This window comes from Cryptomeria japonica, chromosome 11 (assembly GCF_030272615.1).
Source record: "Cryptomeria japonica chromosome 11, Sugi_1.0, whole genome shotgun sequence".
Taxonomy (NCBI): domain Eukaryota; kingdom Viridiplantae; phylum Streptophyta; class Pinopsida; order Cupressales; family Cupressaceae; genus Cryptomeria; species Cryptomeria japonica.
In genome coordinates this window covers 32,920,481-32,992,569 of record NC_081415.1, presented here as the reverse complement: position 1 = coordinate 32,992,569, position 72,089 = coordinate 32,920,481, and the positions used below count along the sequence as shown (strand labels likewise).

The window sequence follows — 72,089 nt, the reverse complement described above, 5'->3', positions numbered from 1 at the left end:
AGTGGGAATTTGATTCTGTATAGCTTAACACTTCAGATGAGGAAGACACATCACCACCTCCGCCATGCAAAGACATCCCTGTTTACGGAGAAGCACAGATAAAGACCACTTGGGTACCTGAGCTGGAAACATCTTCCACAGACCCTACGTCTCATCCTACGCCGGATTCTGACAGGGAGAGTACCATCAATGACCTTCACGACACTGTCTTAACCCTCACTGATACATCTCCCGCACTTAACTTAATCGATGAAGTAATGCCCATTATCCACCCTGAACTCATCGAATGGAACCAACCAAATCCCCCATGTCTTGACCTCTTCCAAAACGATGAGGCTATCATTGACTTTTTGGAATTAAGGGATAATCTACCAAGCGGGGATCACAAAGCTGGATTCGCCATTGAACTTAATAGCGCAACATACTTCGGGGTGGATGCCAAACCCTTCAGCTGCAAAAATTTAACATTAAAACATGGATCTTCCAGTGAAAACCACACTGTGGCACTGTTTGATCCAACAAAAGTAAAAAGAAAGAGCGTATCCAACGGTGAAAACCTCTCTGAGGCACTTGAGGATGAAGGGTTTGACATTCTCCCTGCTAGTACACAACAGGAACGATTGACGATTCTCATTGAGGAGACTAAAGAATATAATGTGGGGACTCCTGAAAACCCTCATATCATACATCTGGCATCTCTTCTCACTCCAGAGGAACAACCTAAATTTATAGAGTTCTTCCAGAAGCGTCAGATCAACTTTGCATGGTCATATGCAGACATGCCTGGGCTTGATCCTGATTTAGTCATGCATCACCTCACCGTAGCAGAAGGAGCCAAACCTGTCAAGCAGAAGCTTCGTAAGATGCATCCTCAGATTGCAGTGCTAGTCAAAACAGAACTCAAGAAACTCCTGGATGTTGGTTTCATTAGACCAATTGATTATGTAGAATGGATCTCCAATATTGTGCCTGTCGGCAAACCAAAAGGGGGCATACGCATTTGTACTGACTTCAGAGATCTAAATAAGGCATGTCCTAAGGATGACTTTCCCCTACCAAATATCGACATCATAGTGGATCTAACAGCAGGACATGCGATGCTTTCACTCATGGATGGATTTTCAGGATATAATCAAATAAAGATCGCACCAGAAGATCAACATAAGACAGCTTTCACATGTCCATGGGGCACATATTGCTGGAATGTAATGCCTTTTGGTCTAAAGAATGCAGGAGCGACCTATCAAAGAGCAATGATCACCATCTTCCATGACATGATGCATACTATGATGGAAGATTATGTGGATGATTTACTAGCAAAATCACTCACAAGAGAAGGACATCTCCATATCTTAGATCAAATCTTTGATAGACTGGAACAATACCATGTTCGACTCAACCCAAAGAAATGTGTCTTCGGAGTGACCTCCGGGAAGCTTCTAGGATACATTGTCTCAAGCAAAGGCATTGAGGTCGATCCAGCAAAGGTTAAAGCAATCATGGACATGCCACCTCCAAGGAATATCAGTCAGCTAAGAACACTACAAGGACGGCTTCAATCTATCCGCAGATTCATTGCACAATTGGCTGATAAGTGTCACCCATTCACACACCTGCTACACAAGAACATACGCTTCCAATGGGATGACAGATGCCAGCAAGCATTTCAAGCACTTAAAGACTATCTCATGAATCCACCCTTGTTGACGCCACCAAATCCAAGTAGACCGTTGTTACTTTATATCTCAGCGACAAGTACAACATTAGGTGTATTATTGGCACAACATAATGCAGAAGGCAAAGAGTGTGTTGTTTACTACATCTCTCGCACACTGGTTGGCTATGAACTCAATTACACACCTATTGAGCGAGCTTGCCTAGCAGTAATCTTAGCAGCCACTAAATTGCGACACTATCTGTTGACACACAAGGTACAACTCATCGCAAAGATTGATCCACTCAAGTATTTACTTAGCAAAGCTGCATTGACAGGTCGCTTAGCCAAATGGGTGATGATTCTAAGTGAATTTGACATCGAGTATGTGGACCGTAAGGCTATCAAAGGGCAAGTTATTGCAGATCAGTTGGCCGATGCACCACTCATAGGTGATCATCCTCTCATTTCCAATTTTCTAGATGAAGAGATATTCATGATCACAGAAGCACAGCCATGGAAACTATATTTTGATGGTTCATACACTAGGCATGGCTCGGGGGCAGGCATTCTGTTTATCACACCTCAAGGTGATAGCATCCCGAAGTCTTACAGGCTCACATTTCCATGCACAAACAACATAGCAGAGTATGAGGCTTTGATCATAGGACTCAGATTAGCCATACAATGGAAATTACAAGAACTACAAGTATATGGCGACTCGCAACTGGTCATTCGACAAGCAACAGATGAGTATCAGACCAAAGATGATAAACTCATGCCATACAAGCAAATGGTGGACAATCTAAAGACATCATTTACTACTATCACTTTTGAGCAGATACCAAGAGATCAGAATCGAGCTGCTGACACTATGGCTACCATCGCATCTCTACTAGATCTTCCACAGAATTCAACATGCTACGAGTTCTTGGTAGAACAACTTTGGATCCCCGCTTATGATATCCCCGAATCTGAAATGATATGTTGCCTTGTTGGTTCTGAATCCCCATGGTACGGTGAGTTCTACACCTATCTCCGCGATCACACCCTTCCTCCCAACCAATCAAATAACCAACGTAAAACCTTCATTCGCCAAACTGCTCGATATACCATTATTGCCGAAACCCTATACCGACGCGGTCTTGATGGTACTCTCCTTCGATGTCTAGAACAAGGTGAGATAACAAAGGCTTTGGAAGAGGTACATGAAGGAATTTGCGGGACTCACTCAAGTGGTCCATCACTAGCCAAGAAGATCATGCGAGCTGGATACTATTGGCCATCTATGGAAAAGGATTCCTACTACTTTGTCAGGAAGTGCAAAAAATGTCAAGTTCATGGCGACCTAATACATGCACCAGCTCAAGAACTGCAACCAATCACAACACCATGGCCTTTTTGTCAATGGGGTCTTGATCTTGTGGGTAAAATCCATCCATCTTCATCCAACGGCCATAAATTCATTATTACCGCCATCGAATATTTCACCAAGTGGATCGAAGCTGTTCCACTTACCCAAGTCACCGGCAAGCAGATCGCCTCATTCATCCTCAACTACATCATCTGCCGGTATGGTGTACCCATGTCCATTGTCACAGATAACGGTCTTCCTTTCAAAAATCAGGATGTTCGTGAGCTTTGTGAGAAATTTCATATCCAACACCGCTTTTCCACTCCCTATTACCCACAAGGCAATGGTCAGGCCGAAGCATCCAATAAAAACATATTGAGGATCCTAAAGAAGACAGTCAATGATGCCGGTCGTGATTGGCATGTTCAATTGAATCCAGCGCTATGGGCATATCGAACTAGCATTCGGACCCCTACAGGTGCAACTCCTTATTCATTGGTCTATGGTACTGAAGCTATCTTACCTATTGAGGTCGAGATACCATCCTTACGAGTTTCATTGCACAATCTCATCGATGATGAAGCATACAGAGTATCTCGTCTTCAGGACTTGGAGTTACTTGATGAGAAGCGACAAGCTGCATACAATCACCTCAAAGCCTATCAGCAGCGCATGAGTAGAAGCTACAATCACCGAGTTAGATCTCGTACATTTGAGGTAGGTGATCTTGTTCTTCGCGAAAATCCTCGTAACCAACCAAATAGAGAACATCAAGGCAAGTTTGAATCAAATTGGCTCGGCCCATATGTTGTCACTGCTGTATTCGGGTCTGGGGCATATCAGTTGGCTACATCAGAAGGAGAACCGCTTGCAGATCCAATCAACAGCATGCACCTCAAAATGTTTTATACCTAAGGTGTACAGAGCATCAGGCTCCACTGCACATCAGAAAATACCAAAAACATTCAGAAAATGTCCTGAAGAAAATACAAAAACATTCACAAAAGTAAAGAAAAAAATCATGCATCCAAACGGTGAACAACCACTCCGGTGGCACCTTGGGTAAGTGCGATGGTGAAAACCTGGCAAACAGGCGCCACTCGTAAAGGCAATGGCTCCAATATCTTTCAGGCTCATTGCGATCACATTCATGCACACATACATCCATCCATCCAAACCATGGCTTGTTATTTGATCTGCAATTAAGAAAATACTCCATGCGTCTAGCATCCCACCTTTTCATAGTCAAGTCTACAAACTGTGGGCAATACCCTTACCCTCGTGAAGGAAGTGGATTCTACATTGTCTCATATGATTCATTACGCTCTTCATTCAGGCAATCATCAGAAAATATCAAAAACATTCAAAAATGACTCTCAAAATACCAAAAACATTCAAAATTGTTTCACAAAATCCAAAAAACATCGGAAAACCCATCAAAAATCACACAAAAACATGGCAACACCTTGTACATATTTATCCGATCAGATACAAAATAAACATTGACAAAATACTCATACAATGACCATTTACCAATCAAACCACACAATCGACATTAACAAATCCAAACCTGTCTTTAAACAAGGATGCATCCTTCCTTACCAAAACAAAGACAAGATGACGTTTTCTTTGACAAGAAAATTATGTTAAGCTATCAAATACTTGGTTGATTTGTGAGTACAATCGTTCGTTTATCTGTATCGGGATCTTTCAGCATTGTTTTGTATCATTTGCGCATTATTTCCGATGAAGTTCTGGGGCATGTACTAATGGTGTCTACGTGGGAAGTTCACTAAGCTACGTGATCTTATGCCAAATGCATTCATAGATCATTACGGCTTGCTAACTACAGCGTATACCTCGACCATATGAGCATGAACCATTACCAAGGATCCATATTCTTTTATTCTTTATGTATATACTATTTGTTTACAGGTACAATGCTCATTCTTTGGTTCCTCCTCATCCAATTTGGATAAAGGTTTTTATTTCTTAGTACGGTATGCACTTGTCTCAGGATATGATCAGCCTAAGATCAAGGAGGACGTTCCAAGTCATGCATGAAAGGAGATAATCCTTATCTGTTCCGCAAGCAATACTCAGGTCAACTTGATCCATTATATCAAGTTGCTTGTATTAACTTGCTATATCAAAATCCATGTAAGAAATACTCTGGTCATCTTGAATCTTTATGTCAAGTTGCTTGTATTCTCTTCCAACATTTTAAAGCTCAATGATGAAAATAAAGCACCATGGATCGTCATTCCATCTCATCTGTATATATTGCATTTCGTTGCATTCCATCCATCCATACATTCATAATAGCTGCATATCATGCATACGTAGTCATAATAATGCATACTCTATTTTACTCATCTTCTTCCATAGGACTCGGTCCTAGTCCTCCATATCTTCTATCTAACATCAAATCCCCCCTCACCCTCCCTATCTTGATCATCAACATCATCCTAATCCCTTCATCGCTTCCCATCCTCACTCATCCAAAAAAATTAAGCCAGTTACTCTATCTGCATAGGTACATCAACTCACACACACCTAGACTATCAACAGATACTCTGATCAAGTATCTTCGGGTCTCAACAGGTAATTGATTACGGTAATCCTAGACTACATCAGGCATTTATCACAATGACCTAGTCTCAACAGGGCTGCCATGATTCCCCACAACCATCCATCACACGCACACACTATCAATTGATCAACCAATCAAACACAATCCAACGGACAATTACATCAATTGTCTACGTCTCAACGAGTATTTTGCTTCATATACCTTGACTTCATCGGACAATTACATCAATTGTCTAAGTCACCATCAGGTCACTTTGATTCACTTACTCAGACTTTATCATGTTCAAGCGACCAACTGACATCAACTGTCACGCTTTGACTTGACCGGGGCAATTCAACCGATTGCATCAGATTGTCCAACCAATTTTGATCAATTTTATAGCATCAATCAAAACCCCACACTACATCTGCTATGTATCTCTTGCATGACCTCAGGGTACTCGCTGGCTTGTTGTTTCTTCATATTCACTCAATTTTCTCCCATTCTTTCATCATTAGTTCTAATTTCTTCTATTCTACCTCCCCTCCACTTTTCATTCTTTTTCGAGAGATCGCCCGATTTTCCAAAAAAAAATCGGCCCATCTCTCGAGGGGGCATACCACCCATTAAATTTACATTTTATGGGGCATTTCTTCACACCTATTTTTCTTTCTTTGAAACGACGCGATAAACCGCACCGTCTCAAAGAGGGGCAAATGTAGTCACATAAATCTGTCCACTTAATTAAATGAATACTTAGTATTTATTTGATTATTTAACCATCAATTAATAATTAATTAAATTAATATTTAATTAATTCATCTTAACCCTATTCTCCTATTAATTAAATAAATTATTCAATTTATTTGATTTAATTCACTTAACCAAATTCATACCATTAATTAAATAAATAAATCATATTTGTTTAATTAAATCTTCTCTCACATTTAAATAAATTAATATTTATTTAAATCCCCCAAAATCCCACCTCTCACATTTAAATAAATTAATATTTATTTAAAACCCCCAAAATCCCACCTCTCACATTTAAATAAATAAATCATTTATTTAAAATCACCTTTATCCTCCACCCACTTGCATTTTCCTACAAATACAAGTTGCACAATTATTTTAAATAAATAATTTATTTAAATCACCTTTATCCTCCACCCACTTGTATTTTCCTACAAAAGCAAGTTGCACAACTATTTTAAATAAATTATTTATTTAAAATCCTATTTATCCTCACCCACTTGAAACCTTTAATGGTTTCCCTTAAAGTAGTCAAACTTGATGGCTTTAAAGTCTTCAAACTTGATGGCTTCCTTCTATAATCTTCTTAAGACTTTAATGGTTTTCCTTAAAGTCTTCAAGCCTTTAATGGTTTCCCTCAAATTCTTCAAGCATTTTAATGCTTTATCTTCATTTTTCTCATTTAAATAAATTAATATTTATTTGAATATTTATCCAAATGCAAATTACACCATTTAATTGAAATAAAGGATTTTATTTTAATTGAAAATACCAAAATTTCTCCCACTTGCATTTTCCTACAAAATCCACTTGTATGCCTAAACCCCTTCTAGATTCTTCTAAACCCTTCCTAATTAGCCTAATCCATCCCCTAAATATTGTCACATTCCTAAGCAAATTGGAGTCACTTCTCAAAGACTCCAAAGTCTTTGAAAAGCAATTAATGCTTTGTGTGTTCAACAAATTAACCCTCAAAGTCTTGGATAACCTTTGAAAGCTTCCAACCTTCAACCACTAAATGGCTCAAAGTCTTTGAAAACCATTGAAGGCTTCCAACCTTCAACCACTTAATCCCCAAAGTCTCCAATAACCATTAATGGTTAATTCAACCCTCCCACATGGTTAAAACATTTGTTTTGACTCAACCTCTACCCAACCCAAAGGTCTCATCAGGGCATTAATGCTTTGACCATGATTATCTCTTAAACATTTGCACAAAGGTTTATCCTTGGATTAACTCTTAATCCAATGGGTAATCTTAATTTAGACTTGACCCTTACCTTCTAGATAACCATGAGGTCTTCTCAGGCCTTTAATGCCTCCAACCTCTTCTCTCAACCCAATCCTATGTTGAAACTTGTCACAATTTTATTGGTGCCAATTGTGCACATGGATCCCCAACTTTCAATCCTAACCCTTGTTAAGATTGCTCAATCTTAACCCTTCATTTCCCTATTTCTTCTATAAATAGAACCCTTCTCCTCAAGCAAAAGGGGAAGCATTTAGAGTATTGTTGTTATACTGGCATTAGCATAGAGCTTTTTCATAGCATCACTATCTACTCTTGCATAGTATTTGCTTATCATATTCAACCATCTTGAATCTCCATATGACATCCATGGCTAGTGCTAAAAGCTGAGAGCTGCACTCATTTGGGACTTGGAGAGGAGAGGAACAAGGGAGGAGCAACTATGAGCATCTTGATTAGCTATTTCATTCTATGTTTATATGCTTTCTATTTCATGCTTAATATCTCTCTTGATATGCCTGTTTAGGATAATCTTTTGTTGCTAACACTAACGTTTGTTTCTTGTGCTCTTGTGTGTGTTGCCATCAAATAGATTTTCTAATCCTTTTTGCAGAGCATCACTTATCTTTCTAATATCCTGTCTTATTCTCGTAGAACTAGTTTAACACTTTTGTAAATATGTTTCATGCATATGTGAAATTTGACAGTGTTTTTGTTAGATAGGTTAGCACTTTCATTGCTTAGATTAACGCCAATGTTAAATAAAATAACTCTTTTAAACATGAGTTCACGCAATCAAGCAATAGGCTAGTGCTTTTGTCGCACACGTTAGCGCTTTCATTGCACATGTTAGCACTTTTGCCTTTTATGTTAGCACTTTTGCTTATTAGGATAGTGCTTTTACTGTTTTAGTGCTTATGTCCTGTCATTGCTCAAATTAAAATTTTTACAATCTGAAAGCTAACAATCTTTGCAGGTCCAAATGTCCAAGAACTAAAAATTTGAAAACTACTAACATATCTGTGTGCAGGGTTATTTTGAAGTAAATTTCATGCATTTCCTCACATAGTTGATTAGGAGTATTTTGGAAATTAAAACATCATATCTTGCTCATCTAGCTTAACTAAGAGGATAATCAACAACATGCAACTTGCATTTGAGTGTTTTCCTTAAAGTAGTTGCACATAGATTCTTAAAAGGCTTAAAATGAACCTTTGTCTTCCGTTTTTATTAAAGTAGTAGACAAGTATGCTCTCACCATCATACAGTGATCAGAAAACCATACCTACTTTCTTTTATGTGTAATCTTTAGAGGGTTTGCCTTCCTGAGCTACCTTGAGGGGGCCAATGAGAGGGGAACGACCCAAGTGGAATGGGCTAATACCGAGTCCTTCAGATCCACTCTAAATAAATCATGTTTGTGATGAAAGTCTTAAACAACATGTGATGATTAGTTCATATCAACACTATGTTTCCCCATAAACCCTATGGAACATAACCTCTATAGGCTGGGAACCTTCTGTATTTACAAAGTGTAGAGTGTCGCATGTATGGCCACATGACCAGAAGCCTTTACTAAAAACCACTAGTACTAGTTGCCAAAATCCTTCTAATTGTTGGCACAACAGGTTGGACCTCTGAAGTGGCTCACACACATACAGTTCTTAGTAGAGATATGAAGTTTTCCATGGGCAGTTTTCATGGAAACTAGTGCTTGGCTGCCTTAGAGAAGTGAGTGCAGAGGGTGGATCTAGTGGGTTCAAGCATCTAAATATCTGCTTTGAATAGCATAGCCTCGAGGGAAACCACATGTGAGATTCAACAATTATTGTCTCAGCCTACCATAGGATTTGTGCTTGCTTGTGCATTTTGTTTTTCAAACATTGTGTCTTTTATGTCTATAACATGCTCAGTATGGTCAAAAACTTGAAAAATCATCATCTAAAAATGAGCAAAAATCTGACAACTTGCTGGAAAAATTGAAAATCCTTGTAACGCAGTTAGAACAACACTTTTCTTGCCCAAAATCACGCATTTGATAAGTAGATTAGTGTTTTAAAGCATAAATATGCGCTTTTGTACTACAATTTTCTGCTTTTAGTCCCATAGAGCAACACTTTCAAGCAATAGAACATTGCATTTGTCCCATAGGTTAGCACTTTTAACAAAATGGTTAGTGCAAACGTTTTCTCGCATCTAAGATAAAGGGCATTTCTGCATATCAGACCAAAATTTCAAAACTAGTTTCAAATACCCTTTTTGAGTAGAGTTGTCTTTAAACTATCACAGACCTTCAAACCAGTCCGATAATCAAGTTTATCAATCAAATAGGTACTTCAAAAGGCTTCATAAGCATACAATTCACAACAAGTTAGTGATTCAACCATCTTAAGTGCAAAAATCAACATCATTATCAGTTTATCATCAGGATATATCAAATCCTCTATCACGAAACTTGATCATATCAACCTTTCTTCATTATCTTGGATATATCGTTCCTATTTTGAACCTAGGTTATATCAAAATTAGAACTGAACTCACATTGGAATCAAGAAAACTTGTAAACCATCATATGCTTATATGACTTTTAAATATCACCTTAAGAAAAGAAAACCCAATTATAAGGCTACTTAGAGGAGGATAAGATTATTGTATATCAATCGCAAGATCATGTTGAAACATAGGACATTCCTACACTGTTTTCGTCACTATTTATGTGGTTATGAGACAGAATTTGATGAAGAACTTTTGCAAGCACATGCCTTTCAACAACAAGACGCTTTATCACAACACACCAATAATAGTGGCAAAATCAACAAAGTTTATCTTCCTAAACCAATAATCACTTATTGAGTTGTATTTAGAAGGTCAAAACTTGAGAAGTTTTTGAATCAATCACATGCCAGTTTGGACTAGAGCTCAATACAAGCAATTCAGAAAACAACAGAAACAAATGGAAGAAGATCATTCAATGTTTCCAACTTTTGGATACATAGATGTTGATGAAGAAGTGGTCAATAACCCAATTAGAGACCTTGAACAAGATGATAAATTTGACAAACTAATGGAAAATTTATTGGAGAAACAAAAGGAAAAATACCTTCTAATGTTGGCAAAATCAAGAGCTAAATTGCCACAAGACTTTAACATAAAAAGTTTGAAACAAGATGCAGGGATGAGTAACAATCAAAACACAAATGATCCAAATAACGAGGATGTAAATCGAGTAAATTACGAGGAAACAAGAGGAGATAAAACAAGAAAAGACCATGATGATACAAGAAGAGAGCGTGGTGATAGAAGAACTTATGAGCATACAAGGAAAACCTGTATGGACAATCCTTTGTCAACTCTCGCTCAACAAATGCAAACCTTACAACAACAAATACATGATATGCAGAATGGAACGAGTTCCAAGAAATATTCATTGGAGGACATCTGCCCTATCCTTTTGACAAAATTTTAAACATGATACCATTCCCACAACATTGTGAATCCCCTAAATATGATAAATACGATGAGAAATCTAATCCTCAAGATCACATTAGGGAATTTTGCACCACGAGTATGGAATTGGCGCACAATGAAACCTACCTGATGCGTCTATTCCCTAGGAGCTTAAATGGACAATCAATGGAATGGTTCTCAAGACTACCATCTGGAATTAAATCTTTTGAAGAATTGTGAACAGATTTATCTCACAATACTCTTACAAAGTAAGAAATGAGATAACAATGCTAGATTTATATAATGTCAAGCAAAAGAATGGTGAACCTTTCATGGTCTTTTTTCAACGATGGAAATGAATGCTCAATAGATATCCAAGAGATGTACCTGATCAAGAGAAAATGGACATATTCATTGACAACCTTATCAATGAAATGAGTTACCGTCTTAAAATGCAATGTCCTCCTTCTTTTGCTAAGATGATTGAAAATTGTCTAAAGATAGAAGATACAATGGTAAAGAAAGGAGAGTTAAAATTTTACAACAATCACTACAACAAAAATAACAATAACAATGACAAACCTAAATTTTGGTCAAAGAATATGAATATTACCAACGGAGGAAATGACGACAGTATTGCTACCAAACAATAACCAATACTCAACTTATCAAGTAAAGTACCAAACACCGACAATCAAGAGAACAATAAATCCAAGTCTTTCTTCTCCAATCCTTGCAGGAAATTCACAAACATTGGAGAACTCTTGGAATCAGCTTTGAAAACACTTCTTGAAAATAAATTGATTACTTTACCAGAAGCAAAAAATTATGAACCTCAAGTCAAACCTAATTGGTGGAATGACAATCATTTTTCCAATTACCATCGAAACAAAGGATACCAAACTAATGATTGTCAAAGATTGAAACATCTTGTTCAAGACTTGATTGATAACGGAACCATCATAGTGGACGGTCATAAGATGAACGAATCACATATAGCATTCAAAACTCCACTTCCAAACTATGAAAAGGGTGAACAATCTAAATCAAAAGATGACAAAGGCAAAGCTAAAGTGAATTACACTTGTACGTATGATGATGTGGTAAATGTCATCATTGTTAAACATAGCACACCTTCAAAACCAATCAACGTCATTACAAGAAGCAAAGCAAAGGTTACATTTTCAGGTATAACAAATGAATCAACATCCACTTAAAGACAATACAACTCAGTGGAACAATTGCAAAGGATACCCTCTCAAATATCAATGTTCAAACTCCTAAAAGTTTCACCTATGCATAAGGAAACATTGGAGAAAGCTCTAATGAAAACAATAGTTTCAAAAGATTTGGATGTGGATCAATTCCAAAATATGGTGGGACACCTTATATCCCCTCATTGCTTATCATTTTTTGAAAATGATGATGCATCCTTGCAACACCCTCACACTTCTCCCTTACATGTAAAAGTCACCATTCATAAAACCCGTGTCAAACGCGTACTCAAAGATGGTGGAGCTAGCTTAAACATTTGTGCATTAAGTTTAATAAAGTCTTTGAGATATTCAGAAAATGTAGTAGATCCAAAGAAGAAAATAACCATTAAGCCTTATGATGAAGAAGAGCGTTCTTCTAAAGGAACTGTGGTGTTACCAATCAAAATAGGACCTATGGAAAGGAATACATTATGCCAAGTTTTAGACTTGAATCTATCTTATAGCATTATTCTGGGAAGAAAATGGATTCATGACATGTAAGAAGTTCCTTCTACATATCACCAATGTGTAAAGTTTCCTCATAATGGACAAGAAGTCATTATAGCCGCAAACTCTAGTCAATATTGCAATAATCTGAAACCAACACAAGATACAAGAGTTCCACATAACAGAGAATCGGTCTATCCCACCAAAGAAATTCAAGAAAAATTATGGGAAACCTTTGAGAAAAATCTCAAACTAAATGATGAAGGAATGGGAAAGTATTCTTTATATAGATTTCCACTTTCATCGAAATCATATGGAAAGCCTACAAATGTTCAACCACGGATCTCAGAAAAATCAGTAGAAATGTTTGATGGAGCATTTGTTAGAGATGGAACACTTGCAAAAGAAACCAAAGACAAAGACATTCTTAGTTGGTTGTATAGAGATGGAAATGAAACTATAGCAACAATTGTAGAAACTAATATTCCCATAGAACAATATGGAAATGATTATAAGATCAAGCAAAAAATGGGATATGAAGGAAAAGGACCAATTGCTAAGCAATAAGAATGTATTTCATAACCTATTTGTCCTCACACACAATCTAAACAAGATAAATCAGGACTTGGATATCCTAAATCAAAGCAAAAATCACACAATTATCAACATCCAAGGTGGAGAAAGAAAGCAGTCCCTAAAGAAGAACCATGGCAAGAAAGGCTACACCAAGCAGCAGAAATAGTAGCTAACAAACAAAAACAAGAAGAATATGAGAAATAGCAGGAAGAACTTGCAATCAAAAGAGAAGAAGAAGCTTGCAAACAAGTTCAAGGAATACAAACAAGTGTTGAACCTGATCAAGATATTCCAGAAGCAGCGAAAGAGCAGATGACCAAAATCAGAGAACTTTTCTCACCATATAATATTCCTGTCAGATATAGTGGTGTAATTCTAGACAATGATTCAAAAATGGATTCAAACGAATATGAATGGGGTCCAGATCTATCATCTGGTGTATCAAGTGAAGAAAAGGATGAAGAACATATAACTATTACAAATGAAGACTCATATTTCACAAAACAAAGAATATAATTGGAAAGAAGACAAGAAGATATCAGAATTCAGAGGAAAGAGACATATGCAAAACAACAAAAGAAAGAGGATGAAAAAGAACAAAAAGTAACACCACAAGAAACACAAATAGTTATGATCAATCATAAGAAGATCAACAAATTATAAAATCTCTATCAAATTTTGATCAAGAAATACCAAGGTATGGAAGAACCATGGAAGAACTAATAGATAGTCAAGCAGGATTGACTATTAGTCCAGAAGAAGCTGAGTTCGAGAGAAGACAAAAGATAGCAAAATAATCCTCTATGTCCCATGCACGAGTATGCCAAATTTAAGATACAAATGAATCTATTAAAATTAATCAAGAAGGAACTTATGGTATCAAAGATGTATGTGTCGATATAATCCATTCGTTTAAGGGACAAATGTCAGATGTTGAGTCACTTGATTGTGAATCACAAAATACCAATCTTGATTTCGTTAGAGCTTATTGGAGAGCATTTGGGAGAGACTATCCTCAAGAGAGTTCTATCTATGATATTACCCACTCTACTCTAAACTATGACTATTATGTCATGAATCTTGAAACACCTAACAATGATGATGACTATGACTTACCCCTGCTTCATCCAGAACTAATTGATTGGGATAACCTAGAAAACCCTGAATTGGATGTCTTTTCCAATGATCACGATTTAGTCGTATATCTTAATATTGTCAAACCCGTAACACCTAAGATATCTTCCACTGCGGAATCAAGTAACGCTTCTTGCAGTCAGGAGAATGCTAAACTTTCCAGTCGCAAAATTGAAATAAAACAAGGAAAAAGACCTAGTGCTGAAAACCATTTCATGGCAACACTAGATCAATCGAGAGGAAAAATAAAAGACGTATCTGACGGTGAAAACCTCTTTGAGGCACTAGAAGATGGAAATTTTGACATCCTCCCTGCATATTTCTAGGAGAGATCTGCTATTTTAATAGAGTCAATGGAAGCAATAAACATTGGCACAACAAAGGATCCCAAGGTCCTTCATCCTGCTGCATCATTATCAGATGAAGAGAGGAAATAATACATAGAATTCTTCAAACATAGATAGATAAATTTTGATTTGTCCTATGCACACATGCTAGGACTTGATCAAGATCTTATCATGCATCATCTCAATGTGGATTCAAAAGCAAAATTAGTTAAACAAAAGCTAAGGAAGATGCATCCACACATTGTTCTCCTTGTAAAAGCTAAGATAAAGAAGTTATTAGATGTGGGTTTCATAAGATCTATTGCCTATCCAGAAAGGGTCTCAAGTATTATGCCAGTGTCAAAGCCAAATAAAAGTATAAGAGTCTGCACTGACTTCAAGGATTTGAACAAAGCATGTCCCAAAGATGATTTCCCACTACCCAACATTGATATAATTGTAGACTTATCAACAGGACATGAGATGTTTTCATTAATGGATGGATACTCGGGGTACAATCAAATAAGAAGCGCCCCTTAAGATCAAGAAAAGACAACATTCACCTATGCATGGGGTACTTACTACTACAATGCTATGCCATTTGGGCTTAAGAATGCAAGAACAACTTATCAGAGAGCCATGACAACAATTTTCCATGATATGATGTATACATTTATGGAAGATTATGTAGATGACATACTTGCAAAATCTCATACAAGGAAAGAACATTTTAACATCTTGGGCAAGATCTTTGACAGGCTTGAACAATATCAGTTAAGATTGAATCCAAAAAAATGTGCATTTGGATTAACCTCTGGAAAACTTCTTGGGTACATTATATCAGCTTGTGAAATTGAAGTGGATCTAGAAAAGGTCAAAGCCATCATGGAAATGGAGTCGCCTAAGAACATAAGTCAATTGAGTTCTCTATAAGGGAGATTGCAATCAATCAGAAGATTTGTCTCTCAATTAGCAGATAGATGTCATCCATTCACTCATCTTTTACACAAGAATGTTCCATTCAAATGGGATCAAAGGTGTGAAGTAGTTTTATGAAAATTAAAGAATATTTGATGAATCCTCTAGTGCTTGTATTGCCAATCAAAGGGGAACCATTGTTACCTTACATCTCAGCAACAAATGTATCACTAGGAGCTCTATTAACACAACATGATGAAGAAGGGAAAAAAAGAGAGGTGTATTACATCAGTAAAACACTTCGAGGCTATGAATTGAACTATACATCAGTTGAGAAGATATGCCTAGCAGTTGTGTTTACATCTCAGAAATTGCAACATTATATGCTTACTCATTATGTGAAACTGATTGCAAAAATAGACCCACTAAAGTATTTTTTTGAGCAAGTCAACTTTGACAGGCAGACTGGGAAAATGGGTTATGGTACTAAGTGAGTTTGACATAGAATATGTTGATCAAAAAGCTATCAAAGGACATGTAATTTTTGATCAATTGGTTGAAGCACCCTTATAAGACGACACACCATTGCACATTGAATTTCCCGATGCAGACATTCTGACAATAAGCACAAAATTTTGGGAGTTGTATTTTGATGGCTCCTATACACAATATGGATCAAGCATTGGAATTTTGTTCATCATGCCTCAAGGACACACAATTCCAAAATCATATAGACTGTGGTTTCCATGCACAAACAATACTGCAGAATATGAAGCATTGGCTATTGGGCTTAAAATGGCTATTGAATGGAACATTAAGGAATTGGATGTTTATGGTGATTCACAACTTATAATCAACCAAATAAATGATGATTATCATACTAAGGATGACAATCTCATGCCCTGCAAACAACTGGTTGACGAGTTTAAAGAGAATTTTGAAGAAATATCATTCACTCAAATCCCAAGAAGTGAGAACAAAGTAGCAGATGCAATGCCTACAATAGCATCTCTTTTGTAGAATCAAAAGAATCAACAACATTATGAATTCCTGGTGGAAGATATCTTGAATCCTACCACTGAATCCCATAATACCCACATGATTTTTCATATATCTAGAACCAATCAATCCTTATATGACCAAACTTATCAATACTTAAAAGAGAATATCCTTCCTCCTGACCTATCCCGTAATCAGAGAAGAAATTTTATCTATCAGTCATCTCGCTATACTATCATTGTTGATACCTTATATAAGCAAGGTCTAGATAGCACTTTATTGAGATGTCTCGAACAAGAAGAATCCAAGAAAGTTCTTAACAAAGTCCACGCAGGTATTTATGGCACACACTCAAGTGGATTAACGCTGGCTAAGAAACTTATTCGTTTGGGTTACTATTGGCCTACTATGGAGAGAGATTCATTTACATATGCCAAGAAATGCAAACAATGCTATATCCATGGGAATCTCATCCACACACCAGCACAAGAATTGCATCCTATGGTAGGTTCATGGCCATTCTCCCAATGGGGTCTTGATTTGATAGGTAAGATAAACCTTTCATCTTCTAATGGACACAAGTTCATTCTGACTGTTACTGAGTATTTCACAAAGTGGATTGAAGCAGTGCCTTTGACGAAAGTGACAGGAAAGCAAATATCATCATTCATCCTGAATTATATAATCTGTCGCTATGGAGTCCCTATGACCATTATCACTAATAATAGAAGACTATTTTAGAATCAAGATGTGAAGGAACTATGTGAGCGATTTCATATTCATCATAAGTTCTCTAGTCCATATTATCCACAGGGAAATGGTCAAGCTGAGGTATCAAATAAAACAATCTTAAAAATCCTAAAGAAAATAGTCAATGAAGTTGGTAAAGACTGACACATTAAGCTAAATCTTGCTCTTTGGGCATACCGAACCAGCATTCGCACATTAACGGGGGAAACTCCATATTTCTTATTTTATGGACCAGAAGCCATATTACCAGTAGAAGTAGAGATAGCTTCTCTACGAGTGTCCTTGAAAGGTCTTATACCAAAAGAAGAAGAACGAGTCTCTAGACTTCAAGAACTTGAACTGATTCAAGAACGTCGCCAAAATGCTATAGATCATTTGAAGGCATATCAACAGAGAATGGTGAGATTTTATAATCATAGAGTTAAGCCACACATTTTTTAGATTGGAGATCTAGTTCTAAGGGAGAATCCGAGAAATCAACAAGATTGAGAAAAGAAGGGAAATTTTGAATCAAACTGGTTAGGTCCTTTTGTTATAGTAGCATCATATGGATCAAGAGCATACAAGTTATCTACCCTTGAAGGTGATTGGTTTGATGAGCCCATCAATTACATCCATCTCAATAAGTTCTATGCTTGAGATATAAAATCTTGAAAAAATCAGTCAAAAAAAAAAAAGCACATAAAGTCCTGAAGAAATCAGTAAAAATCAGAAAAGTAGAAAATCCCTAAAAAGCATAAAACATTGAAAACAAAAGAAACAAAAAAAATTAAATATGAAAAAAATGGAATAAATTTAGATAGTGAAAACCTGGTAAACAAGCGCTACCTAAAAGTGAGTTCTTCCATCTATGAGATCGCTTTGCACATCTATCCATCCTATCCACTCCATCTTATTTGCATCTATCATTTCCATCTATCCTAGCCTATCCATTTCATCTTTCACATTCATCGATCTGAACCATTTAGCAAGAAATATGTAGCTTACCAACAATTATCAATCTTTGACATACTTAGTGTAGTTACTGTCTTAGATTTTATTACAATCAATCATATTTGCATTATATCCCACCATGGTTTGGATTTTGATCATTTTTCGTAAATCCATAATAAATCTCGTTTCCATTGGGGGCAAAATCCTAAATTCCTTTTGCTAAGGTGATCTTTTGAAACAGATAACGAGCAACAAAGCAACAAAGATCAAGGCATTTTGTAGCAACTGAATCGTGGAACTCAGGATACAAAGATTCAGCCATCAAGTAATAAAATATTATCAAGGATTATTCGTCAAGATGATTATATCAGTTAAGGACCATGAGAACATGTGAATGACATACAAGATTCAATGTTTATATCTTGATTTTATAGCTAATCATGTACACTCTATGCAACTCAAGGATGTCCATGACTAGAGAAGCTATGATGGGGCATGATTATTTTCTTTGTTTGATGTATGTGGTTTATCTCTTATTAAGGTATGTATTTTTCTAAGGATATGACCGACAAAAGATCAAGGAGGACGTTCCGAATCATGCTTGAAAGGGGATAATCCTTTTATGTTCTGCAAGAAATACTCAGGTCAGCTTGATTCATCATATCGAGTTGCTTGTATAAACTTGCTATATCAAAATCCATGCAATAAATACTCAGGTAAGCTTGAATCATTATGTCAAGTTGCTTGTATTTTCTTACAGCATTTAAAAGCTCAATGATGAAATCAAGCATTGTTATAAGACAACATATGAAGAATAGAAGTATCATTTTAGTTACATCATTTTAGATTAGCTCATTTTCCATCTACATTATAAGCATTCATTGTCAGTTGCATTATAAGCATTTCATTCCATTCAAAGATCATCAGTCATAAATAAAGATTGAGTATACTTGGACAAACAAAAACAATTTGCATTTGATCATTGTAGGTTCATTTATCTTTAGAATAATTTAAATATTATCATTCATTTCATTTAGTTGCATTCAATCATAATCATTTTCACTGCATTAGTTTGCATTTCATTAATCATTTGTATTATATCATTATTATTTGCATTAGGACCATTATCATTGTAGTTCTTTTTATCCATTAAGGTCATTTAGTTGCATCTTTGCACTTAGATTCATTTATCATTATAAGCATTACATATAAGCATCCATCACATAAGTTTGATCAAGTATAGCATTCATAATCATCATTTGCATTTAAAATCATCAAACTTGAAATCAAATACATTTCATGTAGATCATTTGCATTTCAAATCATCATACACATATACATCAAAGAGTTAAGAAATCAACATGAATTTACATACGTCATCATTAGAAGCATTCTCATATAGATAATTGCATTTACATCATTTTAAGTAAAGCATTATAGAATCATTTTCATTGTGCATCCATGATCATAAAAATAAAAAAACAAATGCATTTTCATTTCATCATCATCGCATCATATAGAGCATCATCCATCTAATCATCGCATCATCCATGTAATCAATGCATATAGTTCATCATCATCAAAGTAGCATGCATAATAAATCATGAATCATCAACAACATATAGGGTCCATGTCTGCATATCATCATAAAACAATAAAAGTCCAAGTATACAATGATATCAAAGAAATAATCAATAACATACAAATGTCCCATGATACAAATCAATGTCTCATATCAATATGTCAACTAGAACGAACAACACCACTCTTTTCAGATGTTGTAGGCCTCGCTGATCATTCTGTTTCCCCTGGATGAATCAATACATCTAGATCCTCTTGCAACATGATATCAACAAAATGTCAGTTCGTGATCCAATAAATCATTTTGATCAATCAACCAGCTATCCTATCCGCTCACTTGAGATTTCTATCAATCTCTTTGACCACATATTAGTGATGCTCATTCATAATGAGGTTACACATCTATTCTATCCAATCTTGAGTTTACATCATTGACGTTCATCAACCATGAAGTCAATAAAACTCTATCATATTAGATCATCAAAGCTTCGAGTTTAAATCATTGATCCTCATCGGTCATGAGGCCAATCAAACTCTATCAATCATCAAATCAAGTAGTATATCAAAGTAATCAAAGAGCGGACATTTTCATCAATCAAAGTTGTAGAATTTTTTAAATCAATTATCGTGAGATTAATCGCTTATCCAAATTTTTCAATAATTTCACGATCAATCTCCCGAGGGGGCACACAATCCGGATTTTTATCTTCATCAGGTGCATTATCGAGATTTGATTTAATCTTTGAAACAATGTTGTCTCAACATCATTTCAAAGAGGAGCAAAACGTATACACATAAAATTGTCTATGAGCAATTAAATAAATATTTTATATTTATTTAATAATTATTCTTCTATTAAATAGTTAATTTGAAAAGATTAATTTATTTAATTCATTTCATGTCCTTCTATTAATTAATTTAATTGAAACATTTTATTAATTAATTTGTTATATCATTTTCTTCTAATCAATTAATTAAATTGTCTAATATTTAATTATTCCTCTATCTACTATCCTATAGTCTCATTAAATAAATAATTTTTTAATTAATTAATCCCTTTTCCAACTCACCTTTCCATCTCCACTTCATCTTTCCTTTGCCAACTCATCCATCATGTGGCTAAATTAATTCAACAAAATAAAATAAAATAAAATCATATATTAGCCACTTGTCGCCAACTTCCAAAATAAATGAAATATTGTGTACGCACACATATTTCCTAACTTTCTTTTATATTCTCTCCAAAATCCCTATATCTTAGGAGGACTTGAGTCCACTTGTCCTCTCATTCCTACATCTTCTCCAATTATCATATATCTTCTCAACTCTTCAACTCAGTCAAGGTGAGATGAGTGATACTTGTCTTCTCCTTCCCCCTTTCTCTCAACCTTCAACTTATTGCTCATAGCCATCCAATTTGCAAGATTCGACCATGACCGTCGATCTATGTCACCTAAGCTCATGCACTAAAAAATCTATAAAAAGAGGTCTCCTAAGCCATTTTAAAACTAATAGTCTAATAGCTAATCATATAGTCATTATAGGAGTCTTTATCTTGCATCCGTGAGTTTGAGTTTGAAGCAATTAACAATTTTAGAATTCTCATCATAGCTTAATATCATGTTAGCTTAAATCATTTACATATGCATAGCATAGTATCAATTAACTATCAGTCCATTCTTCATATGACATCTTGGAAGCTACCAGTGCTTGTCTGAGAGCAAATCATCTGCAACCAGGAATAGTGGAGTTAGGACACAATGAGGTTTAAATCATGGAAGGTATAATATTGTTTATTTCATTTACTTCATGTTACTTCATTGGTTGAAGTTAAGTTTCCTGTAGCTTTCATTTTTAGATTTTATGATGGATTAACAAGTTTTAGGACATTTATTTGGAGTTCAACTTTAAGCTCAACAATGGGTTGTTAGATTTGCGGGACGCTAGCGCGCTGTGCGGATGTCTCTGCACTGCGCTATAGTCCCAAAGGTGACAAGTCGATAGAGTTAGTGAAATTCCATTTTGAAGCTGACAAAGTGATCTCGATGGACAAAAGGAAAAAAATGGTAGTACACAACCTTCGATGACATGGAGGAAGGCACAATTTGTTGCAATGAATTAAACCAGATGCGATTTTTAATATTGCACAAACCTTTCCATTATGCAATTGATTGCTTAGGGGAAAACCATAGTTTCCTAAAAATGTTTTCTTCCAATCACAACAACTAATGTATGTTGAATATTTTACCGATAGAGCGAGTAATGACATATTTGTGAGAGTTGATAAATACAACACCATAGGAGCCCAAATGATCTCTGCAAGCTGAATAAACCTGTTACAAGGAGAAGCAAGGAAGCAACAAAGAAAAAACATAAACACAAGAAATGCTCAAGAATATGAGAGCTCTGTATTCACAAAAACGTGTAATAGAATTAATTAATACAAAAGAAAAGAATTCAACCTCTAATAGGTCAAAAAAACCCTAAAAGGGAAAACCCTAGGCTTGCACATAATAATTAATAAAAGAATTAATTATTATGCACCTAATGTTAGCTTAAGCGTAAAAGAGATAAAGGGGAACTTAATTAATTAAACAAATATCGTTTAATTAATCAAGTAAATACCCGATTACTCTAACACCCCCCCTTAAGCTAGACTTAGGGAGAAGCTAAAACCTAGAACAACTACTGAAAGTAGGAAAGATGGGTCTCGACAACAAGGCCTGATCAGGTACCCAAATACAAGGAAATCTCTATGAAACGAAGAAAAAAGAGAAAACCCAGTGGGAAAAAACTCCTCTCCAAAAAAAGACAAAGGAACATGCTGAAAGAAATATGAAGGAAGGAAGGCCTCATAAAGACCCCCCAAGGACAACTTCCTTCACCCCAAGCATAGAGCGCAACTGAAGATAGTGCGGCGATGTAAAAGGTTTCGTGAAGATGTCTGCAACCTGCTTGGCAATGGGAATGTACTCCAAAATGAGAGAACCATCCTGAATCAGTTGGAGGATGAAATGCATGTGAAGCTCAATGTGCTTCGTCCGCTGATGCTCCACTGGGTTGTGAGAAATGTGAATAGCATTCTAATTGTCACACCAAAGAATAATGGGACTATCAGGAGGAAAACCAAACTCAGTCATTAACTATCAAAGCCATAAGATCTCCTAACTTGCGAGCACAACAACTCGGTACTCAGCCTCTGTAGATGATAATGGATGAGAAGTTTGCTTCTTGAAAGACCATGTGATAGGACCAGAGCCAAGATAGAAAACAAATCCAGAAGTAGACTTCTGATCATTGACATCACCAGCCCAATCCGAGTCAGTGTAGCCAACAATGTGAGGTTCCCCCGATGTGTAGTGAATGCCATGAGAAATAGAGCCCCGAATGTACCGCAAAATACGTTTGATAGCTTGCCAATGACTCTCATGAGGATCATGGGAGAATCGAGAGACAAGGACAACCGCAAAGGAAAGGTCAGGACGAGTGTGTGTCAAGTACAACAAACTGCCAACCAATTGCCTGTAAAGTGTAGAATCTACTGAAGGAGTGGGGCAAGTAGTAATCAAAACAACCCCTGACTGAAAAGGAGTGGGGGCAAGCTTGTAATCAAGCATGCCAAAGCGCTGAAGCATGTCAAGAGCATACTTCTGCTGGTAAATGGAGATCCCATCAGAAGACTGAATCACCTGAAGCCCAAGAAAATAGTGCAGAAGACCGAGATCTGTCATCTCAAACTGGTCCATCAAAGCTCGTTGAACATGCTGAATCATAGAGGATGAGCTACTTATGACGAGGAGATCATCAACATATAGCACAAGAATCAGGATCTCACCCTCAAGATGCTGAATGTACACTATGTGATCGGAATGACAGCGTGTGAAACCAATGGAGAGCAAGAAAGAGTCCATCTTCTCATACCAAGCCCGAGGGCCTTGTTTGAGACCATACAATGAACGTCGAAGTCTGCAAACCAAAGAACTGTCCTGCACAAATCCCCGAGGCAACTCCATATAGATTTCCTCCTGTAGGTCTCCATGCAAGAAAGCACTCTTTACATCCATCTGAAAAATGGGCCATCCCCTAGAAGCTGCAAGGGATAGTACAAAGTGAATAGAGTTCATCTTGGTGATAAGGGCAAATGTCTTAGAGTAATCAATACTCTCAACCTGCGAGAAACCCTTCGCAACAAGACATGCTTTGTACTTATCAATTGAACCATCAACAACATACTTGGTGCGATACAACCATCGACACCGAACCATCTTTCTGCCCTTAGGAAGAGGACAAAGATCCCAAGTATGATTCCTCATCAAAGAAGAATACTCCTCCATAGCACAATCCCACTCAGGGTGTCTCGTTGCCTCTGAAAACTTATGAGGATCAGCAGAAATGGCATGACTCAAAAGACTAGAACCCATAGTATGAGAACGGGTGCAACGAGTATCTGAAGGATCACCGACCATAGATCATGTCGCCTAAACAGTAAAGCAAGCCCACTTGGGCATCTGAGGTGGAGCAGGTGGAGGTGGAGATGGTGGATCATCAACAACATCATCATAATCATCCTCAAAATGATCCTGAAGAGATGCAGTGGGAGGAGTAGGTAGAGGGGTAGACACTAGAGACAGGGTATCCACTGCGGGAAGACGCTCATCAAACTGAACATCCCATCGAAACATGACCTCTCTGGAATCAGGATCAAACAACCTGTACGCCTTAACATCCTCACAGTAACCAACAAAAATGAGGGGCCAGCTCTTCCACTCCATTGCTCTCCTATGAGCATCAGGAATAAATGTCCATGCCTCACTTGCAAATACTCGGAAAAAAGAAACATCAGGCTTGTCATGAGACCAAGCCTCCTTAGGAGTCATATGTCGAACCGCCTTGTGAGGCATCTGATTCTAAATGTAGCTAGCACAATTGACTGCCTCTGCCCAAAAAGATGAATCCATGGACCTGGACTGAATCATACAATTCACCATCTCCCATAAAGTCCTGTTCTTTCTCTCAATGACACCATTTTGCTGAGGGGTGTAGGGAACAATAAACTGATATTGTAAACCATGCTTAGTGCAAAAATCTCTGAAGGCCTGATTCACATACTCCCCCCATTATCTATACGTATCTGCCGAATAGAACAACCAGACTGCTTCTCTACAAATGTATTGAAGATTCGAAATGAATCAAAGACATCAGACTTGTACTTAAGAAAGTACACCCATGTGCGTTTGGAGAAGTCATCAATAAATGTGAGTACATACTTGGCCCCAGAAAAAGGAACAGGGAATGACACGAGGTCACTATGAATCAACTCCAAAGGTGCCAAAGCACGAGGGGCTCTTCCCTTCAGAAAGGGGTCCCTGTGATGCTTGCCAAGCACACAACCATGACAAACACCATCACTGTAGGAAATCTGTGGGAGCCCAAGAACAAGTGCTTGTGTACTCATTTGCTAAAGATATCTGTAATTGATATGGTCCAAGCACTCATGCCAAAGCTTACTCACTGAATTGACATGTGCTATAAGAGATGAACCTGTACCCGCAGAGGGCTCAAATCCATCAAATTTGTAAAGAAGAGATGCAGTATCAACACTCCCTGTAGTCACAACCAAATCAGAGTCATGGAGGTCCCGAATTACCACATCATGTGGTGAGAACTCAACTGTCTTACTAGAGCTAGAATGGAAAATCTGATAAATGGATAGGAGGTTCATCGAGATGTCAGGTACAACCAGAACATCCTGCAGAGTACCCCCATCCAAAGAGACAGAACTTGAACCCAAGACTGAAAGCTAAACAAAGTCACCCACTGCAATATGTGAAGTACCACAAGAGGCAAGAGAAGTAACCAACTGCTAAGTGTGAGTCATATGGTGTGAAGCACCATAATCTAAAATCCAAGTGAACCCATAGGTCGAAGCTCGAGCAGTGAGAGCATGACCTTTCCTTGTGGAAGGAGAAGACGCCCAAGGTGAGGAGATGTGATGCTGCTGCATGGCTTCCTCTAAAGCCTCTAATCGTTTCCAACACTTGGAAACTGGATGTCCTTCCTTGCTATAAAAACTGCAAGTATCTCCTGATTTCTTCTTAGTCTTGGAGGAAGACTCACCAGACTGCGAAGATTTCCCTTGTTTCGGGTTAAATGGTGGTTTAGAATCAGGCTTAGGAGGTGGCTTGGAGGAATGCTCACTACTTGCAGAATTCTTCTTTGGCTTCGGTTTTTGCTTTTGCTTCTCCTTAAATGACTGAGCAACCAATGCTTTGTTCTTGGACCATGAGAGCATGTCCAGCTGAGAAAGGTGAGACTGCTCACGAGATAAACGCTCACAAAACACATCAAAGGTAGGCATGGTAAAACGAGCACCCAAGCCATCCATGGTGGAGTAGAAAGCAGAGGCAAAAAACTGAAAAGGACCCCAGAGCTTCGAAAGGATCAAATGAATGCACTCTGGGTCCGTCTTGGTCTTTCCACACCCCTGGAGAACAAATCTGGTAGTCTTGAATTTGTTCAAAAAATCCTCAATGGTGGGAAAGGAATCGGGTAACAAGGAAACCAACTCTGCCTCAATCTGTAATGCCTGGATCTCATTAACTCTCTCTGAAGAGAGTCTCAAACTTAAACCACATATCTCGAAGAGTGAGCAAAGCATCAAGGTGAAACAAAAGACTGTCGGAAACATGCAATGAGGCAAACCCATGGCCTCATCCATCTTGTTTCTGTGTTCAAGAATCTCAAAAGGACGTTGCAACAGAGGCTAAACCTCATCCAAACAAGACCACAACCCTCATGCCCTGAAAAGCCTCATGATGCGAGGTTTCCAGGTGTGATAGTTGTGTGATGTCAACAACTCAACTGAAGAGTTTGCCATGAAACTCTACAGATGTACCTGCTTGTGTTTTTTATTATTATATGATCTTTCAAAATAGACAAAAGATGCAGAAGGGTTTGTTTGTTTTGAGAGTTTTGGTGTTCTATATTTCTAATATAAATGACAGAAAGCGAGAAAAAAACACCGCCCCACAAGAGATAAACCCAAACCCTAGTACATACTGGTGAGAATGAAGCAGTGCATAAGCAAAAAAACTTCAAACTGAAATCTCATGTACCTGATGAAATATCTGAGAAACAAGATCACATATCTAAATAGAGCATGCTAAGAGCTTTCCAGCGCCTATTTGTTTTAAAAAAAATGACTCTGTATGCTCAAGATAGGAAGAAAAAACCAACCCCCCCTACAAAGGCAAGAGAGAGGGCACACAGAGGTCGTCTGGTGGCAGGGTCGGGCGGAGGTGGCCCAAGGGCGGCGACAACGGGCGGGGTGTTCCGACGGGCGAGGCCCGAGTTGTCAGGGCTGACGACGCGCGGTACAGGCCTGTTGCAGGGCCAGGGGCCCCACGGTACCCTGCTTATCGTGGGTTGTAACCCCAATTTATTTATTTTTTTGTTTTTTTTAAAAACTTTTGCAAATTTTTTTTAATGATGTTTAAAAAAAAAAATAAAAAAATTTCGGCATGCATACCGTAAAAAGGCAAAAAATTGATTTTTTGAAAAAAAAAATTCTCGAACTGCGTGTCAGGGTCGTACAGCCTGGTACAGAACAAACCTCCCCCCCCAGAGGCTCAGGTGTCAAAAGTGATCAAGCTTTATATGACCATAGGGGTTTTTGGGCCTTCTGAGCATGATGATGAGGTCCATTTAGGCCCAAAGTGCTCAGAAAAAAGGCCTATCCCTAGGTGCACAAAAAAACTTCTGAAACCCTAGATTAGCTTCCAATGCAAAAAAAACTCAAAACAAGAACAGGTAGCTGCAGATTTGAAGCTCTGATACCATGTGAGAGTTGATAAATACAACACCACAGGAGCCCAAATGATCTCTGCAAGCTGAATAAACCTGTTACAAGGAGAAGCAAGGAAGCAACAGAGAAAAAACATAAACATAAGAAATGCTCAAGAATATGAGAGCTCCGTATTCACAAAATTGTGTAATAGAATTAATTAATACAAAAGAAAAGAATTCAACCTCTAATGGGTCAAAAAAACCCTAAAAGGGAAAACCCTAGGCTTGCACATAATAATTAATAAAAGAATTAATTACTATGCACCTAATGCTAGCTTAAGTGAAAAGAGATAAAGGGGAACTTAATTAATTAAACAAATGTCGTTTAATTGATTAAGTAAAGACCCAATTACTCTAACAACATTTCTAAGATATTTTGATATTGATAGTTCACATCATATACAGTAAAGAAAAAAGCCATCCTAGAAGTATGGAATATTACTATCCTAAATGATAGGTTCATTGTAATTTTATGAAATACACATTTCTCATGATTTCATGAGAACAACAAAATATATATATATATATATATATATATATATATATATATATATATATATATATATATATATATATATATAATGAATTATAAATTCAACCATTTGAAAGAAGAGTATCTCTTTACTTCATACAATTACTATTCTCATTACTCAATGTGTATAGGCATAGAGAAGATTTCAATGAGTTAATATAAATTTGATATAAATAATAAAATAGGAAGGTCAAGAAATCTCATTTTTATTTATAAAATACAAATCTTGAAATTTTATAGCTTAATTTTACTAAATGTATATGCATATATTTATGATAATTTTGTATCAATAATACTATTCAAAATTATTGCAGTAGTAAATGTGAAAATACAAAGTATGAAAGAGATGCTTAATAATTTCCTCTCCCAATATTGTTTTTTTGTTCAATTAAGGGCAACTAAGGAGCTGCACCTTGCATTAATAGAAAATAAGGTTTTACATCAACATAGAGATAAAAAAGCACTTACCTGCATGCATGCTACCCTATACACCTTCCCCTATCTACTACCCATTTTTACAATGTAAAGCAAAAAGATAGCCTATATTAATAGGCGATACACCATGGTAGGACCAATCTCCAAAGCAAAAAATAGAGATCCTGCCAAATATAGTCTATTAATATAAGAAAATAGACATATTGTTCATACATGTATAGCTTCCAAAGGAGCACAAACACCATGCCACGAACATCAACTCCCAATTATAACTTTCTTTGCCTTCTCTAGCCTAGCCTTCACAAGACAACCTAGGTTGCACTAACTATGATCTTCCCTATTTAGAGCTTCCATTATTGGAGTTGCTTCACTATTAAGCTCGATACCCACTTCCACATTATCCCACATAGACTCATCCCCATCAACCTCATCCTAGACTAAACCTTCTTCCTTGATATGTTTCTGCAACCAACCTAACTCTCTTTTCGAAGGGAAATCAATCAACTACTTCTAAAATGACACATTTCTCTCCATGGCCTTCCTCCTTATGGGAAGAAGTGACTAGTTAGTAGAGAAAAAAAATGGAAATTTGTCTACATCCAAACCTCTTCATTTGGTCACGTAATAATCTTTGGGAGAGGCACCCCCACACTAGGGACGACATTCGCTAGGATGTCCTCGAGCTCTCCCAAAAACCATATCCAAATCATTTTTTCACACATCTTCCTTGCCATGTATTTTGACTCCCCAACATCCACCACCGTGGCTAAAAATATGGCCACAACATCCATATTGAACCTATGTCTATGATTAGCTTTCAGAAATTCATCTCCTAGAACAACCTTCACTGCATGAATGATAAGTTTATGACTTGACTTGAAAATGAATTTCAACCTTTTATCAGTCAACTCCCCTAGGAGCCATTTGGCAATATTTGCACGTAAGCCTCAAAGGGGTGTCCATGTTATATTGACACTTTGCTAAAACAATGCCTTCCACATTCACCGCTAGTCTCAAAATAAAGACTCCCATCTACCAACACTAGTTTCTTTGCAAAATAGCATACCAACATTCATTTCCCATACATCCCCACCACCTCATATCTACTTGCTATTAAGAAGAATGATAACACCAACCTCGTGAAATGAGAAGGTTAAATCACCTCCCTTCTCATAATGACTAAGCTGCCATCTTCTATCTCGCTGCCATTTTGCCAGATCGTCTGCTATCTCATTCCCCTCATGAAAGACATGTGATAATTTGAAGTCTTCGAATTTTCAAATTAACTTCTAAATCAGTTTTAGCCACATTTTGAGTTTCTAATTGGGTATTGCTTTTTGACGAATCACATTAATAATGACTTTACATTTAGTTTTAAGTCACATCTTAGACTTAGTAGAGCTGCACGAAATTCAACATAATTATTTGTCGTTATTTCCAAAAATTCTTTTTTCTTACTCAACACTTTGCCTTTGTGATCCCTAGCCACCCAACCTACCTCATTGTTTCTAGAGTTGCCTTTAGAGACACCATCAAAATTAACTTTCACATATCTTACCTTGAACATAGTCCAAATTACTCTAAACTTGACTTTGAAGGAAGATCAACCTTCGGAACCCCAGAATAGAGGAATTTCTCCCAATATTATTGCAAATATTTATTTAAGGATTTTTAGTTTTTTTTAACTGCGAAGATATCCATCGCACTTTGTGATGCGACTTAATTTTATAGTTATGTAATTGTTTGCTAGAACATATATATTCACACACTCGAGCGTTTATATATGTACCTACAGAGAAGCGTTCTATTCCATAAAAATCTATAATTGCAATGTTCATACGTTCATAATCGCTTAAAATTTTTACAAAAAAAGAAGTCAAAATAAAGATTTTTCTTTTTCTTCTGAGAATTTCAGGTATTCGATCGGCATCTGTATTCACAACTTGTGGTCGTGTATTTACAGGTAATTCACAACTTGTTCATTATGAAAGAAAGGTTTTTTCTTCGTTTCATCAGAATATGGCTCTGCCTGTAAAATAACGCAGATAATGTTTATCATTTTAAAAATAAGCACTGAAGATTTTTTAGGATGGCATGGGAGGGATTGATTTTAAACCCTAGTAAGAAGAAAAGCAAGTGCGTATGTATATTTATTTTTTTCTCTTAATTTCGTTTTAAAACTTTTTGTATTGGTAAAATGGAAAATTACGAGCCCCAGGCCGATTGTGCACGCAAATAGTACCCAATTCCCCAGGCCATTTGGGTTGCCCAGGTCGATAGGTTTAATTAACATAGCTGGCTATATGGCTAACAGGCTATGCATTGAGAGTATCTGACGGCTTGTAACTTGGCTTCAAGCCGTGTGGGGATTTGAACTTGGGTTTCGGATATTACCGTCCGCATCCTTTGAGAATGCCAATTGGTTATAGATTACCTTGATGTGGTGCAGGGAATTTGAAATTCGGTCTCTGGCTTTATTGCCAATGTGATTTTGGGGTGTTCTTTGGGCAGTAGGTTGCATCAGCACTGTGTAAGGATTTGAACTTGAATCTCTGGCCTTACTTCCTATATGCTTTGAGAGTGTCCTTTTGATGGTAGGTCGTTTTAATGCAGCGTGGGGATTCGAACTTGGGCCTTTGACTTATTGCCAGCGTTCTGCTTTGGCAATGCCCTTTAGGGTATAAGCACAGGAATTTGAACTCGGTTCACTGACTTTATCGTCCATCTCTTTAGAGAGTGTTCTCTACGCTGTAGCTGGCCTTCACCGTGTGTTGGGAGTCAAACTTCAGGCTGCGGCCTTACTGTTCATTTGCTGCTTCGGGAGTGTGCTACAGTGTGTAGTTTGGCTATATGTTGTAGGTCCGTAGCTTTATCGTTAATGCCCCATGGTGGTGTCCTTTGAGTTGTAGGTCCATTTAATGTGGTATGGGGATTTGAACTTTGAGAGGATACCCCATCAATGCATTATTAATTGTATTGGAATTTATAAAGGTAGTTTGTAGCCATGAACAATTTTTTTTCAAGCAATCATTGTTATCTACAAATTTTTGGGCAAAGTGTTTTATCAGAATATGGGCATTTTGGTTTTTTCTTTTGGATATTTAACCAGTTTTTTTGTGTATTGTCTTGCAAAATCTTCCAAAGGGAATATGGACGTCATGTAGGTAATATGGCAGCTTTCACTGTGGGGATTTCATTTATCGTGGGGCTTGCATTAGGGCTGCCTGTTGTTTACTCCACCTTGGCAATGCCATTTTTTGAGATGTTAGTCAGTTGTCTTAGGGAAATCCTTACTGTACTTGCATTCAGAATGAGAGAGTTCTGGAGATTTCCATTGCCTGGTTACTTCTTCCTATTTTTAGGACTACTTTCATGGATGATTGCAAGGTTGTTTATTGTTTGCAGACTGATGCTGTAATTTAAAATATTGCTTGTACCCCTAATTTTCTGCAAGTACCTGTGGAATCATTTATTTCAAAAGCTCGGTATTTATACTTGAAATGTTCTTAAGGTTGATTTGATATGGTATTATGTTTTCTAGAGCAGAAGTCACAGCCTCTACTGTAAGTGGCATTCCTCTATTATTTCTTGGGTAGAATATATTATATATCTGATGATTGGAACTTCCGATGAGAACCAACCCTAACATCCAAAACGCCCTAAATACACCCACCATTACTGAGATTTTACAAAATTCACAGAAACCGACTGTCAAAACCCTATACACTGTTTACAAAATTTGGCCATTGCCAAGTATTTCTAGTTACCTACCTACAAGACAAATTTTTTAAACTATATATTGTATTTTGAAACAAAATATAAACAAAATTTTAGATCCAGAGACCTGGCTCACTTCTTCTTCCTCCGTGGCTTCAAAGGCCCGTTCACCCAATGATCCTCTGATGCAAATTGGAGACGTTTCTTTCTGCTCCTTGCCACACCTTCTGCACCCTTGGCCCGTTCCACCTCTTTCTCCCTCAGGAAATCAACCAACGCATCCCATCCTATTTGGGCCTCCGCTTGCTTTTCATCCTTGTTGGAAGTTGCAGTCCACCTGATGAAAGGTCGCATGGGAGGTTGCAAGTCACCAATCTGCACCCACTCCCCATTATCAGCTAAAAATCCAACCCCGGTAAGTGACATTGCCAAGAACCCGTGCATCCCATACAGCCACTCCTCCTCAACACACTACTGTATCACCCAACATACGTCCTCCTTTTTGCCCAATTCGAGTCACCATGCCATCACCGTGGACACAATGCCCACATTGGTCCAGTAATGGTGAGCAGCACTCATGAATTCCTCACCCAAGAGGATGTCTATTATCTGAAAGAATGTGAGCTCTGCATGTTTAAAAATACGTCTCATCAAGCTGTTGTTTAGTTGTTACCAGTGAAAAATTTGCTTCCATCCTTCGAACACCACTGCCACCCATCACCTTCCACTTACCCAACTCACTCAAAGGTTTTCTGCAAGATGAATGGAGCTCCACCTCCATCATAAATAATGGCTTTTGACACACAGCATTTATTACAAAACTTACCATAATTGCCATCAAGTTTCTGCGGTGTATCCCTTGCTCATCAGCCAGCCCCATATCTCCCCCAAATGATCTTCATTAATTGCAACTGCCACATTTGACTGCCTGTCCGCCACATTATTCCCCCCTCTCAAAGTGTTGGTGACAAGGAAATTTTTCAACTTTGTCAAATAATTTCGAATTAACTTTATGAATTTATTTAATTTCCAAGAAATTGACTCACCTTTAATAATGGCGTTTACTACTAACTGAGAGTCGCTTTCCAGGTGAAGGTTTGATACTACTAATCTGTCTGCCATTTTAATTGCTAGAAGAGCGCCTTGGTCTTCGGCTTCATTTTTCGTAGCCTCCGCCAACTTCTTTACCCCTATTGCTAGAGTATTACCATTCCAGTCCCTTGCAACATATCTGCCCCTGATGTACCCGGATTACCTTTTGCCGCCCCATCAAAATTCATCTTGATCCACCTCTCCGTTGGTCTCTGCCATTCAACATCCTTCGCCCTCTTCGCAGCCAGATTAGCCCAGATAGGCCCATTAACTGGCTGAGAAATTGTGATATTTTTAGGTAGTGGCTGTTCCAGATAATTGACTGCTGATGTGCTTTTACTAAATTGGAATAAAATGGAGCTAATATTTTTTTCTTTGCCGGGCAACTTTATCAGAATAAATTCTTTCTAATTGAAAGCATTTGTGCGTATTAATCCAATCTTGTGCATAGAGGGAGAGAGACATATTATAGTTATCCTTGCATCTCCTTGAATGTCATTTGACTTAATCTATGCAGGGTAATCTGTGTTTCCAGAAGATTAGGATTGCAAGATGATTCTTATGGTCTTAAACCAATCCCCTTGAAATATTGAGTCAAAGTTATCCCTAAGCCTTTGATACACTTTTTGAACTTCTATCTCGCTGAGAGCTGTAGGATATTTGTGGATAAGGGGCTCCCTCTTTGCTGATAAGAAATAATGTAGCATTTGTAGAAAGGAAAGACATTTGGCATCTCCCTTGATCAGGATGGGAAGAGATTTTGGACTTTCCATTCACACATGGATAAGGCAATCTGCAGCTGGTTGGTCTTACCCAATATTTGCTATCTGTTTTGAGTTTATGGAAGTCTGTTTTGCTGACACTAAACATTTTTGTTGTTTCTGAATTCAGTAGTTAAAATGTTTCTTGTTTCATATTGAAAGGCATCTGATTATCATTACTTTTTTGAATTTTTTTTGTGCAGAGTTGGCCAAGGAATTTGTTTTCAGTTGACAATAAACAGTTCTCCATTTTAAATTCATGGATGTTGACAAGACAGAATTGGATGTTGACAAGACAGAATCAGTTGTTGAAGGAATTGACCATTATAAAATGATGGATATTGATCAGATTCACTCAGATATTAGAAATGATGATCCGCACAAGGTACGTGATGATATTTCAGATGGTGAACTACTAGAAGATGATCATTCTAGAAGCCCAGATGAGTCATTTGAACCAGAAATAAGAAATAATGAACATGTCAAAACATGGGACAAGGAAAATGACAAATTAAAAGAAAAAGAGATTGATTCAGAGAAGCCTAAAGATTATGGTAGGGAAAGAGATAGAGATGACAATTCACTTAAGGAGAAGGAGAAACTGAGGGATCGTGACAGGCATAAGGATCGAGATCGTGAGAAGGATAAAAATAATGGCCGAGATCGTGATAAGGACAGAAGATGTGAACTTGACAGGGTTGAAACCAGGGATAGGGATGAGGACAAAGAAAAGCATAGAGTTAAAGGCAGAGGGAAAGCTAAGGAAAGAGAAAGTGGGAGGGACAAAGAAAAAGAAGGTAGTTCTTCTAAACATCGGGACAAGGAGAAGGATAGAGAGAGAGGGAAAGAGAAGAGCAAATCGAAGGAGAGGGATAGGGAGGATGACAAAGGAATAGGAAGAAGAAAGGACCAGGAAGTTGGCTATCGAGATACTGGAAAACAGGAGAGAACGAAGGAGCGAAACAAGGACATTGAAGTTGATAGAGATTTAGAAATCCCAAGAGATAGAAAGGAGAGGGACAGAGAGAATGATCGAGAAAGGGAGAAGGAGAAAGATAGAGATAGGGAAGGAAGAGAGAAGGATAAGGATAAACACAGAGACAAGGACAGGGATAGAGAAAGGGAAAAGGATAGAGAAAAGGAGAAAGATAGGGACAAGGAAGGGAGAGAGAAGGAAAGGGATAGACCAAGAGACAAGGACAGGGACAGAGAACGGGAAAAGGAAAGAGAAAAGGAGAAAGATAGGGATAAGGAGGAGAGAGATAAAGACAGGGATAAACTGAGAGATAAGGGCAGGGATAGAGAAAGGGACAAAGACAGAGATAAGGAGGAGCGAGATAAGGACAGGGATAAATTAAGAGATAAGGACAGGGAAAGGGAGAAAGACAGAGAGAGGGATAGAACAAGGGATAGAGATAGGGACAAGGGCAGGGACAAAGTAAAGGAGAGAACTAGAGATCGAGATCGAGAGAGAGAATCAGATAGAGATAAAGAAAGAGAAAAGGAGGAGAGGTCAAAAGCAAAGGATAAAGAGAGTAAAGATGGAAGCAAATCTAAACAGATAGAAACCAGGAGCAATGATGATGCAAAGGAGAAAGAGAAGAACAAGGAAAGGGACAATGAAGAAAAGATTCGAAGAGAACCAGATGGTCATAACTTGTCAACAATAGAACTACAAGAAAAGATTGGAAAGTAAGTAATAGTTCTTTGCCATTGCAACTTGCTAAAAAATAGTCTGTGCTACTTCACTTTCTTTTCATTTCATTCTTTCTATGATACCCTGAATCTCCATTGCTATTATTTGATACATGATATACAACTTTTTTTTTCCTTAGAACAATTATTTTCGTGAGTTCTATGCAATAAACAATATTCTGGAGTAATGCTGGACATTGCCTTTTGTTTATGATAGAATACAAATCATGATTGTTCTTAGCAGCATGTTACAAGTATTTTAAAAAACACAATATTTTAGGAGTAACATTTTAATGTTTTGAAGACTGAGGGAGGAAAGAACTAAGCAGAAGTCAGAAGGTGGATCAGAAGTTTTATCATGGGTTAACAAGAGTAGAAAGATTGAGGAACGTAAAAATGCTGAGAAGGAAAAAGCTGAACGTCTTGCGAGAATCTTTGAAGAGCAGGTTTGTAACCTCAAGAAGCTTACATTCTCTCTCTACTAGTTTAAGGGTTTCCCATTTCATTGATCAAATTGTCTTTGTAAAATTGACACAATTTTTTTCTTCTACTGAATGCAAACCTCCTTTTAATGGCTCTTTTCATTAGGATAATGTGGAGGATTCAGACAGTGATGACGATGAAAAGATGAAGCACAGTGGAAGTAATAATTTTATCCCTAGACAAGTTCGCTGATTCTGAACTGTTTCAAATGTGTATTTAGTTTGTTTTGTGTTCGTGCAACTATAGGGATTGGAAAGCCTTTTTCAGATTATTTGTTTATCACAGAAAAATAAAATACATTTTAGATAGTAAATCTTCATGTTATTAAACTTTCTTGGCATAACTTTGTTTTTACTAGATAATTATATTTTTCTGTTGTTATGCAGAGGATCTGGCAGGACTGAAGGTTCTTCATGGGCTTGATAAAGTAATGGAAGGAGGGGCAGTTGTATTGACACTTAAGGACCAGAACATTCTTTCTGGTGGCGATATTAATGAAGGTATGCTGAAATAAAGCAGTTACCTGCATGATTTGGACTCATCTCGTTTTTTATCTAAGTTGCCAATTTGGGTACGGGATACGGAATTGGATACGTGGGTACAATAATTTTTTTTTTTGGGTACGGGTATGGATATCTGTCTGTGTTTGTGTTCAAACTTAAAAATTATAAAATAAACTATAATTGTATAACTATAAAAGAGTGATACCCTAAAAGAGTGATACTCATAAATCCATAATTGGCAATAAATTAAATATTTAAATATCTCATAATATAATATTCATAATTTGCAAAAAAGATAATATTCAAGTCTCAAAATGTCATTACACAATGAAAATTCAAATTACAATCCATATTTATCTTCATTAAAAGCCTCAAGGTCAACATTTGGTTCAACTTCATTTGAACCGCAATCCATGAGATTGCCACTCCCACTAGCTACGTCTGTGTCAAGTTCAAGAGTTGCCTGATGTTCATCTATAGAGACTTGGGCAAGCTGTGCAATTGTAGCATCGAAATCAGCACACTTAGGGACTAGGCTAGATCCCAATTTCTTGTCACACCCTCATTGTATTTAGGTTTCTTATGTGACAATGGATGAAGGTTGAAGTGTATGTAGACCAAATTTTTTGCTTTTGTTGCACCCAAACAATTGTGTTTGACTGAGTGGATGAACGCGTATGTATTCCAATTCTGCAAAGCTGAAGAAAAACTTGCAACCTGTTGAGTTTGCATACAATATTTTCTATTTAATATTATAATTCAAGAATCAAAATTTAAAACATAAATTATAAAATAAAAATAATTTAATATGATAGCATTGAGTGAAAAATGATAAAATAAATAAATAAAAAGATACATACTTGGCAGAAAATTTTAATTGCAAGAGGTTGCAAGAAAATGGAGCCTTGACCATGTACATACCACCACTCATCAACACCTATGTTACCCCGAGTTTCCGGGACGGGGATGGCAGGGGACGGGCAAAGGGGACGGCTATATAGGAAAATTCTAAATGTTCATATGAAAACATGTATAAAGCATGCATATATACATTATATTCATATGAAAACATGGATATAGCATGTGTATGATACTATGAAAACATTTTAGAATGTAAATTCTGAACATACAACATTGTCAATACTCGATATGCAATTATGCATTCATAATTCATAATTTCAATTCATTCACATTTTCAATATGCATATCATAATAGGTATTAAAGAAATAACATACAAAATGTCAAAATGCCCAAAGGCTACACTGCTGCCATATAGTTTCATTGTCAATTACGATATGAAAATCAAAATAGTACTAATGAATTAATATTTTATTATTTTGATTTCCTATTTATTATTTATTATTTATTAATTTTAAATTTTTAAATGTTTACCAATTAATTTAACAATTTAATATTTTCTATTTATAATATGATTTTTTTTTTTGATCGGTAATAGTTATATTTTATTAATTTAAACTAAAAATTACATCTGCATCAAACTTTACAAAAAGAAACCACTCCCCCAAACTGTTAATTTTTAGTGATCAGATTAACAATTAATGAGCAGAAAACACTATGCACAGAAAGAAGAACACACAACACAAATATACCCTGGGAAAACCTCCCTCTTGAAGGAAAAACCCAACAACTAATGTCTCAGATCAAAACTTTTATTATGAGCAGATTACAATAACAACATGGGTGAGATTAGTTATCTGATATAGCTCTCAACCTAGGGCAGAATTATGCCCAGTCAAACCTTTGATATGAAGACCCTAATTACTGAACTTGAGCACAAGGATTCGCCATCATAATGGTGTATGATTGCTGCACTTGATTGCTGCTCTCAGTCGCACAGATTCTTCCAGCAATTAGATCATCAAAGTTTGCTCAGATTGCTCAGAAAGTCATGATCACAAGTTCGCATAAGTCTGCTGCAAATCAGGTTCAGATTCGGATCTGAAGTTAGGAGAATGGTTGCTTGGATTGAGCACAAAGTCGCCTGAACAATGATGATCAGATTCACACTATATGAGAGCAATTCGCTACTGATAGCAAGGCATCATATTCGCTGAAGATGATAGTTCGCATGAGGCAGATCTCTTGTATGACTGAATTTGATTGCTTGATAATTTCGCATGACAATGGAATGCTTATTTTTTGAATGTGTAGATTGAGTCTTGTTATATACAAGACACAATCTCTCTTTCATGAGTTGGCTGGGCCTATAAGGCCGACTTATAAATATTATCTTTTATTTTATTTCCTTGCTTTTGGCGCCACCTTTTAATTTACAAATAAGGTACAATTGGGGCCACACTTTACATAACATTGACTTAGGGCCCAATTTAAAATTACAATAGCTAATCGCTTACATATTACTTAAATTTTAATTGCCAAAGGCAACATTAAAATTTAGCATAGTAGAATCCGATACTAGCTAGATATTTCAACACTCCCTCTTAGCTAGAGAGGATTCTATGAAAAATTGAGTCACATCATGACTATGCTCCATCATGCACTTCTACAGAGGATGGAACCAAAAACTTTCATTATGCACACCTGCAAGAAATGAATACACAAATATATATATATATAAATACACATCAAAGAATACGGTCATGGATTCCTTCCATGATATCCATCATGCACACCCGCAGAGGATGGATCCACCTTGCATTGCTCGCAGAGGGTGGAAGAGGTCTTACACCTCAAAACTTCTCTATAGAGAAGAATAAACTGCACTCTGTAGAGGGTGGACCCACCTTGCACTTCGTAGAGGGTTGGAGAGGTATTATACCTCAAAGAAACTACCACCTTGCACTCCACAGAGGGTGGTCCCACCTTGCACTCCGTAGAGGGTGGAAGATACACACAATGTATCATAGGAGCTGAAAACTCCCTCTTAGCCAAAGTATATTCCAAAGAAACAAGGAACACATGTTAGTTCTATCATAAAACATAGAATCATGATCAAGAGCATCCTTGTAATAATCATATAACAATTATAAATTCAGAACTGATTTGAATTCAAATGTTTAGTCATACTCTCTCAAATCCAATAGTAGAAATGTAAATCAGATTTCAACATCAATGGTTAGAAAACAACAATATGTTTAAGCTTTACTAAACATAATGCATTCTCTAAGGATTATGGGGAATATGTAACTCCCTCTTAATCCCTATCTAAGTGATAAATTCACAAAACTTGTTGATTTACTCTTACTTACGAAATGGACCCATAGCATAGTTTAAATAAATAAAAAAATCTATCAACTATATCCTTAATTGAAAGTGAGAGTTGAACGCTTGTATAGGCTTTCATATCTAATCCCGATGGCACGAGCTGATTTGAGGTTGGACTCCTTAGGCCATGCAAGAACTCTTCCTTCAGAAAATACAACCTGATAACCTTTATCTTCTAGTGCAGATATAGAGATTAGATTCCTTTTTATTCCAGTTACAAACAAAACATTACTGAGATGAAGGGAAATACCAGAATTTAATTTTAACGAAGTAGAGCCAAAACCTTTTACTACATAACAAGCATTGTCACCAATAGTCACATGAAGGTTGGACTCCTCCACCAAATCTAAGAGATGTTCCCGATAGCCTGTGATGTGTCTAGATGCACCATTGTCAATCAGCCACGTGTTACTATCTGACTGAACATTGGTTGACAAGGCTGAGACAAAGAGGAAATCTTCATTATTCTGTTGTTCTGAGACTTCATTTAGGTTTGCTTCTATTTGCTCGAGCTGAGATTGATAGTCCTTTGCAAAGTGACCAAACTTGTTACATCGGAAACATCGGATGTGAGACAAGTCCCTTGGCTTCTTCCTTGAATCAGGAGCAGAGGGTCTGAAATCTCTGTTTCTCTTGAAGTTATTTTTCTTCCAATGGCCACCTTCCTTCTTGGCTGTGAGGACATGATGAACATTGTCATGAGGGCTTCTGATTTTTCCTTTAGTAGCCAAGCGTGATTCTTCTTGAATGCAATCTCCCCTCAATCGATCAAATTGAGGAAGCTCAGCTATTGCACTGATTCCTTGAACAAAAGGTTCCCATGATGGAGGAAGACCATTTAGAGCCATAATACTTAGGTCACTATCTTCAACAGTCTTCCCAATAGTAGAGAGCTGATCCTTTAGCTCAGAGATCCTCATGAAGTAAGCAGCTACAGGTTCTTCCTTCTCTAATTTGATGTGATTAAGCTGCTGCCTTAATGATAGTATATGACTGGTGTTGTTGATCTCATACATCTTTTCCAAAGTGCTAAACATTTCTTTTGCAGTCTTCATTTTGGAGATGCTTGTCACAATATGATCTTTGACGGAGTCTATTATTATCTTTCGCGCTTGGTAGTCCTTCTTCTTCCAAGCTTCCTTTTCTTCTTCGCCACTAGGTTCAGCAGCATCTTTACTGACATATTCAGCAAGGTCATTCAAGGCCATCATTATTCTGACCTTCCAAGAAGTGTAGTTGACAAAACCTTCCAACCTATCTTCAGTCCTAAGATAAGAAGCCATGAAAATTGAACTTTGAACAATAGGTTAGACTGAAAAAATTGATAAATCTGATCACAACTATTTACGAACCAAGCTCTGATACCATGTTAATTTTAGTGATCAGATTAACAATTAATGAGTAGAAAACACTATGCACAGAAAGAAGAACACACAACACAAATATACCTTGGGAAAACCTCCCTCGTGAAGGAAAAACCCAGCAACTAATGTCTCAGATCAAAACTTTTATTATGAGCAGATTACAATAACAACATGGGTCAGATTACTTATTTGATATAGCTCTCAACCTAGGGCAGAATTATGCCCAGTCAAACCTTTGATATGAAGACCCTAATTACTGAACTTGAGCACAAGGATTTGCCATCATAATGGTGTATGATTGCTGCACTTGATTGCTGCTCTCAGTTGCACAGATTCTTCCAGCAATTAGATCATCAAAGTTTGCTCAGATTGCTCAGCAAGTCATGATCACAAGTTTGCATAAGTCTGTTGCAAATCAGGTTCAAATTCGGATCTGAAGTTAGGAGAATGGCTGCTTGGATTGAGCACAAAGTCGCCTGAACAATGATGATCAGATTCGCACTATATGAGAGCAATTCGCTAGTGATAGCAAGGCATCATATTCGCTGAAGATGATAGTTCGCATGAGGCAGATCGCTTGTATGACTGAATTTAATTGCTTGATAATTTCGCATGACAATGGAATGCTTAGTTTTTGAATGTGTAGATTGAGTCTTGTTATATACAAGACTCGATCTCTCTTTCATGATTTGGCTGGGCCTATAAGGCCGACTTATAAATATTATCTTTTATTTTATTTCCTTGCTTTTGACGCCACCTTTTAATTTACAAATAAGGTTCAATTGGGGCCACACTTTACATAACATTGACTTAGGGCCCAATTTAAAATTACAATAGCTAATCACTCACATATTACTTAAATTTTAATTGCCAAAGGCAACATTAAAATTTAGCATAGTAGAATCCGATACTAGCTAGATATTTCAACACAAACCACCCCAAACACCATTCCATCCTGCTGTATAAAACCATGGTTTCCCAATATGTATGCTGCTCAAACCCTACCCCACCCCCACATCATCTGAAAGAGAAATTCAAAATACATCATGCCAGTCAAAGCTGGCCGAAGAGTTTAACGTTTAACAGAAAACAGAAATTTAAGTTTATCAACTAAAAAACTATCTAAACAAAAAGGAGCGTCCAGAGGTACCCTGATCCAAAGAAATCCTCATCTTCCCGCCAAGGCATGTGCATCTCCAGTTGTTCTTTTTGCACCTTCAACCGCTAACCCTCGCGAAGGTAGTTCTTTTGTCTTGCCACCACTCCCACCCACCGCACCACCCACTACACCCTCGCCAATTCCGTCGATAGTTTTCTCGTAATCGGCCTCCTGCATCTCATCTCCTCCGCCATTCTCACCTCTCCACCCTCTTGCCGAATTACATCTTCGATGTCCATTATTTGGACGAAGATCATCAACCCTTCCCATCCTCGCTTCGCATCATCTCTAAAACGGACTCGAGCTTCCTCACTGCGGCGAAGGAATTGTATTCGAGAATGTCTCACCCGCAACTCCACATTTTCCTCTGGGATGCCTTCAGATAGATTGAAATCCCAACCCGACACAACCCATTCCAACAAGACTCCATGTTTAACAAATACTCCTGTGGAATGATCTTCTTCAAAACTTTTCTCACATCCTCATAGGTGTAGTCCAACTCCAGTCCCCAAGCCATGATAGGAGAGTAAATGTCCGCTTTGCATCTGTATCTGTGGCCGATAACCGCCACCTCTTCACCCAAGACCAGTTGAATTGCCTTAAAAATCAAAGGGTCTTTTGCAAGAAACATCTTCTCACGTTTCTTCAGAGGGACGAGTCCCCGAAACGCTGGCATTAACTTGGAGGATTGCAGAGTAAAATTAGCTTCCATTTTGGTACTTGCAGGGAGTTCTGATGAAATCTGTCAAAAGTTATCTTCACCAACTTACTTGCTTTTCTCATTAAATGCACGAGAATACCTAAATAGAATTCAAGACACCACACTTCACCACTGCTGCCATTTCAGAAAGCATTACAATAAATGCTCATTTACACGTGACCTTATTCAGATGAAATGTCGGCCTTCTGACATGAAATTTGAATTTGTTAACATACCAACTTGGCAATAAGCATTAACTCCATCTCACTATCTCTTCTTTGCAATCGTGCTACCCCACTTCCCCTAGCGCGAGCTCACACGCTTCATTTGACAGACCATCCGCAATGACATTTCCTCCTCTTTTCACATTCGTTATGCAAAAGTTTTGGAAAGATTTAAGCTTTTCACTTATACTGTGTTTATATTTATTCAATTTCCAACATGGTGTATTGCCTTTAATCAAAGCATTGACTACGATTTGGGAGTCACCCTCCAAACGTACCTTCATTACCTTCATAATTACTGTGAGATCAGTTGCAAGTAAAGTTGCTTGAACCTTTGCCTCATTATTGGTACTATCTTGTAGCCTTCTTACACCTGTAAAGAGGATCTTCCCTTCATCATCACAAGCCACACATCTCGCACCTGAAGTCCCTGGATTACCTTTTGACGCCCCATCAAAATTTATTTTCACCCACCTCTTCTCCGGTTTAGACCATTTCACCATCTCCCCATCCATAGGGGGATACACAGGATTAGCCCTGGGGAACCCATGAACGGGTCCATTTATAATATGAATTAATTTTAAACGTTTGATATGAATTAAATTTTAATAAATCTAAAATTTAATTAATGTTGCCTTTTAATTTTTTTAATAACAATTTGAATTAATAGGGGGCCCATATTAGAAAATTAATATTTTTTTTTTTGAAAATACGACATTTTTTATTTTTTAAATAATTGTAATAGTCTTAGATGTGGGGGACGTCTCACTGTCCTCGGGACGGATTGGGGACATCCCAGCTGTCCCCAGCGGTCCCCCCCAGCTAGGGCAGATGTCCCTCTGTTTCGGGGACGTCCCCTCTAAATTCTTGGCAATTTGGGGACGGGGGGAAATGTCCCCTGGCCGTCCCCAAGTCCCCGAAACGTCCCCGGGACTGGGACAGGGGTTTTCAGGCAGGGGACGCGTCCCCGGGTTACATAGATCAACACTCATCCTATATTTTGCATGAAGAGTGGTAATATCATGATCTTTTGAAGATACAAATTGGTTAAATTTACTCAAGACAATATTTCAAACTTCATCATCTGAAAATATCTTTCTAAATGCAACCTTATAGCCAGTAGCAACCTTCGCATCTGTATATGGTGTCAGCCTCCTTGCCAATGCAAGTATCTCTTTGCTATAATACCTTTGCGACAAAGCAAATGCTAAGAGATGTTAGGGGGTGGTCATCTTGTTCCAACGGTCAACAATAATTTGTTGCACAATTTTGAAAAATGTTTCCGTTGGGTCATGTTCCTTGGCCTCTATTATTATTTTTATTCTTTCCACCATGGAGTCCATTCCATCATAAATTTCACCCAAACATGGGCGATTAATATCAGCATACCTAATCATGCTCATGATGGGCTCAATGAAACTTAAAACATACTCTGCACAATCTCACCACTCGTCATCAAGGATCCATGCTCTTACTTTCTGGGCTCTTTTCGTGTTTGATTGCCTCCATACACTTGACAAGGTGTTGATGACCATAGCACTCAAGGTCTCTCACACCTTCTCAAGTCATCTTAAGACGATTGTGTGGGATGCAAATTGTGTTTCGACAACCTAACATGGCATAAAAAATACGTGTCATATATCAACTATAAAAAAATAAAATTTAAATTACCTTCAACTATTCAAACTTGGAGAAGCTCCTGAATATTGCTTGTGACATGTGATGATTAGTCACAAACATTTGAATCTCCTTAGCCTTTATGTAAACTTGTTTTATCTAGTCAATTTGTGTGCCAATCTTTTGCAAGCTTAAATTGAGTGAGGTGACTGCACATGGTGTCCAAAAAATGTGATTATATGTAGCCTCCACTATAGACCCAACTGCCCTACATGCTCTGATTTGCAATCTCTTTGAAGAGCCTGTCCAATGGCCCTTTTTTCTGTAACCAAAACATTCTCTTGTTCATAAGGTGGTGGCATTGGCATGAAAGGATGTGGCCAGCTGGTTGTGTCAAGCCACTAGGAGGTTTCTTTGATTTTTTCTTGGCAAGAGGATGATCAGTATTTGATTTGTTGCTTTTCATGTTGGCTTCCTCTTGTTCTTTAATATAAGCCATTATTAGATCTTGTGGCAGTGCTTAACATTTGGCCCTTGACAAGCTTTTATTCCATGTCCAAGGATGGTGCGTAAGTGACCTTTCACTCAATAGTATGAGCTTGCTTACTCTATGTTGTAGTGGTTACACTGCCAAAGAAAACTCCCGCCACTAGAGATTTGCTTAATCATTGTTGTAAAATGCCAATTGGCAAAGCTGGTTCAATTTTAAAAAGAATCTCTTCATTTTGGCCCCGGGCAACTGAGCTAGAACATCTAGTTCCAGACATTATGTATGAATAATGGACCTAAAATGAAAAACATTATTGATTTTTTTTTTTTTTTTAAATTGGCTTTAGTTCCCTTATGCATAAAAAAGTGTTTTTTTTTCAAAAGTTCGTAAAATATTAAAAAAACACTCAAAAACTCTTGAAAAAATTATTGAAAACTTGAAAAAAATTGAAGATTTATTCACCTTTGATGGCGAAATCTTCCTTTTCAAATGATTCATAAGCCTTTGGTGTGTGTCTTACTCCTCTGCAGCCTTCACCTTTGGAAAAAAATGCAGCAACCTTCAAAACCAGCTTGGAGAAAAAAATGGTTTGAATGAATATTGTGTGTTGAAGAAATGAGGTGAAATGACAAAAATAAGGGAAGGCAGAGCTAAATTAGGGTTGGGATGGCTCTTTAAGTTTTATTTTTTGTTTTTTTGCATCGTGGGGCCCTTTTTGGGTGCCTACAGTGTTGGAAATGCCTGGGTTTGGCTCGGGTGCTCTAGACAATCCCAGACCAGACTCGGGCCCAAATTACACTCGGCTCTGTAGCCAGACCCAAATGCACAAATCTGGTAACATTTTGTGGATAGTGCAATGATTATTTCATACTTAACATTGCAGATGTTGATATGCTTGAAAACATTGAAATTGGAGAGCAGAATGCTAGAAATGAGGCCTACAAGGCAGCCAAAAAGAAACCTGGGACATATGAAGACAAGTAAGTGGGATGGTTGTTTTGATTATAAAGTTCTGAATGTTATATCCTCCGGCTTGGGATAACTAACTGACTTTTTATTTTTTGATAGATTTCAGAATGACGTAGATGCAGTAAAAACAATTCTTCCTCAGTATGATGATCCATTTAAAGAGGAGGTGAGTTTTATTCCCGATGTTCAATTTATATGGATTTCATCTTCTTCAAACTCTTTTTTAAATGATAACTTAAATTATTTTCAGGGGGTGACCCTGGATGAAACGGGAGGTATTAATGATGAATACCAGAAAAGACTTGATGAGGTATATTGAAGATATTTGTTCTTCAACTAATTCTATTAGGAGCAGGTTATTTTTGTTTTAAGTCAATAAGGTATTTTATTTTTCTGGTTTCATGCCAAAAAGCTTATATGGTATATTTCATGCTGACTGATAAAAATGCAAGCTCGGTATCTTATAATTAAGCCCTTCTTTGTATTAGGCACTTGACAATTGTATTTTGTTTGTGTCAGATACGTAAGAAGTTGCATATTGCAGCCATGGGCAATCAAGCTGAGGAATCACTGGCACAACCTGGAACAAGCACATCTGATTATTATACTCATGATGAAATGCTGCAATTCAAGAAACCCAAGAAGAAGAAGAAGTTGCGGAAGAAGGATAAGCTGGATGTTGATGCACTTGAAGCAGAAGCAGTTGCTTCTGGATTGGGTGCTGAAGACCTTGGTTCCAGGGCTGGTACACAAAGAAAGGTTTTGAGGGAGGAGGCAGAGAAAGCAGAAAGGCAACAACGGAAAGATGCATATGAAACTGCACTAAATAAAGCAACAGAGGCTTCCAGAGGGCTTCGAGATGTAAAACCATCAGATGAAATGCAGGTGGATGATGATGGTGATACTGTTTTTGGTGGGGAGGATGAAGATCTGTACAAATCATTGGAGAAGGCAAGGCAAGCAGCTCTAAAGAAACAAGAAAAAGGTATTGGCTCTGGTCCTCAGGCAGTAGCTCGTATGGCAGTATCTGCAAATCAGTTGAAAGGAGATGGCCAAAGTTTATCATCTACTGAAGCACCAGACAGTAAAGTTGTATTTACTGAGATGGAAGAATTTGTGTGGGGTTTACAGCTTGATGAGGGTGCGTAGCAAAATAAAAGATATTAGAAATAATGAAATAGATTTTTCACGTTTATTTTCAAGGACTTCTCTCCTGTCATCAATATAGTGTTTATGAGTTTGATTTCTCATATAATGTTTTTAATTTTCTGTATTTCTTCTAATGGAATTTCCTTGTACTTGGAACCAGAATCTCACAAACCTGCAGTTGAAGATGTCTTCAACGAAGAGGATGATATTTCAGAACCTAAAAAGGAAGATTCTCCTCGTGAACAAAAAGGTGTGTGGATGCCAGAATCAATGAACAAGGCAGAAGTGATGAACAAGGAAGAATCTGACCATAAAGAAGACAGGGAGGAAGAAGTGATAACAGATGACATGATTAAAGAAGCTTCTGTTGGAAAAGGTTTGGCAGGTGCCTTGCAACTGTTGAAGGAAAGGGGTGCGTTTAGTGAGACTGTTGATTGGGGTGGAAGGAATATGGATAAAAAGAAGAGCAAGCTTGTTGGTGTCCGAGACAATGATGGACCAAAGGAGATACTTCTGGACCGTCTAGATGAGTTCGGTCGCGTTGTAAGTGCCTTTATTTCTAGAGATGTCATGTTCTTAAAGCTTATTTTTAGTTTATAGCTCAAAACTGCATCATTGTAGTATTTAAAGAATCAAAGAGTCATTTGATGTCTATTTTGTAGATGACACCTAAGGAAGCATTTCGAAAGCTATCACACAAGTTCCATGGAAAAGGCCCTGGCAAAATGAAACAAGAGAAACGAATGAAACAGTATCAGGAGGAGTTAAAGCTAAAGAAAATGAATTCTGGGGACACCCCGTTAATGTCCATGGAGAAAATGCGTGATGTCCAGTCCAAACTGCGGACTCCTTATATTGTTCTTAGTGGTCAAATCAAACCAGGGTAAATTTGTCACCTGTCTTGTTCAAGGAAGAGTTCTTTTACTGAAGCATTCTCTATGTGTTTGATTATTGCTAGTTATAATCTGATTTATCTATGTTTTGGGGCTGCCATAGGCAAACTAGTGATCCAAGAAGTGGTTTTGCAACTGTTGAGAAGGAGCACCCAGGAAGTTTGACACCAATGCTTGGTGATAGGAAGGTTTGTGCTATCATCACGTCTCATCACATTTTTGTTTGTTGCATTTACCGCAAAAGCTGAATTTTAGAATAATTATACATATTTTTTTTCAATGCCATAATTATTTGTTTTTGTCTTAACATTCACATCATTTCTTTCATCATAGGTTGAGCATTTCTTAGGGATCAAACGCAAGCCTGAAGTTGGAGCAATGGGTCCTCCAAAGAAACCAAAGACATCTTGATGTTTGACTTAACAATTATAAGCTGGATGAAGGATTTGTTACAATTTTATGGACAGTGATGATTATTGATGCTGCTAGAGGACACTTCAGTTTTAACCTATGAAGGCTGCCTAGCAACTGCTTCTCTGATGTTTGTGTGATCTGATTGTTGCGCCAAGCTCAAGATTTGGGATAAAAATTCCTGTTTGTGTTTTGGGGACCTCATCTGTCAATCAAGTAAATAATATGTTGGTTTATGAGATGTTGATGCCAAAGCAGTGGAAAGAAAAGTGTTTTAACACATTGATATGGCAGGTCAGTATGCAATAGGTAATTGAATGAATGGATATAATGTATTAACCTTAGTTTGAGATTTGATGGGGTTTGCTGCCTAGGGATGTTGTTATGGTGTAGATCTTGTTTCTTCTTTTCAGGAATTTCTATAGCATCAGTGACTGAAGCAAAGAAATAGCCCTACCCAGATGATTCTGCTCAAAAATGTGTTTTGACCGATGTTTCCCAAAATATGTAAGGTTTTCTCCTTTTCACCCAACATTGGTGTTTTGTTTGGCAATACACTTAAGTGTCATGGTTGGTGGTTATGTTTATTTTCTCTTTGGTATTGCAGCGCTATCCACTGAATCTCCTTTACCTCCATTATGATTTTTTAGTTTTGTTGGAAAGTTCATTTGTATACACTATTATGTTTGTTGCGCCCTTCTTGTTCTGTATATTCCAAGGCTTCTGGCATTAGTTTCTCTTATATTGGTGACTACAAAATCAGGGATCTGTGTTTTAGTGGTGGATAAGAATTGTTGAATTTTCTCTACAGCCTTGTGAGGAAATTTTAGTGGCTGCTATTCACCAGTTCACCAATTCATTTTTAAAAAGCTTCAAAAAAGCATTTGCCTATTGAAAATTATGATCTCCAGACTTCTAATACAATATGTATTTGATCTATGTTCAACTTCTTGTATGAGGACATAAAAATCCACTATTAAAGAGAGGTCAGTTTTAACTTAGAAATTTATGGCTACTTAAGTGTTTCTGTGGTTCCATGTCTTGCATTCACAAAATGCTTATGTGCTCACCATGCCTTACGTTTTGAAATTCTTCCTGGCTTTTATATCAAGACAAGAGTGCAATGTTTTAAAATAATGTTTTTTAATCAATATCTAATCAGCTAATTGTGTCAGGTCTACTGGTAAGCTCCAAAAGTTATTATATATGAGAACCCATTTTGCTGGCATTTCTTAAGATCATATTTTACCAATTTTTTTGATTAGATGTAGAATGTTATTGCTGTCTGACTGAGGTTTGTATTTTAAAATTTTTCAAATTATTACAAAGACAACTTTTGGGTAAGTTGTAGAGAGGCAAGATTAATATATCTGCTTGTGAAAGGAAATACGACTGTTGACGGGAATAATCATTATGTTATGTTGTCATATTATGTTTATGTTGTTGTCGGTAATAATGAGTTACGACGGTCAGTTAGTTAGCCGACGGGTAGGTAGTTGGAGTCGCGACGGTTGTGTCGCGCTCCTTCGGGTATTATATATTGTGTACCTTTTCTTCGAAGGAGGATCATGTTAGTCGTGTCAGATGTAATGTTATAAGCACTTATTGTACATGGACTGTGGAATTAATATAGAGGCTGGTTATTTAATATATTTCCATTATGTTCTGTGCATTTACGTTCGGCATTTAAATGTTTGCTCGAGGATCATGTTAGTCGTGTCAGATGTAATGTTATAAGCACTTATTGTACATGGACTGTGGAATTAATATAGAGGTTGGTTATTTAATATATTTCCATTATGTTCTGTGCATTTACGTTCTGCATTTAACCGTTTACCCGAGAGGGCAAACATTTGGCGCCGTTGCCTAGACGAACTCGGGAACGGAAGACACGGATGGCGCATAGACACAATGGGCCTACCCGTTGGTGAGGTAAACCCGGAGGCCGACGACGCGTAGACAGAACTGTACACGGGAGAAGACAAGGCAACGCGAGAATTCTCGATTTTGCTCCAGGTAGCCATTCAGACATACGTTCGACGAGAAGCGGCGGAGGCAGAAATCCCACCAAGTGCCGTGTGGACAGTGCTGGAGGTTAGCCCGACAGTAAACCGGTTAATGAACCACCTCCCCCGGCTGCTTGCACAGGCATCGCTGGCACAGCAGGCCCACCTGGAGGAGATTGCCCAGGAGGAACGACGACAACAAATCCTGCAACGCTACGAGGAGAACAGCTGACGGGACACGGAGAGAGATGGCGCCAGGCCAGGAGGGAATTGAACTGTGAACTTCTTATTTTCAAATAAAAGTGTCATTGACACGAGTTGTACTTGAGCAGATGAATTAATAAAGATATGTTTTGATTTAAGAATTGAGAAGTTATGGAGATGTGTGACAATTAATGCCAAACCTATTGAATAAAGATAGGAATAGAAAACCGGAAACGAACGAGTGGGAGGCCGCGCAAAGGGCTTTGATTCTGGAGCAACAAGTAGAACGAAGACGGAGGCTGAGGCAACTTGCCGAAGGACGACCTGCCGAAGGGGGGCCCGAGGGGAACCAAGGAGGTGTCACGGAAGGTGCAGAGGCCGACGAAAATTTCTACGCGTCGCCAGATCATCGTAGGACGCGGAGCCACGAAGAATTTTTAGAAGAAACAAGGTTACGGCGAAATCTAGTTGAGGAGACTCGGGATCAGTTTAGGAACTTATCCCTCACGCCACGGAGTGAAGATCACCAACGAGAAGCAGGAGTAGGAGTGTGTCAAAACGAAGGGGAGGGCAACAGTACGGGTGTAGGTGCCACAGGCGACAGGCAAAACACCGTACCTCCAGGACACACCACCAACACTACCGGAGGTAGCAGCGCAGGGACACAGACACAGACACAGACACAGACACAACCGCCTCCAAGAAGATGACAAGGGATGGCGAGCAAACAAAAGTTACCAAAGTTCACAGGGGACGGCAAGGAAGACCCCTTACGGCACTGCCGTACATGTGAGACCATTTGGTCCGCCAACGGAGTAACAGACCACGACGACTGGGTACAGCAGTTTCCAGCCACGTTACGAGGAGTCGCCATAGATTGGTACTCCGATGTAGATAAGCAAAAAGTGGCCACATGGGCTACCCTACAGAAGGAATTCACGGAGGAGTTCCGGTTGCTTCGTGACGACAACGAAATTGTGACAGAGATATACAGTACCAAGCAAGGTACTAAGGAGACAGTACGGGCATACAGTCGGAGGCTGAAAGAACTCTTGGGTAAAATGGAGAGCCAGCCGGCTGACGGCTTAAAAAAACGATGGTTTGTGGAAGGATTGAAATCCTCCCTACGAAAAAAAATGAAGATTGTACCCCCGACGTCATATGATGACGCCTATAACAGGGCGATGGATCTAGAAAGCGAATATAAAACATCAAGGAAGAAGAAAAGTAATAGATATTCATCTGACGATGATGAAGATTCTGACGGGGAGAGCAGTAGCGGTGGCGAATCGGGTAAAAAGGTACACGCGCTCCAGAAGGACATGGAACGAATGTTGAAAGAATTCAAAGCCATGAAAGGGAGTACAAGTAAGACGGAAGAAAATGGTGTGGTGTACAGACTGTAGGAGTGACAGACACACAAGGGGTACTTGCCCGAAGAAGGCATTCTGTGAGATTTGCCAAGTGATGGGACACTCCACCAAGGAGTGCCCATACAATATGAAAACCCGAAGCACGAACCAGGTGTTGTTCACGGAGTAGGCCACAACATCCGCACCAGCGGGTACCGGCCAACATACTAACACAACGACATCATCTGGAGGATACCGGGACAACAGACGCGGCGGCGGAAGGAATAGCAACAATAACAATAATGGAAGCCGTATCCAGTATGACACCAAGGGCCGGCCAATTATCCAATGTAGGGCCTGTAATCAGTGGGGGCACTTCGCCTGTGATTGCACGAAGGAAGCCACCCCTCAGCACCTCTGCCGTTGGTGTGGGCCAGGCAACCATGAGGACGCAAATTGCCCGTAGGCAAGGGTTAATCTCCTCAACATTGAGAAGGCTGAGAAGACTCTTGAGATAGAAGTACTGGCGATCACCCGCACCCAGACGAAAAAAGCCACTTATCCCGACCCCCGTACCGAGAAGGAGAGATTACGGGAGGCAAAGGCCAATATTGAACGTGAGATGACGACCGAACGACGGGACAACGAGGTGGCGAGTACATCATCCCGTACGCAAGCGGAAAATAACATCATTGGGCAAATCTTGCAGATGGAGGTGCCGATAAAGGTAAAAGACCTTCTAGACTATGCCACAATTGAGGACTGCCATCCTCACCAATGTGCAAAGCACCACAGCGTCGAGTGCACCACAGGTAGGGGTTCCCGCCACCGCATCGTCGAGTGCACCACAGGTAGGGGTTCCCGCCACCGCATCGTCGAGTGCACCACAAGTAGGGGTTCCCGCCACCGCTTTGAAGAGTACACCACAGGTGGAGGTTTCCGTCAGCCCTTCGACTGACCCGATGTTACTAGCCTTGAGCAGTGGTAGACACCCAACTGTGGTAGAAATGGGTATCCGTGGGACCATTCTGAAGGACACCATTGTGGATGGTGGATCTGGGGTGAATGTACTACCAGAAGAAACATGGAAGCGGCTGGGGAAGCCCACCCTGTGGCCACCCACATTCAACCTGGTGGGAGCGGACCAACACGACATTAAGCCACTCGGCCTGTTGATGGCCCAACAAGTGACAATTGGTACACAACCATTCTTGTTAGATTTCGTGGTTATTCCCTCGAAGAAGAAAGGCTATGACGCCATCCTGGGGAGAGCGTGGTTGATCAACGCGAGGGTAAACCACAACTGGAAGAAAAATACACTTTCCATGGAGAAGGGAGGGCGGAAATATACCATTGACCTACACACCCAAGATGTCGGCGAAGAGCTCGCCTCTTCAGACTCAGACTCAGAGGACTCTAATAAAAGGGAAGGGGGTCCCGATGAAAGCAAGGGCAAGAACGCGATGAAGCCGAACAGTGAAGGGGTGCTAGAATTGGAGGGATGTTCTGAAGATGAGGTATGCTCGACTAATGGGCTCTTCCACTGGCAAATGGAGGATTACGAAATGTTCCAAAGCTACAGGCTCGAAGTAGAGGAACCAGAGCAACCAACAGAGGTGTACCTGCCGGAATACAGAGAATATTGGAAGGGAGACGCCCCAAACCCTAGCGGCATAAATAATCCGAAGAGTGTCGGCAACGATTGGAACCCTGTATGGAAGACCGCAGTCTTCAAAATCTTTATTATCCTTCTTCTTCTTATGTACGGAAAGGAGGTCGTGGTCCCTATAGAATTTGTGGTTCCAGGTCTTCCGATGGCCATTGAAAATAGACTTGCCACCAACGGGCCCAAATTGAAACCCTACCACGCGAAGCGCGCAGGGGACCCGAGAGGCCGGACGGACACCCGAGAGCCCGAAGGGGGACCCGAGAGGATGGAAGGGGACCTAAGAGGCCGGGCAAGCAACTCGAGAGGCATGGGACAAAAGCAGGAGACTTTTGGGCGAGAAAAACCGAGAAGGATGAAGGGCGATCCCAGAGACAGGGGACCCGAGCCGAAGACTCTCTAGACAACTTCAAAAAAAAAAAAAAGAAATTTGAAAAAAAAAATCGCACGGTCGTACGACGGCGACTGTACGGTCAAAAAAAAAAGAAAAAGAAGGGGAAAATGGCCACCGTACGGTGGGACCAAGGTGACACCACCGTGCGGTGGACAGTGCACCACCGTGCGGTGGCACCATCGTGCGGTGGAACCACCGTCCGGTGGCATCACCGACAGTGGAACCACCGTGCGGTGGACGGTGCACCACCGTGCGGTGGCAGCACCGACGGTGGCACCACCGTGCGGTGGCACCATCGTGCTGTGGAACCACCGACGGTGACACCACCGTGTGGTGGAACCACCGACGGTGGCACCATCGTGCGGTGGTCACACCGTGCGGTGGGAGCCACCGAAGGCGGTCACCAAGCAGCCCGCGGAAGAATAAAACGCCGCCAAACATCAAAGACGCCGCACAACACCACCGCGACGAAGAACAAAACAACCCCGCACACCGCCATCACCGCACAGCAAGGGGTAAAGGGAAGAAGACGCCGAACACCGCACCACCACGCCACCACGTGATGCGAAGGGTAAAGCACGGGCCGACCGCCACAGGTAGACCAAGCAGCCGCACGATCGGAGGTGCCAATGCTGTTGTTGACTGTATAGGGAGGTTGTATGGTCGGGGTGCCATCGGGGACATTACGGTGCCCAAAAAAAAAAACAAAAAAAAAAACGACGGTGGCCAGATTTAAAATGATTTGCTGAAGTCTGGAGCCTAGACACTGAAAATATTGGAGTGTAGAAGAAGGGTTTTGACATCATAAAATATCACAGAAATGATGCGTTGCCCCAGGACCCCGTGAGGGGCGCTGCCCCTCGACCCCGCTGGGGGCGTTGCCCCCAGACCCCCAGTTTATTTTGAGCTACAGAAGACCACGGGAAGTGTTGTGCCCGCAGCTAAGCATTGGCAGGGAAGCCATAAGCCGTAGAGGGAGACGGATTTGGAGGTTGGGAACAAACAGAGTTTGAGGGAAGGCATTGCAGGTCCGCGCAGTTGTATGACACCAGGGAGTTATTCAGTTCAGTTTTTAGCCTTTGGGGAGTGTGATGGAGGATTTGAGGTGTCTCCTAGCATTTGTGCTAGCGGATTGTGGCCACCTCCAGGCATGATAGGTACGCTTTGAGGAACTCGGAGTATGTCTCGGCTGGACGTGAGGTTGCCTTGGTGGATGCACAGAGGGCTCGGGAGGAGCTGACCACCAGGTTGGAGGCAATAGTCTCGTGAGACTTAGTTCAGCGTACCCAGGAGTTGGATGCCGGGAGAGCAGCACGGGTGGCTATCGAGGACAAATTGGCTAGGGTGACAGTATCATTTGAGTAGCAGTTGGTGGAAGTTGAGACTGAAAATTATGTTTTGCAGACAAGTTTGGGGCAGGCACAGGAGGACTGTGCTGGCAAAGGAAGCAATATTGGTGAAATTCGCACTTGAGCATCGGATGGTAGCAGAAAAGGGTTTTTAGGCGAGGACGCAGCAAGTGTATAAGATCCGGGCCCGACTGGCGTCAGTAGTTCTTGCTGTTCATCTCTATTTTGTGTTAAGTCGTCGCAGTCGACTTCTTTTCTTGGGGGGGATGATGTTGACGGGAATAATCATTATGTTATGTTGTCATATTATGTTTATGTTGTTGTCGGTAATAATGAGTTACGGCGGTCAGTTAGTTAGCCGACGGGTAGGTAGTTGGAGTCGCGACGGTTGTGTCGCGCCCCTTCGGGTATTATATATTGTGTACCTTTTCTTCGAAGGAGGATCATGTTAGTCGTGTCAGATGTAATGTTATAAGCACTTATTGTACATGGACTGTGGAATTAATATAGAGGCTGGTTATTTAATATATTTCCATTATGTTCTGTGCATTTACGTTCTGCATTTAACCGTTTACCCGAGAGGGCAAACAATGACAAACTTCTTATGATGATTTTTCAGGATTCAACTCTGTAGTTTTTGAGACAAAATCCTACTTAATCCAAACACAGAAGAAAAACAAGTAAGCTAGACCTAAAACAATTTAAGCAGAATTATGATGGTAAACACATGATATACTTTGAAAAAAGTCTCTGTATTGGCTTTATAAAGATTACAAAACACTCAGTTGTGGTGCTTCAAATAGATCAACACCCTCATATGTGGAAGAATTCTGACAACATAAACCTGCATAAAATTCACCATATAGGCTCCATTCCCAACCTTACACATAGGTCGAGGAAACCTTGAAAATTACACATGGATTTTTAAAACCATAGGTTCAAGCCATGAGCCAAGTCTTGGTCCAGCTAATCCATGTTGGACCCATGTAACATCCCCTAAAAGTAACTCCTGTTAGTTGGACACGTGCCCTCCTTCAAAAGTATTCCATCTCAACAGAATATATCTCTCTGGTCGGTTGTCTAACCCCAAGAATGAAGAAGAGTTCAAATAACTTCCAAGCAATTCCATGTGGGTGAATAATTGATCTTACATCCATTGTACAGCTAGCTAAATAACTGCCAAGCACTCCATGTGGGTGCAATAAGTGATCTTACATCCCTTGTACAGCTAGCTAAACATAGTTGCTTAAAGATGCTAGTCATGGTCCACATGGTGACTTTTGGTTTGATAACTGCTTACAATCATTGTAACTTAAATGACATGTAGATGAGTGTGCCAACTAAGGAATCTCAAGATTCCTTCCAAATGGGGTGCCATTTTCTGTGTAGGTACGTTATTTGCAATATTAACGAATATTAAATAAATTCTACTAGACCTAAGACTTGTAAGGTGTACAATTCTGAGTCCCAACAATTTGAAGCCATAAATTTGCTTCAATACCTTTTTTGTTTTTATTAATTAGGGAGGAATTTTTAATGGGATCTACACCCTTAAGAAGTATAAACATTAGTTGGACCTATCTGGTGAGACCACGACAGGAGTCTCTCAATCCTAAGCACTAATGTTAGTCTAAATCCACAAGTGAAGCAGAGCCCAACAAGCGCAATGGCCCAGCCAGAACTTGAACCTGGATGAATGTTGAACAACCCCACACCTTAAACATCACTCCATGCCCTTAATGGCTGCTTCCATTTCTTATGTGAAAAACATTAAATCATTTTAGAAATCACATGTCATGTATTCACTTTATTATTTTGTTGAACAAACTATAAGACTAATCACATTGCTGCCCTGTTAGGTCGTTAGACAAAGATAAAAGTTTTATTAATGGGAAAAGAAATACAAACAAATATCAACACTAAAGACTTGTCTCCAGTTCATGTGCCTTTCAGTCTTCTTGTAAACAACATGAGCACTGTTTTTAGGTTTTCAAGAAATCGTGGTTATCTGAGGATGCTAATCTGCTACTGCTAGTAATCAGATTGTATCTACTAAGATGAGAAACCTTTAAAACATTAACTAAATTTTTTCAGCTAACGGTAACTAGTATTCTTGTAGCAGCAACTGCTTTTTGTAGCCTCCTGTGAACTAGTTGCGTTGTCTGTCTCTCTTTGTTTTATACACAGGATAGGTTGGAGACGAAAAACTGCTTTGTGTTGACATACATCTTTTGACGAAAATGTATAAAAGCATGATATCTCTGATCATCCCACTCCCTCAACATTCCTCTTAGAAAATGAACTGGCTCAAATTTTACGAAAGAGCCATTTTAAAGAGAATATAATTTTTGAACAACCCAAGAACCCAAAAAGGTGTAAGAGTTTTTATTATTATAAAATAGTGGTTTCGTCGAACCCATCCTAAAATATTTCAGTGGCCATTGCTGAGAATTGTTAAAGAGGATTTCATAAGCAGGGGTTCTATACATTCTTAAGCATAGAGCAAGTTCAAAATTTTAAGCTGAAATTTTAAAAAACTGGTGGTCACTTGATTTTTTTAGCAACAGTTAATGCTAACATTTTTAGATGAAATATTTTTTTTAGCAACGATTAGTGTTAAAAAATGTAAATGCCTCCTTAGTAGGGGAAACTTTCAGTCTCACCCTAAAGGCATCTACTGGAATTCTGAGAACTGAAAAGTAGATGTTATTTTAATCAATGGGTTTGTAGGGTTTGTAGATGTTCAAGTGGGAATGGTTGTAGAGTATGATCAAGCTTAGTTGAAGGGATACGAAGATCAAATTAACACGTCAAGAAGATAAATTGAACACAGCCTTTATTATTGACTAAGGAAATTGTAACACAAGTAATATTAACTATATCCTAATCTAACTATTTGGCAAGAAAGTGTAAAAGGATACAATAACAAAGAAAAAAGAGAACAAAGAGAGGGACAAGAAGAGTAAGCCGACCACCCATTAAAACTAACCACCCATAAAAACTAACAATTGATTTAAGTATAATCCAGGCAAGCACAAGATTATCAACTCATTTCCCTGCCATTGGTTCTTTTAGCTCAACATGACGCATCAGATATGCAAGCATTTAAGGAAAATTGAAATAACATATTATATTTGAAATGAGATATAGAAGTAAGAATCACATTGGAAATATGAGCGTACTATGAGTAACAAGCTCACATTAGTCATAGATTAAACCCAATTACAGAGAAAATTACGCAAGATATGATTGCTGTACATACAAGTAAACAAACACAGATTAAAAATATCAGATTTCCATGCTAAATTACATGTAGTGCAGGGAAAGTATTTTAGGTTTATGTAAAACCAGGTTTTTAACCTACTAAAATCCAGTGAACCACGAGGACGCGTCCCCCCCCTTTTTGGGCGCGTCCCCCCGTCAGAGACGTCTCGGGATGCGGGGACGGGGACGCGACGTCCCCCGCCGTCCCGCCACCGCCACCCAAACGCCGCCGGGACGTGGAGACGTCCCCGCGTCTCCGCGTCTCCCAGGGAGACGTGGAGACGTCTGGGCGTCTTCGTGGGGGACGTCTGGGCGTCTCCCCGTCCCTCAAGAGACACCCAGGCGTCTCTCGAGGGACGGGGAGACGCCCAGACGTCCCCCAGGAGACGCCCAGACGTCTCCAAGATTACTTAGAATGACACCGATTGAGGATGATGAGGTGAAGGCGGGTTTCTTTAGGTGCATAGAGAAGATGTTTGATTCCAGAGATGTCGGCACAATGCGCACTGAGTGGGGAAGATTTGCCACTCTTAGAGGTTATTCAGATGCGGCAAAGATGGATATAGACACTATGGCACAGGAGGACCCACTTTTGTGGTGGACTTGTCATGGCCCAAAATCTTTGACCACCACTCTAGCCATCCGTCTGCTATCCCAGGTTCTTCAGCTGCTGAGAGGAACTGGTCTACATATAGCTTCATCCACTCTCTTAAGAGGAACAAACTTACCTCTAAGAGAGCAGAGAAGCTTGTGGCTGTACACAGTGCTTTGCGTCTCATTGACCGCAAGACACTTATGTACAAGGAGAGTCCAGCGGCAAGATGGGATGTAGAGCCAGAGGAGCCTTCACAGATTGATGAGGATGATCCTACCACTTCAGATGCAGGGCTAGTTGGTGTGAGCTTGAGGGACCTTGATCCTCAGGAGTCCAGCAGTTTCAGTGAGGAGGAGTTCGCAGATGATTAGAGGCCTCCATTAGCTATAGTTTGAGTTTTCAGTTTCACTTTTCAGTTTTGTCATTTTGTATTTGACTCGTCTCTTTTGTAATGCTATTGCTACACGTATTTGTATTTGGCTACTCATTGTAATGATGAATCATGTAATCATCTTTATTATTATAGACTTTGCAATGGCATCAGATATTCATATTTTTCATTTTCCTTTTTCGATATTCATATGATAGAAATGAGAAATCTCCAATTTGACAATTTCATTTGTCAAATTTTATTTACTTTTAGCAATTAGTTACGTATCACTAATCTAAGTAATCTTGGTATTTCCTATAGTTTCATTTGAAATCTAATTCTTATACTGTTATACTGTTATACATCTTTTCAAAACTAGTTTTTCAAGTACTATATGTATATCTATGAGCACCACCACCCCGCCACCCCCCCGCCGCCGTCCCCCCGCCGTCCCCCTGCCGTCCCCAAATTTAGGCCCTTGGTCCCCCCGTCCCGGAAACGCGTCCCCCTCGTCCCCCCGTCCCCCCGTCCCCAACGCCCGTGGAACACTGCTAAAATCTAATCTTACTTTCCTTTGTGCACCCATCTCTTTCTACATATATTTTTTTAATCTCTTTATTCTTCGATCTCTAATGATCTAATCTATCCATGCTAATATCTTTTAATGCACACTTCGCAATCTATATCCTTATATTGATATGCTTCCCAATGTCTCCATCCATACACAAATCTTTCTGTATATGCATGCCTATCCAATTCTTTCTATTAAATTGTCTCCTCTTGTGATATGTTTCACCTATTTTCCTTATGCTTCCTTATCCAATAATGTACCTATACTATTCAATGCACCTCTCCCTCTTTTATATAAAATTGTTTTGATTAGATAAGCATAGGAAGGGCCCCAACCCATTACAAAACAGCCATCACAGCAAAATGGGTGAATCTCACAAGTCGTGAGATTGAGAAAACACCTAGCTAGAAACTGGAAGGCTTTTGATTGGAGCACAGAACCAGTGGGATATCTCTCTTTTGTAACACACTAAGAACCTTTCCTCTATAATATGCGCAAATTGGATGGCACCTGTTTTTGACCAAAATTAACAATTCCAACAATATAATTTAGTTACCATTAGCTTTCTAAAGTTGACTCATTAAAGTTATTGAGGTTGAGAATTATTGAACAATTAACATTATATGAAATGATAAATAAATTTGCTGTTAAACCCTAAACCCTAGCTTATTACCATAATCAAATAGTAGAATTGGCAAGGAAAACCTCGAAAGGGCACCCAAAGACTGTTCAGCCCCCATTAAGCCCAAGAGTGCGGTGCATCCAACTATAACAGCCCGCTCCGTGGCCCACAAGTGCCAGGAGCATCCCACTAATACAGTTCCATCACCTTTGGGGTGGCCTACCTAATTTGAGGGAACTGGTCTACCGCCTCTCCCTAACTTATTTCCTTCCATTCCATATATAAATGCTTGTGTGAATAAGGAAAGGCTAAATTTCATTAAATTAAAAAACAAAATAAATTGACAGGACTTATTAATATCGTAGACAAGATATATCAAAGAACATAGATGTCTGACCATATTAATATCAAGTATGCATACACATCAAACACATTTATATTCATCATGCATACCAGTCTAAGTCAGAATTCTGCTTTTGATTGTTGTATATATGCATATTTCTAATCTGATCCGATTTCCTTTTTATCTTCTTTAATTGTCTTGTATGACGTCTCTTTTGTTTATCACACACAAAGGGTGGTGTCTCTTCTATTGGTCGGCCATATCAATTTAGTTGCCTGGGGCTACAATTTATTTATTTATGAGGCTGCGACCCCTTTCAGATTTGCGGGGGCATGACATCTTCCGACGAACCACAGTCAAAGCAATACTATCATCCTGGGCCCCAATATCAAGGGAAACAAGCAGTGATTCTAACATTGGGGAATCAACAACCATTGTGAAAAGAACAAGGGGTCCAATTACAAGTTGGGTGTCAACCATGGGAGAGGGCTGGGCCGAAGAGGAAGCCGTTGGAACATCAGGTTTTGGGCATATAGCAAGAGACAGGTGTGTAGTAGGAGTATTTGTAGTTGTGGCCTCCAAACATGAAGTGGGGTGAATTAAACCGAAAGTAGTAGGGCACTCCATGGCCACATCAACAGAGTTTAGGGATGAGCTATGCTTGAGGAAGTAGGAACTTTGACTGTCAGGTGATCATCATTAGCATTCTTCCACCAAGTGGCAGGACCCTTTAAGCATGCAAGAGAGCACTTCAAAGCTAACCGATCAATATCTGAGCAGTGACAACATTTGAAGGTGAGGCCCTCATAATCTACCAGCTACAACGAAGGCCGATCCCCAACCATCATAACCACATCACCATGTAGGGGTTTGGAGATGTTGATATCCACCAAGATGTGAGAGAAAGTTGTATGCCCTATATTCAAAGTAGAGTCATCAACCCGTAGAAAGCAGCCCATTGAGTTGCCTATGGCCTCAAAATAGGAATCCTTCCAGAATTGGAGAGGAAGATGTGGGAGTTTAAACCAAACCGGTCGCACATGTAGTGGTTTTGAGAGAGGGTTAAAGGAAGGAGACCAAGGCTTGACAGAAAGAAAATGTTCTCCCCAAGCCCAATTTTGATTGAGTACCTGATTCTTATCCTCAAAAGAGGAAAAAGAGGCAATGAAGAAGCCTTTTGCGTAGGGGTCGAGCTCGATTGATGCAGCCACAATGGGCTTCCAGGTAGCCAAGATCCAGTTGTGCAAATCAGGAAGAGAAGGCCAAAGGCTGGAAAACTTACACACCAGACCTCTGTGTAGGTAAAACTCCTCCTTTTCAATACTCTCCACACCACAAATAACCACGGGGGAAGCTTTGGCATAGGAGAGAGGATGGGTCACACACTTGGAGCGAACAGGACTACACCTGGTAAGTTGGGCAAAGCTTTTTTGACCAGCAAAGGCACCCCCACTAGGGCCAACAACAAAACTTGCAACCTTGGACAACCAGGGAAAGCACCAGAAGTAGCCTTCAGCCACATAGAGGTTCCAAGGGCAAAGGCCATGGGCTGAAGCTTAGAGTTAATGTCAGAACTTGCAGAAAAAGCCATAAATCCACCTTTGAAACCATTGACCTGGATGCCCGAAGAGACTCGGCGAATGGAGCAGCAAGGGCCATGTCCTCAATGGCTAGAGTATTCATAGGGGCAGAGACCCTTGACCCAAAGGTGTCTCGAGCGGGAATACTTGCTTCAAACACTTGAGCAGGAACTTCCATCTTCGCTTCCGATTACTCTTTTCTTTTATCTAAAATTGTTTCATTTCATAGTAAAAAATAAATTAATTACTCAAGACATCCTTTAGATTGAATATTTTAATTACTAGTCTCTTTAAATTTCAAACATACGTCTGATTGTTGTGTTTAGAGTCCAACTAAAATAAAGAGGAAGATAGAAGAATATAGTAGAGTAGAATAGATAGAAGAATAGAGTTGAGTAGAATACCTTTTTTAATGTTCACAAGGCCAAACTTAGTCCAACTAAGCTGATATTAAACAATGAGAACAAATTTTCTTCAAACGTACAATTTGCATCCTTTATGAGAGACTTCGAGCTGTGTACGAGTTGGTATTGACCCTGTAGAATTGGTGTTTTTGATCATTTTGCATTTGTTTTATCGCTACTTTGACATGAAGCATCCAATTTCCCGTTAGCTTGAAATAACCCACGTCTCCATGTAATAAAATTTGGATATTTAAACAAAATAATTGTTATTTCCAAAATGTTATTTATTTATGGTTAAACAAGAAATTTAAACTAAATTTAAAGCATCTCCATGTTCCAAATTCAGTACATTTCATCCAAATTGTATATAGCTGTGAAATTAAAGTGCAGGGGTTTTGTCATTTTTTTGTCTCTTGTTGTTCAGCTCTTTTAAAAATGATACATGGGAGGCTTTAGTTCATGAAAATATTTGTGTTGATCTCAAAATATATGAGATCAAACAGCTAGGGGAGTAGGTGGCAAGCGGGTTCAATTATTGCTTTTAGGTATGAGCTCGCGGGTCAAGCAGAGTCTAGAAGATCAACTCGGGTCTAGGAATGAGTAGGTTAGGTTTTAATACATGGACTCGAGCAAAAATAAATAAACATGAGCCTATAATAAAAAACATGGATATATGGCATATTAGGATTCACGTGGGGATAGCCATGAAATTAATTAAGTCCAAACTGAAACTCAGGGGCCCAATTTCTAAATCAATTTTCTCATGAATAATAAATGTGTAAACTTAATTATAATTATAAACTAAAATGATTTAAACACAGAAGAACATAAAAAGAAATTATTTAAAAAGATTATCATGAATGTCAATTGAGAGGAAGTTTATGTATGGAAATCTCCCTTATTAAATATCAACAAGACTCACGAGTTTATGCTGTAATAGATAGACGAACATGTATAGGGTCTAAGTGAAATGTTATAAACATTTGGATGAAAATGAGTTTCTAATTTTCTAATAGAAAAATGGATGTTGTAGAGGTGAGAATAACTCTATTAATCTTGTTGATACTTGAAAGTTGATAATTCCACTTCCTACATGAGGTCCTTCACTTTTGTTTGCATCTTAGTGGATATTAACATCTACAAGCTTCTTCATGGGGATGTGGTTTTGTTGGTTGGGAATAGGCCTTGGAGTTAACCTCTTGATTATGAGGGCCTCCCATTTCAATGTAATTAATGCTTCTCCATTGGTCACCTAGCTACAAATTATCCCCTCTCATGTGGATTGATGCTAATGAAGATCACTTAACTATTCATGCTCTTGATCACTTAACTAGGTGGATTGATGCTAACGAAGATCACTTAACTATTCATGCTCTTGATTTTGTATCGGATGACTCCTTTTAGGATGATGATGTCTCTTGCTAGGTGGAATGATGCTAATGAAGGTCACTTAACTATTCATACTCTTGATTCTCCATTCGATGACTCCTCTTAGGATGATGATGAGTCTCTTGCTTCTAGTGCGGCTCTAGTGTGGCACTCAGTCCCTTTTGCAAGTCTTGTTGCATTGACTTCACAACTCAATCTTTCCTTGGCTTTGGACCAACATCAGACTACTTGCGGTGAATGACCACCATTATCATTGTTCTTTTGCATTTTTCTCACATATTGATAGGCCCTTCATGGGGTACTTGTTCTCCCTTGTTTTGAGGATTTGGAGGCTAATGTATTCTAGACTATTGTTAGGAGAAAGAAAGGTCTTCCCATAACACATTTCCAAACTCATGTATGAGGGTTGTAGGAGAGCCAACTTGATCTAGGCTTGGCATTGTCTAATTGGAATCCTGACTGTTTAAGCTCTTTAATTCACTTCTTGTTTCTCTGATCTATTTAGTCAGCTTAGGCATTTTCGCATTGCCTTATGGCAACTATGCATAGGGTCATGACCCTAGTTTCCCGCATTCTTCATTCATTTCTTTAGTCTTTTTTTACAAAGGTTTGGACCCTTTCAAAATCTCTCTAGTTACCGGCTAGTTTCCCACTGCGATAAAATTGGGCTCAATTGATCGATGGTTGATGCTCGGATGGGTCGATATGTGTACCAACACGCCCCACCCCCCAATTAATCTACCCCCCGGGGTGGGGGGGCCCCTACTATTCTATGGTAGTGCAGTGGTGCTCGCCCGGGTGCGAAGGACTATTTTGAATGGGGAAATCCATGAACAATAAGCTATCCAAGAAATCATTCATAGCTTATTTGAAAACATTAATTTTAAAGCAATTCCAAGGACCCTTTGACTTGTGTATATAGGGTCCTCTTTTTTGATTGTGTTTTATCAATTCAACAATTTACTCACTCCTATGCTAGATAAATGCATGTCATGTTTGGAAGAGTAAATCTTCTACTCATTAAAATAATGTGAACATTCATGTATAATAATTTTGGGTGTATACAAATCCATTCTTTATGGCAAATGGGATAAAAGTGTTTGTTGGATAGCGACTTGAAGTCTTCCCACTTAGACATTAGTGCTATTTTTGGGATTTCCAAACGTGATGCATATCACTTGTCCATTAAAGAGTTTTTATGTCTATCTTGTCCTCAATTTTGAAGAACTCGATAAGATTTTTATTTTTCTCCTTGCTTTAATTGCTTCCTTGGATTCATCTTCTCAATGCATCTTAGAACCAATCATTTTTTTTTCTATCATGATACACATCATGCTTCCCAACCTATTCAGGTTTTTGTAAACCATGGATATATTAATCACATGCTCTTCCATCCTCCAAAATCTTTCATTTCCATCACCACTCTCCATTCTCATTATGCTCACCAATCATAACCACAAATACCTTTTTCCGCTTGACTTCATAGATGACATACACTTACAATCCTTCCAATCAAGAAAACAAAACTTAATGGATTTGAGTACTTTGATACCACTTTGATCTATAAAGTGGGGTGAATACTCCACACATTCATCAACAAAGATATTGCATTGCCAAGACCTTTGTTACTCTACCAAACAAGCACTTCTACCATATACAATAGATTCCAATATTCAAAGGCATGCATAACAGTGTGTAGTGTAATCCTAACGTCAACAAATATAGAAACAAAACATATTAACAAGATCAAATTGAATCAATGCAAGTTGACTTAAAGAAAGTTCAATTTTGGTGAAGATCTAGCATAAAAAGTGACTTCTCTTGGTTCCACTATATGAGAAGAGAGTATAATGATTACTTAAGTAACTCAACCTCATTAAGTTGCAACAATGATTGAAGAGCTTTGAACCCACCAAACAAACACTCCCTCCTTACATATTAACTCAAACACACGTATAGTTTCTTAATAATAGCTCTACAAGACACCAAAGGTCAACCCTTTCCTACACATGAACAAGGTAGATAACTAATGTTTACATATCAAAAAAGATCAGAAATTTCGAAGATCAACCTTCAAAATTGGAATGATTATTTTTACTTTCCAAATGCTAACCCACTACCCACACAAAGATGCATTCACTACTTAACTAATATATCTTTCACCACTTCATGATGTTTTTGCCTATGGAAATTGGTGAATTTATTAGGGTACACATTGAATTCATTGGGACAAACATTTATTTTTGCTTGTGTGAGTGACAAACTCATTGATCTAGCATTTTTAGGTCATTTTTGAGTTTGTAATTTAAAAGGTCTACACTTCAAAGATGTGCCATAACTTTTTTTGACCTACATTGATGCTTTTTACATCTTCAAAAACCATAACAACACATTAGTAACATCATTTTAAGGAAATTTGAATGGCTTTCGTAATTGTTATAACGATTGGTTCAAAATTTTCATTCATGCACTATTTTTATCGCCCCATCCACATATTTAGTTCTTTTCAAAGATTTTCTTGTACCCATCGAAGTTGGCACCCTTCCCTATGGTATTTCTAGGATGTTTTGGTGGTTACATGCCCAAGCTTTTCATAGTCCCACTCACTTGGTTCTCTTATGTAGCCTCTCTTTGTTGGCCATTCTCTTGAACTTGGTGCTAGGAGCTAGGGTGTCCCTAATTTGAATGACCTGCCCATGGATTTCAGTAAGGCTTTTTACTCCTACTTAGAGAGTTTAAGGCAATGACATGACTAGTTTCTCCCCTGTTCAAGATATTTTTGTTTCATCAGGCGCCCTACTTGTTGATATTAAATTGGTGTTAAAAAGTTGACTATAGCTGCTAATTGTTCACAATCTTTTCCCCATGTTTGGGAGGTGATGTTTGTCTATGCCAAATCTTCCTCGATAGTGATTTGTGGATAAGATGTACTTGGAAAATGAAGATTTTTTATTTGTGTAGGGATTGGTTTGTAGATCTACACAAATGGGTCTTTAATGTTAAATTTAGTCATCAAATTAGATAAGCAATAATTCAAGCACAATAACACAAGATGTACCCTGGGAAAACCTTCCTCATGAAGATGAAAAACCTAGTAACAAATGTCTTGTAATGTATTAACAAAATGTCTTTACAAATGCTTCACACTTTGAAGCTATACAACAAGAAGATTCACTCTAGAATCAAGATATAAATATAGGTTCGATCTGCCTTACATCAGAATCACAATTAGCTGTAAGAGATATCAAATTGTTGGAGATACAACCCAATCTTGAAGAAGATGATATCTGTACGATTTGCCTGAATGTGGAGGAGAGATGCCGATCTACTATAGAAGAAAATGAACTGCAGAAGAGATATGATATGCTTGCTTGTTGATTCAATACCATTTGGGAGAGGGATACAATCTATATATATACCCAATTATGTGTGCATTCAACCAACACGTCCATCCAAGAGTCAACTTCTTTATTAAGCAACACGACTCTTCATTAATGATTATAATCAACACGTCTTCCAAGGGTCGGCTCCTTATACAATTAGTTATCTTATGTTAACAAATCGATTCAATATAAAAGTGGGCAATGTACATAAATCAAACAAGTTAAATGTTAAGGCCGATAGGCCAATTGCACATTTACATTTGCCATGTCGGCCTTGAAGGAGTTCGACCATAGCTATTATCATTAACACTCCCTCTTAGCTAGGGAGGAATCCTTCTGAATATTTGAGTCACATAGTGACATCCACCATGGCTACTCCCAGAGGGTGGATCCATCATGGCTACACCCATGAATGGAAATACAAATGAACACAACCACCATGGCTACTCCCAGAGGGTGGGTCCATCATGGCTACTCCCATGAAAGGAAATCAAATAAACACAAGTGCCCATCCCTGAAATGTGATGTCGTCATCTTAGCATGACGTTCACCATGGCTATTCCCAGGGGGTGAATAAACACAAGTGCCAAGTCATGTTGTCTCTCACATGACATCCACCATAACTACTCGCAGAGGGTGGAACAAGGGCTTACACCTCAAACTTCTCTCATAGAGAAGAATGCATTAACAAGGGCTTGCACCTCAAACTTCTCTCTCACAGAGAATAATGCATTATAATACATATCAAGTAATCACTGATGCTGAGACTCCCTCTTAGCAAGGGCTTCAATCTCCACAACTCCAAGCTTGTCTCGAAAATGCACAAACTTCACTTTGGCAAGAGGCTTGGTGAGAATGTCAGTCGTCTGCTCCTCAGTACAAATGTATCTCAACTGAACAACATTCCTCTGTACCATATCTCTGATATAGTGGTACTGAATCTCAACATGCTTTGTTCTATCACGGAACACTGGATTGACTAAAAGCTTCACACAACTTTGGTTATCACAATGAATGGTAGTAGGCTCCAATGATTGTCCAAACAATCTTGCAAGGGGCTTTCAAAGCCACACTGCTTCGCGAGTTGCCACACATGTTGCAATGTATTTTGCCTCTGCGGTGCTCAGTGCCACTGAAGACTGCTTCCTACTACACCAGGAAATCATAGCAGATCCCAATCTGAAGCAACAACTAGAGGTGCTCTTCTGATCAGTAACACTCCCTGCCTAATCAGAATTAGAATAGCCTTCTAAATTCAGGTCCACACTGGAAGAGTATTTCAAGCCATATCCAATTGTGCCACGCAAGTACTCAAGATATGCTTGGCTACAACTAGATGTATCTGTCTTGGTTCACCCATGAACTGACTCAGTGCACTCACTGCATAACAAATATTTGGTCTAGTGTTGACAAGATACATCAAGGATCCAATCAATTGTCTATACATAGTACGGTCCACAATATCTGGACTAGCTGCAACTTCCCTCAATTTATTCAAGTTAGTTTCCATTGGTGTGGACATAGATTTGCAATCTATCATTCCAAATCTCTTCAAGATATCAATGATGTATTTTCCTTGACTTAGGATAATCTCATTGGGCCTCTGCCAAACTTCCAAACCTAGAAAGAAGTGCATGAGTCCTAAGTCCTTTATCTCGAATTCTGAAGTCAACTCCTTGCATCTATGAATGAGATGATCTTCTCCGACAATAAATAGGTCATCAACATAAAGTACCAAGATCAACATATCACCATTGAATACCTTGAAGTAAAGGTTCAGATCAACATCATTCTTGCATAAACCCAAACCAAGTATATGTCAATTCTCTCATACCAAGCATGAGGTGCCTGCTTAAGACCATGTAAAGCTTTCTTCAGTTTACATACATGAGACTCGTTCCCATGAATCAGGAACCCCTCAGGTTGCTCGATGTAGACCTTTTCCTCAATCACATCATTGAGAAAAGCCGTCTTCACATCCATCTGATGTAACTTCCATCCCTTAGCTGCTGCAATGGCAATGATGGTCCTGATGGATGTATAGCAAGCAACAAGAGCAAATGTTTCTTCATAGTCTATTCCCTCTTTCTGAGAGTACCTACGAGCCACAAATCTAGCCTTGTACTTTTCAATGCTTCCATCAGCTACATGCTTAATCTTGTACAACCACATGGAAGATATGACAAACTTCCCCCCAGGTCTAGGAACAATATCCCACACATCATTCTTGATAATAGATTGATACTCTTCATCCATTGCATCTTTCCATACTTGCTGTTTTGAGGCTTCGTCAACATTGGAAGGTTCAGTCTCAATAATATTACACATCAATGCAACATAGCTAAATAATCTCTGTGGTCTTATACTTTCTCTGAATGTGCCTCTAGGAGTTGCAAACTGTTCTGCTTCCTGCATGGTGTTTCTTGCCCAAAGAGGTCTCTGTCAAGTCACAACAATATCTCTAGGCCCATCAATAGGGTCATCATTCACTTCAGGTTCTGTAAACTCCCTCTGAATCTCAGGAGCATGATCAACTTCCATGTCTTGAGGAGTCTCATGATTTTCATCATCTATCTCCATGTAAGAACCCTTTGATTTTTTGAATGCAACATCTTCCTCAAATGTGACATCCCTGCTTACTTCTATTTGCTTCCGACCAGGAATGTAAATATGGTAGACTTTGGAGGTTTCATTGTAGCCCACAAATATCCCTCTCTTCCCAGAGGGTTCCAACTTGGTCCTCTTGTCCTTGGGAATATGAACATACACAGGACAACCAAAGATTCTCAGGGGACTGATATTAGGCTTAGTCCCTGAAAAAGGCTTCTGCAGGAGTCATATTTTGCAGTATCCGGTGAGGACATCCATTCTGAACATATACTGCTGTTCTAGATGCTTCTGCCCATAAAAAAGTCTGAAGGTCTTGATCATGAATCATAGCTTTTGCAACTTCAACAATGGATTTGTTCTTTCTTTCTGCAACCCCATTTTGTTGAGGGTTGTAAGGGACACAAAACTCCCTCTTGATCCCTGCCTTAATACATAAATCACGAAAGCTACTCGAAGTGTACTCACCTCCATTATCAGACTTTGAAACTTTAATTCTCTTTCCAGATAATTTTTCTACTTGAGCTTTAAACTCTTTAAACCTACGTAGGACTTCATCAAACTCTTTAGACCTTAAGAAATAAATCCAAGTCTTCCTAGAGTAGTCATCTATGAAAGTTACATAATACAAAAATCCACTTAGGGATGGGTTTGACATTGGACCACATAAATCTGAATGTACAAGATCTAAAATTTCTTAAGACCTACTTTCACTACAATGAAAAGGACTCTTTATATTTTTACCCATAGCACAA

General features: G+C 38.7%; 1 protein-coding gene and 1 non-coding gene across 4 annotated transcripts; both read left to right on the top strand.

The window, feature by feature from the left end:
- Nucleotides 1–30,546: 30,546 nt before the first annotated feature.
- Nucleotides 30,547–50,272, top strand: LOC131031360 (SART-1 family protein DOT2). Of its 3 annotated transcripts, XR_009103028.2 has the most exons (15): nt 30,547–30,724; nt 34,535–36,023; nt 36,331–36,472; nt 36,615–36,669; nt 36,896–37,009; nt 46,697–46,793; nt 46,882–46,948; nt 47,033–47,092; nt 47,302–47,923; nt 48,092–48,474; nt 48,594–48,814; nt 48,928–49,012; nt 49,158–49,529; nt 49,649–49,742; nt 49,843–50,272. XR_009103028.2 is itself a non-coding variant. In XM_057962456.2 (13 exons), the coding sequence occupies exons 2-13, from the start codon at nt 34,591–34,593 to the stop codon at nt 49,233–49,235; spliced, it is 3,357 nt and encodes a 1,118-aa protein (XP_057818439.2). In that variant the 5' UTR covers nt 30,547–30,724; nt 34,535–34,590; the 3' UTR covers nt 49,236–49,822. The 3 variants fall into 3 exon arrangements, 1 of the variants encoding a protein (XP_057818439.2); XR_009103027.2 differs by lacking the exon at nt 49,843–50,272 and having other exon boundaries at nt 49,649–49,822; XM_057962456.2 differs by lacking the exon at nt 49,843–50,272 and having other exon boundaries at nt 49,158–49,822.
- LOC131031367 (U6atac minor spliceosomal RNA) lies at nt 34,274–34,395 on the top strand. The gene has a single exon (XR_009103029.1). It is a non-coding gene; the product is annotated as a U6atac minor spliceosomal RNA (small nuclear RNA).
- Nucleotides 50,273–72,089: the final 21,817 nt, after the last annotated feature.

Coding starts and splice junctions, on each gene's coding strand:
- LOC131031360 (XM_057962456.2), top strand. CDS start 34,591: ATGGATGTTGACAAGACAGAATTGGATGTTGACAAGACAGAATCAGTT. Junction 36,024..36,330: donor CTACAAGAAAAGATTGGAAA/GTAAGTAATAGT, acceptor AATGTTTTGAAG/ACTGAGGGAGGAAAGAACTA. Junction 46,949..47,032: donor ATGATCCATTTAAAGAGGAG/GTGAGTTTTATT, acceptor AATTATTTTCAG/GGGGTGACCCTGGATGAAAC.